This window comes from Ziziphus jujuba, chromosome 10, assembly GCF_031755915.1.
Source record: "Ziziphus jujuba cultivar Dongzao chromosome 10, ASM3175591v1".
Lineage (NCBI taxonomy): Eukaryota > Viridiplantae > Streptophyta > Magnoliopsida > Rosales > Rhamnaceae > Ziziphus > Ziziphus jujuba.
This window is the reverse complement of record NC_083388.1, coordinates 399,259-470,083: the sequence shown is the minus strand read 5'-3', so window position 1 is coordinate 470,083 and position 70,825 is coordinate 399,259. Positions and strand designations below refer to the sequence as shown.

Sequence of the window (70,825 nt, the reverse complement as noted above, 5' to 3'; positions counted from 1 at the left end):
CAATGTATAATTTTTAAGATTATATCTTAAGTAGCTGGATTCAATAAGTGCATAATATATACTTAATTTTATTGAAAGCCTTCAAGGTAGAAAACAATAATAATAAAATAAAAATGAAGATAATTATACACAAAAAATTTGTTTAAAATGGGAGTCTATCTCCCACTATAACATAGGCATTTCAAATTTAATATGTAATATGTTGTGAGAAATAATATTATGTAATATGTTACGTAACATATTATTTATTGTAAAACATCCACATTAAGGGGTGTATTTAATTTAAAATTTGATAGATTTAAAATGAATTATAGATTTTAAAGGATTTGAGAGATTGTTATAGAATTGTACAGACTCCATAAAGATTTTATAAGAATCCAACGAAATCTTTAGGTTTAACGCTGGATTTTATATTGATAATTTTCTTTACAAATTCACTGCTAAAATATTTTCAAATCCATTAAAATCCAAATCCTTTCAAATCCATTAAAATTCATCATTTTTTAAAATCTTTTAAAATTAATAATTTTTTGAATACCACCAGATTTTAAAAGATTTCTATAAAATTCTAATTGAATATATCTAGATTTTAATGGACTTTTATAAAATCTATCAAAATCTGAATTGAATATCATTAGACTTGTATGAATTCTTTTAAAATCTAAATTGAATACCTCTAAATTTTTAAAAAATTTTAAAATATTTCAAATTCTAAATTGAATATACCTCCTAAGATGGAGGACAGATGTCAATTGTAGCAAATTTTGTATATCTATACTTATATATATGTGTAAGAAAATAACTACTTTCGTCCAAAGAAAAAAAAAAAAAAGGAAAAAAGTAAGAAAACAATTGCTTGCTTTAGGTATATGGCCAAAATCCAGTAACTTTTTGATTAATTATAAGCATCACCACTAAGGCGTGTTTGCGGCAAAAATTTGAGTGGTGAAATGATAAAAATGAATAATAATCCAAAAAAAAAAAAAAAACACTTCAATAGAATTATCAGTTTCATTTAAACCATATATTACCATGTGCTAGCTATAATAAGAAAATCTATCATCTGGAAAAAAAACATGTAATTTGACATACGTGTTGTTCGTTTTCTACACTACTAGAATGAATTGATATATATATATATATATATATATTTCGTTGCCAAAAAAAAAAAAAAAAAAAAAAAAAAAAAAAAAAAAAAAACAGAAAAGGAGTAGGCAATGGAAAGAAATATATATTCTATGTTTAAGTACAATCAGGATTCAAAATTTCTCTACTAAGATCGAAGACAAAAGTTGCTCAACTGTTTTTCTTAGGTAGTAGTATTAATTTAGCTGATGTAGGGCATCAAAATTCTGTTATGTGCACCATATATATGAATAGAAATTAACATATGATCTTAAAGAGTATTACATATTAATCAACCAGAAAATATTAGAGTTGGTTCCTAATGAAATTAATTAGATTAGATGAGCATGTGGCCGGCGCTTCAAACCAAGTAGATTTTTCCGTCTAAAATAAATACATAAAACTAATTAAAGTATCCCACGTGATATGGGCAGTCACGTCAACTATAGTTTTGTAGCCGCCACCCATATATACACAGCATGTAGGTATGTAGCTCTACGCTGTTGGATAACAAATTGCTATACATAAAACACGTAAATATTTATTAAATTTATTTATTAAATAATGTAATGATAATTAATTAATTTTTTTTAAAAAAATTATTTATTTATATTTAAATTATATAAACATATAAAATAATCATATTTATATATATTATTTGATAAATAAGTTTAATAAATGTTTTATTATCTTAATATTATTTTTATTGTGTATTAGATTGAGCAATAATTGAGCTAATGGATAGAATATAGGGGTATTATTAGGATTTGAACTTTTTATTGATTTGTATTTTTTGTTTTTAGCCGTATCCTATGCTTTGATTGATGGTGCATATAATTAACAAATTAGATTAGATTCCGTGAGTGAATAAAAATTGTGTATTGAAAATTTCCTCCATATCTACTCCATTATTGGATCTAGCTACTTTGAAAGCTCAAATTATACTTAATACATGGCATGAATTCACTATCTTTCTCGTGGTGGGTGGCAATTACTTGAATCATACGCGGAAGTATTCATGATTTTGGACCAGTTAATTAATTATAGAAAAATGCATATAGGACAGCTACGTCTAATTAATATTGTCATAAGAAGTGGAATATGGTGAAGGAAGATGTTGCCTTGCATAGTTGCATATATGATATATATGGATATGCAATAGTGCTTATGCAAGGATGTTTTTAACTTTTCAAGTTGATAATAAATTAATTTGATTATTTTAAAAAGTTCAAAATATTGTTATATGAGCTAGATTCTATAAAATATTCACATTTTTGCTAAACTTTGTGTACGGAAAGTTAAATTTGTGCCAATGATCTATACATCATCTATCATACATCATGACCATAAGATAAATATATATTACGACACAATCAATGTTTTCTAAAATTATGAAAAGCATGATGTATATGTATTTAGGACATCAAAAATATTTTTTTCGATGAATATATTACGCGTTTTAGAATAAAAGTTTGAAGTAATTTCAGACTTATGTGGTAGCAAAAAGAAATATATTTTAAGCTTAATAAACTGTTTATTGACGAAGTCAATAATAATTGCAATTTTAATACAAGTCAAAGCGGCCCATATGAAATTTTTTGTTCTTATTTAGTTTTTATTGGGTAAGCTGATGTTCCATAAGCTATATATAAATATATATATATATATATATATATGTGTGTGTGTGTGTGTGTGTGTGTCTGTGTGTCTGTGTATTTTAGCACACAGCCTTCATGTATTGAACCGAAGACATACATCCACCATGCGAAGTTTCTCTGCATTTGTGTCGGCTGCTGCAACAAGGTATATGTATATATGTGCAGAATTTGCAGTCATAATTAATTTTTTTCTGCTCATAGGAAAAACGCAAACCCAATTTTGCCAAAAACATTAATTCATGGATATGCTGAAGCTAGGCTTGAAGGAAAGGTGGCAGTGATCACCTGTGGGGCAAGCGGCATTGGAGAGTCCACCTCAAGACTTTTCTCCAACCATGGAGCCAAAGTCGTAATCGCAGCCATTCAAGATGAGCTTGGCCATTCTGTTTGTAAACAACTCAACAATGCTATGTCATCCAATACGACTTCCTACGTCCACTGTGATGTTACAAACGAACAACACGTAGAAAATGCGGTCAACACTGCCATTTCCAAGTATGGAAAGCTCGATATTATGTTCAACAATGCAGGTATACATACATATATGTATATAATTGGTCCTGGTTACAAAATCAGTCTACTGTTTTTTTATAATATATATATATATATATATATATGACAAGTTCAAACATGTGCAGTGTTTAACTATATATAGCCCAATACTTGTTAGAAATATTGTTGTTTTTTCTAAAGTTGCACATATAGTTTCCCAAACCTCTATAGATATTGGTTCTTTCATACTACATTATTGTAGCTAATTATTTCTCTCTTCTTTTTTTAAATTTTACAACTTAATTTTGTCCAAAAACTTAAAAAAAATAAAAAAATGTGTAGGTATATTGGACGCACTCAAACCCAACATTGTTGACAACGACAAGGCGGAATTCGAGAAGGTGATTGGTGTCAATCTGGTGGGTGCATTTCTGGGGACAAAACATGCAGCTCGCGTTATGATCCCAGCTGGACAAGGCAGCATAATATCAACAGCCAGCGTTTGTACGGTGGTGGGCGGGGTTTCAACGCATGGCTACACCAGCTCTAAGCACGCCTTGGTGGGGCTCATGAAGAACACCGCAGTGGAGCTTGGACGACATGGTATTCGTGTAAACTGTGTGTCGCCGTACGGGGTTATGACTCCTTTATCAAAGCCATACTTTCAGGTGGATGAAGATGGAAATTACACTATGTATTCCAATATGAAAGGCCTTCGTTATCTTGAGGGGGTAGATTTGGCCGCCGCTGTCCTTTTCTTGGCCAGTGATGAGTCCAGATATGTCAATGGCCTTAATCTTGTGATCGATGGAGGGTTTAGTATTTTAAACAATGGTTGTTGTATTTTCAATCACTAGTACTTTCGCAAACTACTTTTTTGTCCAAAAATAAACTTGTACTTTGGATATTGGATGTCTTGGTTATGAAAACCATATATCATCTAACGCTTTGGAATTATAATGATGGATTTCTTTTTCTGTTTTATTTTTTCTTTTCTTTCCTCTTTTTTAGTTATTTATTTATTTATTTTTTCAGTGGATGTGGTTTCAATGCAGATCAATTGAAGTAGATAGGAAACAATATAATTTAATTAGGTCACTTCAAAAAAAAAAAAAAAAAAAACAAAGAAAGAAACAAAAAAATAATAGTTCGCAACCTTTTGGAGTCAATAAATTACCCAATTACTAGTATTTTTTTTATTTTCTGTCAACATTTCAATATTTTTTTTTAAATGACCTAAAATGTATGGCTATTAGGCCAACTTCACATGTAATCTAATTACTAATATGAAACGTTCGAAATTAGCTTACAAAAAACTCGATCGCATAATATGTTATTATTTATTTTTATTTAGTTATAATTTTAAATTTATTTACATTTTACAATAAATTGAGCCTTATATATTCAATAAAATGGAGGTTTTCTCTCCCTTTACAATTTAAAATTAGTTGTCTTGAAATAATAATAATAATAATAATAATAATGGTGGTCGCTTTATCTGGTAGCTACAGTTGCAGAGTAATAATTGACTTCCTCGGTTGTGTTCTTTTCTAGACGGAGCCACGAGGGTATTTTTTTATTTTTGGTTTTTTATTTTTTTTTTATTACTTTCATTTTCCATTTTCGGCTTTATGCCCATATCAAATCTATGCACCTTGGCCGGTCCGATCTCTTCAAAGCCAGAGTCCCGCAGCCCACCCGTCACCTATCTACTCTTTCTTTTTTTCTTTTTTTCTTTTTTTGTTACATATTTGTTTTTTAATTCTTTTTGGCACTCATACATAATTTTTTATTTTTCTCTTTGAAATCATAATCATTTAATATAATATAATATTTATCTAAAACATTTTAACACCATAATTTTTTTACTATTTAATCTAAAATATTTTATACTTATTAAATATTTTTAATATAATATCTATATACAAGTATTAATATTTAGAATTTAATTTTTGTTTTAATTATAAAGAAGTTAACCTGCAATATTTTTTGTTTTGTTTTGTTGTATATACTTTTTTTAAGCTTTCAATTGGTTTCGTTGTTTAATACTTTAATTCCTAACAAAACCAAAATTTTACTTTTATTTTGTTTCAAAGAATGTGTTTCTTTTTTCTTTTTGATAGAATTTAGTAAATACTTTAATTCGTTGCACTATACCATAGCAAATAAAAATTAATGTTGCATTTTTTTGTATATGTAATGATGTTTAGGAAAAAAGTTTATTGTTCCACCGTTGATGGTATGCCTCCTTGAAACATTTTTCTGGATCCATCATCGGTTACGACGCATGTTCATGATTCCATTTTTTGTCATTTTACTTACCAGAATATATCTTTTATTTATTTATTTATTTATTTTGTGAAAGAATTATGATAATAAACGTACTTATATAGGTTAGATTTGAAAGTAGTTCTTGAGCGAGGAAAAAAATAAATAAATAAAAAGTAGTCCTTCGTTTGTACTTTTGTACATCTCTATCTTTGTTTCTAAACTGGGTTGGTTTATGAACTTATATTCGAGGTGTGAATAATATTGATACAAAGATTACAGATAATATACTAGGAAAAAAGAATAATAACTCTTTAAAATTTGAGATGAGATTAATAATGTATTTAAAAGTTGAGAAATTAAAATATATTTAAATCAAAAATTTTTTAGATAAATTATATTTTATTGAAAAAAAAGAGTTAAATAATATTAACCCAATTTTACCGTTCATTTCTTACATTTTAATATTCCTGTTTCAATTTAACTGTAATAATATATCAATAAATATTAACAATGCATCTCCTACATTTTTTACTTGTTTTTTTTTATTTTTTGGTAATAGATTTTTTTATTTTATTTTTGGGGGGTGTGTGAACAAAGTAAGAATACTAATTAATAAGAATCTTATTAATAAATGTGCGGCAGGAAAAACATGAAAGATATTATTGCCTGCCAACTAGCACATGGCCCGCATTTATGTCCCTTCTGTCAACGTTTTATTAATTCGGCAATGCAGGGACCAATTCCCGCCTCATATAATTAAATCGCCACAAAAATCGAAGTCCATTCCATTTAAATAAAATTTAGGTGCGGTTAGGAAATATCAAATCAGTGGAAATTTAAAATTTTTTAAGAAAAATAAAATATTTATGTGTTTGAATGATTTTTATAGAAACGAATTGTGGGTTTAAAGTAAGGTAAATTAAAAAAATTAAATACAAAAAAAGTGCTATTTTAAAATTTATAAGAAATTAATTTTATATATTTTATTTAAAAAAAAATTTATTCTTATTTTAAATAATAATTTATTTATTTATTTATTTATAAATATTAAATATCTCAATACTAATTTGAAATTTAATTTATAAGAAATTGATTTTTAAAAAACTAATTTTCCAAAATTAATTTTCCTATCAATTTTGATATTTTTCAAACTGACCTTAAAGAAGATGTTGATTGTAAAAATTATCATGTTACACAAGCAATATGAATATAATGAATATATTTTAAAATATTATTTCAACTGCTAACGTGTCGATTTTCCAACCAAAAAAAAAAAAAAACTGCAAGTGCGTGGAATGAATGTTAAGTTTATGTCACATAAACATTGCTAAAATGAAAGTCTATTTTTAAAAGGTTTATATTGCTGTGAAATCTTTTTAAACAAACTTTTCAATAAGTGTCATTTTTTAAAAATAAATAATAATAATAATAATCAATGAAAAATAATTTTTGAATTAGCTATCAACATGTATATTAAACACTTAGAACATTCCCAATACAAATGTGGATTGTTATTAAAAAAATAAAAAAATAAAAAAAATAAAAAGGGATAATGCACATAAGCAATTGCTCTATAACGATAATGTATATAAAATTTTAAAAAATTGTTCTTTAATGGTAAAATGTATAATGAATGCAGATATTGTTAATATCTATTTCTATAATCTATTTTAGACATTTTAAAGTATCCTAAAAAATAATTTTTTTGTTAAAAAGTCAATTTTTTATAATATATATGTATATATATAATTGAGTATTAGCAATAAATAACTAGTATGCAAATTACACTTGAAAAATAATTTTAAAATTAATTATGTTTTTATATCATACAGATTTAAATAATATTAATTTATATATTAAAAAGAAAAAAATCTACATTAACTATCGAAAATGCTCTTGTATCATCTAAGTATATAATATCAAATGATGCCATATGTATAGTTAATGGTTCACATCTTATGCAAGAGATGCTTTTTGTTTTTAATCCTTAGTTGGTGAACCGATTTATAAAAGGAAACATTATTTTCAAAGAATATTGGCCAAGTCCGTTAGAAAAACGGTGACATTATCGTTTTCCGAAATATGAAAAGAAAATAAAAAAGAAACGATGATGTGTTAATTTTATTAAAGGCAATGGTAGTTCAAAATAACACGTAACTTGAACAATCAAGGAAGTATGTATTAGTAACTACAAGGTACATATTTTTCAACCATTAGCATCCTGTGCTTGTTTTTTTTAACATCTTTGATTGTACTTATTTTTCAATCTCAACTATTTATCTTCAATTTAATGCATAATATTACAATTCACATTTAACATGTGCTAATATTCGTTTCTGGTCTAAAACTATTAAGTGTTGACAAGTACTGAAGCGATGAACTGGAATTTGTAAGTATTCAACATGGGCATATAAAAAAAATTTAAAAAATAAAATAAATTAAAATAAAGGGAAAAAAAGAGGATGTATGGCTAAGGAGAGGAGAAAAAGAATCGGATGCATGGAGATTCTGTCAATCAAAGGTTTGAAAATCTATGAAAAGACTTCTAAAGTTCATGAACCAAGGAACCGCTCCACTTAACCCAAAGAAAAGATGGGTTACATTCCCATAGAGATTAAAAGGGTAACTGTTGAGAAGGTCCATCAGGTCAAAATCACCTAAATCTTGTTTGAGGTAATTGACCTCAAATCCTACACCCACAGGGTACATCTCACGCTTAGGGCTCGTTTGGTACGTAGGATAGGTTCGGATCGGACAGGATAGGTTCGGATCGAACAGGATCGGACAGAATCAAATAGTACAGTACTGTGTTTGGTATAGTTCTGGACTGAATGTTGAACTAGTTGTCCCATGTTTGGTGCAGGATCAGACTGGATTGGATTATTTTATAATTATAGTATTTATTGTGTTATATATGAAAAGATTTAAAATTATATTTATATTTACAAAAAAATTAAATATTATATTTAATTAAAGTTTTATTATTACTTATATTTAATATGTTTTGTATAGATATTTATATGTTCAATTAATTAATAATAATAATAATTTAATGATATTTATAATACATTTGTATTTTTTTTTAACACCCATAAACTACTTAAAATATTGTTTTCAAAACCGATTAAAATAAAATTACTAATCATGAATAACAATTAAATACAAATAAAAAAATTGACATAATATTTAATTAAGAACTTGTTAATAGCATAAATATATCCATCTTCAATTCATACATATAGATATATAGATATATAAATAAATGTCACATGTAGTTACACTTTTAACAAGTATGACATCCGTATATATATATTGGATTTTACAAGGATAATCTAATTATATAAGAAATAAGTAAATAAACCCATTGATAGTAAGCCAAATAAACAACCTAATACAAAACCATTACCCCACTCGTTGTGAAATTGAGCACGTGTATGTACGGTGGTGGTATTTTGTATTGGATTTGCTTCATTGCGATTCCTCATTGTTTGTTCTACAAACTCAACATATGCAATTTCAGCTTCTTCAATTGTATTATAGGCTTGATATAAATTATTTGTAAATTCGTGCACTTGTTGATGACATTCAGACCAAGAATTATATATCCCTGGTTGTCTACCTTTAAACACAACATAAACCCTTCTCTTTGCCATTCAATATTCCTGCATATAATAATAAATGACAATATAATATAGTAAATCATTAAACAAAATAACAACTAACCAAATCAATAAAGTGCATGTTAATATTCTAAAACATAACACATAATAATAAAATTATCCATACATGCATAATTAGAAACCAACATTCAATACGTTACAATATATGTCCATAAGTTTCAATTCCAAATGTTCATAGTTGTCATCCTCTCATACATATCCATAAATATATAATCCACAACAATACTAATTTAGTTATCCAAAAATCCACGAGCAAATTCAATCTTCTGCGCATCGGTTTTAATAATCTTGAAAACCTCAACGTTCGATGGATCCGATCTCATTGCCTTAGAGATTTTGAGATTGTCAATAATAGGAAATCCTAACCTATCAAGCTCCATAGCTAAGTATTGTGGATAGTTGATATCAGACTTCTCCAACTTGTCTAACTGTGTAGCCAATTTATCTATAAACTTATCTGCTACATTGTTTAACCCGCTAACGATGTCAACATCCTTCGATTGAGCTTTCCTCTTACCTCTTAATTGGGATTGTGTGGGCAGTTGACTATGTGTTTGATTCATAGACATTGGAGAACCCACATCATCAAATTGGTCATTGTCAGGCTCCATATTTATATCATTAACTAAATCAATTGGAGTTTGTGCTCCATGTCGTGTTGCCCGATCATTCCCAAAAATATTAGCAAGCCTCTTATATATCGGAAAAGGTTTATCTCTCCAACTTTTTGCACTTGGATTACTCTAAAATAAAAAAGCCATCATTTAGTAAAAACATTATATATTTAAGATAAGAAACACAAAATTCAATAAAGGTATTTTTCCTAACAAAGTCAAAACCTGCACATATGCTTTCCAAGCATCGTCACTGTCAATCTCCACACATTTAAGAGTGTCATTCCATCCAAATCCACTTTTGTTCAGCATGTCGTATATGATGCCATATTGCTTCTTCCACTTTTTTAGCTTCGATTCAATATGTGGAGTTGCTCGCAATCCCGAGTTAGGACACATTTCAGCCAGTTGCCGCTCAATCATATTAAGTGTACCAGGTTTAAATGCTCCCGTGTCACAACGTTGCCCACTAGCTACAGCTTCATCTAAAAGAACCAGCAAAGCTTCTTCCTCACCTCTACTCCATGTACACCTAGATTCACCCCACCTATTATCGTTACTGCTACCTCCAGCTTCCATTGCTATTCAAGTAAACATTTCATGATTCCAACATTATCAAAACAAGATGTAAACAAAATAACAATAAATCTCAAATGTTGCACTTAATATAATATAAGTTTGCCTTCATACATATTATCCAAAAGATTTAACAAACAATATTAAATAAGCAGTGAGAACATAATTTTTTACATAACCATCAACTAGTAATCATGATGACCTCTCCACTCACCAAACATTTGCTTAGCTAACTCATCTCTCCAATTCGTCCATTGATCTGAAGAAACAATTGATCCTATAATGTTCTCCTCTTCATTAATGTCCACATTTTCCATCCTATCATATTCGACTTCTCCAGGATCGAGTGTCATTTCTCTTCTAATCAGATTATGTATCAGACAACATGCAGTAATGGTTTTGATTTGTGTTGCAATTGGGTAGAAAGATGGACTTCTTAAAATTGCCCATCGCATTTTAAGAACCCCAAAGCATCTTTCTATGATATTCCTAGCTGATGCATGCTTCATGTTGAAATACTCTTGATGATTTATGGGTGCACAACCATCTCTCCATTCGGAAAGGTGATATCTTGTTCCCCTATATGGTGCAAGAAATCCTTCACCATTTGTGTAACCAGCATCCACTAAGTAATAACAACCTAACACAGAAAAATTTCTCCTATTAGTTTATGCAATGTTAATCCACTAGATGAAATATTTAAGGATTAGTCTTACCGGTTGGTACTTTTAGTCCATTTGGCCTACTTATTGCATCTCTAAGTACTCTGGAATCTGAAGCGGAGCCTTTCCAACCCGGTAATACAAATATAAATTCCATATTCGGGTTACATACACCTAAGACATTTGTTGCGATCTCACCCTTTCTTGTTCGATATCTTAGCTTACCGATTTCAGGTACTTTCACCTTAATATAAGTTCCATCTAATGCTCCCAAACAATTCTACGACACAAACAATTTTACTAACGTCAAATAATGCTACAAGTCATCTAACTATAAAATTAATAACCAAACTAGTCCACATACATACCTTAAACATTTTCCATCTATCATCCGAGCAATTATCCGACACAGGTTCAGGATGCCTCAACAAAATGGAATGTAAGCGCAACACCCCATTCAATACTGAATTGAAATATCTACTAATTATCTCCCCTGATCTATAGAATCGACTGATAATTGTACGATTTTTTGTATGATGAGCAATTATGTGCAAAAATATGCACACTTGCTCTTCCAATGTAACAGTACCATCTCTTTTCATATATCCATCCTGGCGTAATAACCGACATAAAATAACAAATGTTCTCCTATCCATCCTCAATTGACTAATACAAGTGACATCATTATCCAACAAACTATCTATAAAAGATGTACGCAATTTGGTATTCCTAGTTATTCTATTCCTAACACGTCTTTCATTTCTCCTTTGCCACGCTACATACATGTACATAAAAAAGATAAACATAAAGCCCCAACAAAAAGATTGAATCACAACTAATTTTCTTCCATCCATCTCTACAAAAAAGAAAAAAAAAACAACAAATAAAAAAAAATTATCAGAAATACAATAAATTGAGCTGCTATTGCCAATACAATTGAATAAATACAGAAAACAAAAATCTTTCATAAATAATATATTTATATATTAGCATTCACAATAAACATTATATATATTTGGAAGGTCAAAATAAAAGGTGGATTTAAGTATTTTTAATATATATTCAATAATGTTTATTCATACTATTCTATAATAATATATATTATAAGAACAAGTTTGTAGGCGAAAACAAAACATTAATTAAAAGTGTTGTTCAATAAGTAGTTTGGTTTTTAATTTTTATTAGTTTTACCTGATTACATGCTATGTGTTTGCTATAAATATTTATTGGTGTAGTTCTTAATCAAAGTTTGTTAAGCATTTCAAATAATAATAAATTTAAATATAAAGGTTAAAAACACTAAATTAAAAACTATTTTTAATTCAGTTTAATGTTGTGATTTTATTTCTTGTTTTTCTTAATTTTTTTATAAAAATTATAATTAATTTAAATGAATAATAAATTGTAACTACCATTAACTCTAATAAATATATATTTTTAGACAACATCCCTAACAAACATTTTCAATGAAGAAAGGAGACAAAATCAAAACCCGAAAAGCAGCCATTTAAAAAGTGATTAAACTACATTATGGTTTTCAAACAAAGAGAAGGAATCCAATCAATGAAGCCCACAAGATTGGCCTTGACACTTTCGGCTAATTTGGGCTTATCTCAATGATCCAATTCCCATGGCCTATTCACTAACCTGGATGAAAGAACAGAGATATATGATTGACTGGAATTGGAATAATCATATTTAAGTAACCAAACATAAGAAACCAAACCAGTTAGCAATTAAAGTATGACACGAATGCAAGCTACTCCAAATTTCAAGTTATCAAAATTCGTCTGCAAATTCTAATTCCCTTTTTCTCAGAATAGGTAACACCTTCGAAACAAACACCAATAAAAACAAACACCTATAAACAGCACTGCCATTATTTCTACATGGAGAATTAATATTTTATCTATTCTGTCTAGAAATTATTGGTTTAAAAGGTTTTTTTTTTCTTTTTTCATATATGTTAGCCTACAAACATTATTGAATATCTATTTTTTATTAGAGAAGACAAAACCCATGTTTCATATTTAGTCTCCTAATTTGGGTTTCTTTCTTTGCTTTCTAAACCTTGCAACTAGGAATGCCATCTGTTTCAATCTATCTATCTATCTATCTATCTACTTGGCGTAACACACCCAATTATTACAAACCAACAACCTCAAACCGATTCAAAACAACCGCCAATGACAATCCAAAACAAAAACCAATATGGTATTGATCTCTAACATTTCTAAACTTGTGCAGTTGACAAGAGAAGAAACAAATTCCAAGTCACCAGCCTCACCATATCCCAGATTATTTCCTTGACAATATTTAACACTTTGGTTGGAATAAAAGAAACTAAGGAAAAGATACTGATAAAATAGGAGGTACAAAAACTAAATACACGGTAAAAGGAATTGAATAAGGATTAGGAAGTGAAAAACAATTTTAAATAGCAATATATATATATATATATATATATATACACATTAACAGATTATACCCTGAGCTCAAAACATAAGCTCAAACCAAGATCTAGTGCACCAAAGATGATGAGTTCAATATACCCCTGAGTAAACTTTTTGGAAGACCATTATAGAAAAATAACTACCTGCACTAGCACTAGATGAGAGTAACAAAACAGATTATATAGCTGGTTCAATTTGACAATGGGGAACAGATTTTACATATTTAACTTTGTTGAAAAGTACTGGATCTGCGAGTGTTATAAGGGTTATCACTTTTGAGAAGTTTACGAAAGTGATTCAGATCTTTGTGGTATAATGATAACACAAAAACATATGATCATTATAAATATAATGGATAAGAAGAAAGGGCCAGTTGAGAAAGCTAAACATCACTTTGCATCAGAAATACAGGTAGAGAGAGCTTGAATCCCCTTTGGTTTTAGTATAGTATGTAACAAGTAAGATGTTGTTTGTTAACATGTTTAGTTTTTGTTCTTTTTTTTTTTTTTCCCCCTTGTGAATTGTATGTAGTTTGTTTAGTTTAATTGTTTGCTAATGTTACTTCATGGTAGTTAGAGCTTATTAGGCATATCAATTAACTGCAAATGTGAAAGAAGGAAAAGAAAAAACCTAGAGGTCCATGCATGCCTGCAATCACATGCTATTTCAAATAATATTATCATCCAATTCAAAAACCATGAGTGCACTTAAACCATAAACAAGTCCTCTTTCTCCCACGCCAAAACCAATTCTTTTGGTCTCCTGGCTAAGGCCTAAAATCCAACTAGATAGAGAGAAGTCACAATCTCAAAAATCTCGAGTCAGAACCCTCTCCATCCAAATCTTGAAGAATAGCATTTCTTTCATAGCAAATCATGAATTAATGACTTCCTAGACCCCCTCTTTTTTTTTTTTTTTGGCTGAACCTAGACCTTATATAGCTAGAAGTTGTTCTAACTGGACTACAGCTTAAAAGTGGTTTGTATTGTGCATATAAATTATAGGCCAAATTAAAAAGTCTAGTGACTCACCTATAATTAAAAAGAGAGATTGTATATGGAAGGGGGTAGAGTACCGCTCAGATTACATGAACCAAGCCCAAGATGTGCTAAACTCTTCAACTGACCAAAGCTATCCGGAATACTACCAAGAAAATAATTATGTCCTGCAGACAATACCTCAGAAGAAAGGTTTCCATAAGAAGATGGTATTTTTCCAATCAAACTGTTTGAGCTTAAATAAAGTACCTCAGGCTTGGATAATAAGGATAAATTTTCTGGAAGTTTACCAGTAAGCTTGTTATGTCCAAGACTTAGATCTTAAAGACAAGCAATGACATCCTATCCGTTTCATTATTTCCTCCAAGTACTAGGAAGAGTGAAGTCATGAAGATAAGGATTTGTACAGAAAATGACCTAAGTTTGCTTATATTTATCATGCTAGGCAGCTTTATAATTCAAAATTTTGTGAAAAATTTTGATTCATTGGCTATGAATCTGTGATGGGTGTGTTAAGCAAAAGAATGAGTGATTTATGACGTTATGTACAGAAAAATACAATGTTATGTATGGAAACGTGAATGGTGAGTGCGTACATTCAGCGGAAGGCTAGCAAGAAACAAGCACAAGACAGAGAGAGTATTGGGAATGAAGAATTACCTGTTAGATACGGTCACTGGCCTTGGGGATCAGCAGGGTGGAAGAGTGGGCAATGAGGGATTGGGGAAAGGCAAGGGAAAAAGAAATGAAATGCTGGAATTTCGGAGTTGGGAGAGAAGGCTGGTTGCTGAAATGCTGAAATACGATTACAAATTTAATAGTTCAAAACTAAATAAAAAAATAAATCACAAATTAAGCAAAGATATCGGCCACTCACAGTGACAAAAAAAACCTAGTTTTCTGGTCGACGTTTGGGTTGAGATTCGAGCGAGGAGTCTTGGTGACGATAGAAAGGGCGTGGAGTCCAGATTGGAGCTCGTCGATCTATCCTGCGTACCAAACGATGCTGTTTCACGAGGTTCAGGCCTTCGAATTTCGGGGAGACAATCTGGTTGAAATGGGTTTTGCCGGCGGCAGAGTTAGGGTTAGCTTTGACAGCTGCGTAGCTGGCGTGCTGGTAGTAATGGCTTCAAACGTCTTCGAGGTCAAGAATTATGGCTTCAAACCGAAAAGAAGTGGCGAACGAGTGTGAGAGGCTGAGAGGTTGAGGGCAGGACAAAAGTGACCCAGGTGTTTTGGTGGGTCAGTTTTGTCCCCCTCGTTTCGGATAATTCGACTAACGGGACACATTTATCCCGTCCTTCATTTTCCTTCCCAAACACCAGATTGGGACTTAAACCCATCCGGTCCTGGCCAGTCCCATGTAACAAACACCACCTTATGGGCCACTATAACTATCCAATAAGATGCTCAAGACTAGAAGGATAAACAAACCGGTAGAATATTGCCGAGCTACAAGTCCCACTATACTATATAGGCGTGTGGGATTCTCTAAAAAGGCAAGCAGAAGATTAGGTCCATTTTTTACACAGTAAAGCTATACATGTATCGCATATAAATATAGACAGGCAGTTAAAGTAATAGTAGCTTTTGAACCCTCAAAACCTGTTAACATCGTGAGTTTCAGAATTCGCTTAATCGTCTTCCAACATGACAAGTTTCTTGGTACTCTCCACTGCTGCAAGAAGGTTATGCGAAAAAATTGCTGTCTATCTATCTATATATATATGTAATTAGGATTTTAGTATATTAATTGACATACCCAGCATTTAATAGGTCTATACATGCCCATTTTATATTCGGAGCATACACCCAATAGAGAGGATATCAAATTCAGACTAGTTTAGCTAGGTGTAATTAATTAGCTATATAAGTTGGTTTGATTATTAAGGCAAGACTTTTCTCCAAGCATGGAACCATTGGTTTGATTATTAAGGCTAGACTTTTCTCCAAGCATGGAACCAAACTCCTAATCGTAGATGTTCAAGATGAGTTGGGCCAATCTGTTTGCAAACAACTCTCTTCTTTTTCTCTTTTTCTTCTACTCCATTCATCCATTGCGATGTAACTAAGGAGCAAGTGACGTTGAAAATGATATTAACAACGCCATTCCCAAGTACGGAAAGCCAGATACTAGGTTCAACAATGCATGTACGTACGTATATTAGTTATATATAATCGACTAATTGAGATTTTATGTCTTAATTATAAATATTATAATAATATTGATCATAATGCAGGAATAGTGTGATACACCCAAACCCAACATTCTTGGGAATGACCAGGCCGGATCCGAGGAGGTGATAAAGGTTAATCTGGTGGGTGCATTTCTTAGGTATGAACTGAAATAGTCGGGTATGATCCTATATATATATATATATATATATATATTTATATCCTGATCCATTTCTATAATAAATAGCAGGATTATGGAGAAGATTTTTATGCAGACATATTGAATGACGATATCATCAAACTCGACGAGTCATCTATATATCTACAACTCCCAACATGTTTCCATTAGTTGCCAACAATTCAGAGGCTGACAAAAATGTGAACTGCCTGCTCAAGCTACTCTATCACAGACTACTGCTTTCCAGGGTACTACAAGACGAATAATCACATTAAGGAATCAAGCAGCAAAACAAATCCTTGATCAAAGGTCATCATTGGAAACCAGCAATGATGATTACTTAATAAGGAAAATCTGTTGTTCATATTCATTAAGACGATTAATTGCTTATATAATATATAAGGATTTTTTTATTTTTTATTTTTTGGGTGAAGATACAAGCATATATAAATTAGATAAATGGAGAGCTTACGTTACATATGTATGAATATAACATATAAAAGGTTGTTCTCTATTTTCATCTGTTTTTTTATTTAAAAGGCTATAATTTTTTAAATATTTAATATCTTTTATTTTTAAATTTATTAATTTTAACATATTTGGTAAAAAAATGATCATGTGCAACCTACGTTTCAAATTGTTTTGAATAAAAAATTATTTCTATTTTCAACGATCATGTATTTGTTATGCTAATTTGCATCTTCCTTCAAGTGACCTCCAAATCGAGCTGTCTTATCCACATCATGTATATGTACATATTTGTATATAGATCATGCTACACTGTTGTAGTTTGTACATATGCTCTTAAGCCTTATCTATATGCATGCCAAATAATTCGGGGTTTTACCTTTTTTAATTAATTATTTATCTTTTATTTTATATACATATATATTTTAATTAATTATTTATCTTTTATTTTATATATATATATATATATGCATGCTCTCTCGAGTCTCCACCATTACCAATATCGTTCTACATGTGAAATTTGCGTTCTCTGTATAATTGTTTAAGATTTTATGTAAAGATGCTGGATTTAATTTACATAATTATGTATGAAAGCTCTCAGGGTATAAAGAAATTAAAAAATAAAGGTAATTTTTTTTGTTTTGGTGAATAAAAAATAAAGGTAATTGTGTTCGTATACATTATATAAATATTTGGCTTTTTGCACCTATGCCACGTAACCCTTAGAGATAGGTGATTTACCACCAAAAAAAAACCCTTAAGAGATAGGTGACAAGTTGGCCCCCAAATCTTTTTTCTTGGTCGACACCTAAAAAGAATATTAATTAATATTTAAAGAAAAGAAAAAGTAAGAATATTATTAATAAATACGTGGAATAAAAAACGCAAAAGGTATTTGATCAAAAACAAAAAAAAACGTGAAAGATATTGTCGGCTGCTAAGTGCTAAGTTGCATATGGCCCAACCCACATTTTTTTGTCCCTGATTCATATAATTAAATCGCCACAAAAATCGAAGAGCAGGTCATTTAAATAGAAAATAAAGGAGATGTTGATTATAAAAAATTATCATGTAATATGAATATGATATGTGGATTTTTTTTTTTAAAAAAAAAAAAAACAGAAAAGAAAATGCTAATGCGTGCAATGATATCAAGTTCATTCCATATGAACATTGTCAAAATGAAAATCTTTTATTTTTATTTTTATTTTTTTGGCAAGAAAGAAAGTCTATATTACCTTAAAAAAGAGAATGAAATTCTATATTTAAAGGGCTTAAATATGCTGTGAATATTTTTTTAAAAATAAAATTTGCCCTTAAAGTGTCATTTTTTTAGCAATGATAATAATAATAATAAGGCTTTATTGCATTGTACTTTCAAATTTACAAGCGTCCCCCTGGTAAAAATTTAAACATAATTGCTCATGTGCCTTTCCAATGATGCAGTATCAAGGGCATTTAATGTCATTTCATTAATTTTTTATTTTATTTTTTTGTCTCTCTGTTTTTAACAATGACAGTCTCTACCAAGGCTGGAGAGGAGAAGATAAGAGCTTGTTCAGTAGGTACGAACCGAAATTAGAGTCCCGGTGATTGTCTTTTGACGCCGGAGGTTACTTAAGATCCAAACCCAAAATATTCCCCATTTTTAATTTTGACTGAAAATCTTCTGACTAGCAATGACCCCATTACCACAAACCATTCATTCCAACTGTTTTCTTCCCCTGTTTCTTTGTCCCACTTAGAGCTCTGTTTTTCTGATATGTTTTTGACGTGAAAGGAACTGAAAAATGGATACATTTTTTTGAAATAGTGATTGATTCTTTTTATTTTTTATTTTCCCTTTTTAGCCTGAAGATTTAAAAAGAAAAGCCAAAGTGTTTTTGTGGCGTTGATTTTCTTGATCGGCTCCACTTTATAAGTAGTTGCTTGTAAAGAAATATTCTCCAAATTTAAAAAAAGGATGAACCTGGCATATTCTCACACATCTCTTGCATATGACATTAAAAAACACTTTCACTTCCTTTTTTAATTTTCTTTTTTCTTTTATTTCTTTTTTTCACTTCCCCTGTTTCTTGATCATATTCCAAGAAGAGCAAGAAGCAAGATTGTTGCAGGTTGTAATTGCTGATGGTGAAGCTTTCTTGTCTTCTAGCCCGGCGGTGGTTCGAGGCTTTTTTTGACTCGGTGCCCACCTGAGCGCTTGAAAGGAAGGGGAAGTCCAATTACATGTTTTTAAGAAAATATATATAAGTGGGATGAAAAGAAGGAATAGTCCAATTAATTGTTTCAGATAAAATACATATATATCTATATCTATATATCCACACTATTATATGCTGCAGACCTTAGTATAAAAATGTCGTCGATATTCCTCTTATAGTATTAACGATGATTTTTATAAAAATTATTATTAATATTAAAATTTTAATAATAAAATATATGTAAAAATAAAATCATCGTCGATATTCATATTATAGTATTTACGATAATTTTTATAAAATTTATCATTAATGTTGAAGTTTTAATGATAAAATATATGCACGTCCACGTTACAAACGATCCCTGTATAAATACAAATGGAAGGCAAATGAAATGATGTTTCATGTCCATGTATCATGTTTAGAATGTAAAATACCATTAAAAAAAATTTTAAACTGCAAAGTATCAATTTTAATAGAACTTGAGATGCAATAACATCAAAATTTATATGTAGTAAAATAGATTATAATTCACATCTTATAGAAAAGATGCTTTGTGGTTTTTAATCCTTAATCAGTAAACTAATTTTTAAAAGAAAATATATTTTTATTGTTATAATAATTTTCTTTGATATTTTCAATTTATAATTTTCTAATTATAAATATAAAAAGCTTACCAATTAAGTTAAAAAAAAAATTACTTTCAAAGTCATGCTTTTAAAAACGATAGCATTATAATTTTTAAATATTATATTAAAAAGAAAAAGAGAGGAAAAAACAAAGGTGATGTGTTATTTTATATATATTAAAGGCGAAGGAAGTTGAAAATGATATCATTACCAAAAAAAAGTTGAAACCGACACGCAACTCGGTGAACAGAAGTATGCACAAGCAGTACAAGGTACATATTTTTCAGGCGGTGAACCCGACGCTATATATACTGGAAATTTAAGTTTCAGATTTGGCTGAATCGTCTTCTAATATGACAAGTTTCTCGGTCCTCTCCGCAGCTGCAAGAAGGTATGTTTTTATATAAAAAAATAAAATAAAATTTTGCTATATATATAAATGTATATAAGTATGTATGTATACAGAGAGAATATCAAATTCAGAAACTAGTCTAACTTAATTAGCTAATATATGTGTATGTTGGTTTGATATATTTGGAAGGCTTGAAGGAAAGGTGGCAGTGATCACCGGCGGGGCAAGCGGCATCGGAGAGTCTACAGCAAGACTTTTCTCGAAGCACGGAGCCAAACTCCTAATTGCAGATGTTCAAGATGAGCTGGGTCAGTCTGTTTGCAAACAACTGTCTTCTTCTTCTGTTTCCTTCATCCATTGCGATGTAACCAAGGAGCAAGACGTTGAAAATGCTGTTAACACTGCCATTTCCAAGTACGGAAAGCTAGATATTATGTTCAACAACGCAGGCATAAACCCAACATTCTTGAGAATGACCAGGCGGGATTCGAGGAGGTGATAAGGGTAAATCTGGTGGGTGCATTTCTTGGGACCAAACATGCAGCTCGCGTTATGATTCCCAATCGGCAGGGCAGCATCATATCAACGGCCAGCGTTTGCTCTACGGTCGGTGGGGTTGCATCACATGCCTACACAAGCTCCAAGCATGGCCTGGTTGGCCTCATGAGGAACACCGCCATTGAGCTCGGCCATCATGGTATTCGTGTTAACTGTGTGTCCCCTTATTTGGTGGCCACTCCTTTGGCCAAGGACTTTTTCCGGCTGGACGACGACGGTGTTTACCGCGTTTATTCCAACCTGAAAGGCCGGAATCTTCAGCCCCAAGATGTGGCTGACGCTGCACTTTACTTGGCCAGCGATGACTCCAAGTATGTGAGTGGGCTTAATCTTTTGGTTGATGGTGGGTTTAGCATTCTCAACACTGGATTTTGTATGTTTAATGACTAACTAATTAAATATAAATTGGGAATTTTCATGAATTATAGCAAAATAAATAAATGGCATGTTTTTTTGTCTTGGGTGTTTTTTGGTTGAATCGATGAAGAGCATATATTATTTGGTTTGGAATTATTAAATTTATACATGCAGTGCCAACCTGTTTATCGATTAAACTACAGTTGAACTACTGTATATGGATCCATCCAGCAGTCGAGTTGCTAGTTGTGAGTTGAAGAGGGATGTGTACGTGTAGAGACAATAATATATTGTCGTAAATTCCCCATTTGTTTCTCATTTCGATCTTTTCTTTTTGTATTCCAAAACTTTATTTGGTCTTAAACACGTACATTAATTTTTATGGAAATGGTACTGAACCCATTATTTGAATTATAGAACCAAAAAAGGAAAAAAAATGTAAATTAGTATTCACCTAAAAAAAAAAAAAAAAAAACAGAAGAAGAAGAAGAGAGCGTACATTAGTATTTACCAAAAAAAAAAAAAAAAAAAAGGAAAGGAGAGAGCATACATTCGTGATTTAAAATTAGAGGAAATTACACTATTATGTTACTGTAATTAATTGGACGATATCACTAAAGATGATAACTTAACGAAAAAAAACCTATCAAATTTTATATCTATAAATTTAAAAATTAACATTAAAAATTTTAAAAATTTCATTATTATCTCATATAATTTCATGCCACAATATCACAAAGAATTACCATATGATACTGACAATACTTAAAAGAAGACATCTTTTTATTAAAAAAATAAAAAATAATAATTGGATGGAAAATTTTTATACCAATTAATTAATTAAATTGGTGTCTAGCCATGGCAATAGTTTTGGTCCACTGCTCTCAATCCAGCATGTGATATGTAAGGATGGGCCATTTATTTTGTCTTTTGCCAAACCTTGTTCTATATATTATCATAAACTTTTTAGTGCCGTCCAAACAGTAGGACCATTATAGTACACGTACTATTTTTTTTTTATGATGGCATTGATGGGTAGACCTTTGTTTTTTAGGGTAAATCATTGATGGGTAGACCTGATACCGCCTTGCATTGCATTTTGTATTTTTTGTATTGTGTTGTATGTGTCATGTTGATGTCCGTCCAAACAGGTGCTACCATATTGAGATAAATAAATTCAAAGAGTGAACTACATTACGGTATAGGTAAAGTAAATATATAAATTTGAAAATTCACTTTAAATCTTGCAAAATGAACCAATTTGTTTGATATTTGTAAAATGATTAAATTTACCAAAAATCAATAGAACTTTTGTAGTGTTAATACCAAAAATCAATGGTGTCTCTGAGTTTAGACATCTCCATCTGATTAGTCTGTGCAACACCATTTATAAAATCATATCGAAAATTCTGGCTGACAGAATTAGGCCCATTCTAAAAAAAATCATCTCCCCGAATCAAGCTGTCTTCGTTCCTAGTCGGTGGATAGGTGAGAATGCCATATTGGCCAACGAGATTGTCCATTCTATGAGCTGAAAAAAAGGTGCGAGCGGTATGGTGGGAATAAAAGTTGACATGCAAAAAGCCTTCGAATAGACTGGATTGGACAGTCCTTACCAGAATCCTTATCCTATTTGGTTTTTCGGATTTGTATGTCAAGCTGATTTTAAATTGTATCTCCTTTGTGAACATTGAACTTCTACTAAACGGCAGCATTTTTGGTAAAATTTCGATGGAAAGGGGTCTTCGGCAGGGAGATCCTCTGTCGCCTTCCCTATTCATCATTATGATGGAACTCCTATCAAGGATGCTTGCTAAATCAGAAAGTGAAAACAAATTTAATGGAGTCAAGATTGGCGGCTTGTCCCCCTCAATTTCGCATTTGTTTTTTGCGGACGATGTACTTATCTTCTGTCATGCAAACGAGGAGGAGATTAAAAACGTTCGAAGGTGTCTACAACTCTTCTGTAAATGGATAGGCCAAGCTTTTAATTGCGACAAATCAAGAGATCTCTTCTCTCGTAATATGACCCCGAAACTGAAGATCGGTATAAAAAGACGCTTGGGGATGAAGGAAATGGAGATGAACGCAAAACACTTGAGGCTCCCCCTTGCTATAGGGAGAAACAAAACTTCTACCTTTGAGGAGTTAAGAGAAAGAATAGAATCGAGATTTCAAGGTTGGAAAGCGAATTTTTTATCCCAAGCAGGGAGGGTAACACTAATCAAGCATGTGGCCACTTCCATCCCCGTATACTCAATGTCTACCTTTCTTCTTCCGAAAGGGTGGTGCAAGAAGCTAGAGCAATCTGCGAGAGCTTTTCTTTGGAAAACGAGGCCAAGGCAACAAGAGGTCCAAACCCAGTTTCTTGGAAAATTGTTTGCAAACCGAAATATAAAGGAGGCCTCGGAATCAAGCACATGTGGAATTTCAATAAAGCTTTAGTAGCAAAACTTGGTTGGAACCTCTCTACTGAAGATAACAAGATGTTGGTTCCGGCCCTTAAGGCCAAGTATTTTCCCCATTTATCCTTTTTGAAGTGTACAAAGAAGTCTGGTAGCTCTCGGTTGTGGTCTGGAGTCTTAAGAACGAGGTCTTTACTTTCAAAAGGTATTTGCTACAAAGTAGGCAGGGGAGATTCAATTAATGTATGGGAGGACCATTGGATCCCTAATTTATCGAATTTCCGTCCAAGGCCAAGCTCCCACGCAATTGATTCCGAATTCATGGTTAGCTCTTTAAAGCTGGAAAACAGAATGTGGGATGAAGCAAAGTTGTCTCGGAATTTTGACATCGAGTCTGTGGAAAGAATAAAAGAGATCTTATACGCTAGAAATGATCAAGAAGACAAACTTATTGGTCGAAAACAAAATCTGGGCATTTTAGTGTTAAATTAGCTTATGATTTGGAAGAAAACGAAGAGCAAACAGACCAACTTTGGTGGAGCTCTCTGTGGGGCAGCAAACTACACGAGAGAACCAAGTTTTTTATGTGGAAACTAGCAAATTCAGGACTCCCTGTTCTTTCGAACCTTAGGAACAAAGGTATGGACTTAGATACTACTTACTGTGTTCACGGGTGCAGTTGTTTGGAAAATAAAATCCATGTGTTTTTCTTCTGCAATGTGGCTCGGAGAATTTGGTTTGCTAGTCCATGGGGAATCAATTGGGAGTTAGTGGGTTGTGATAACCTTTGGTCTTTTCTAGAGTGCTTATCGAATCCTGTTGAAACTTTTCCAGTTCATAAGGAGGACAACGAAAATATTTTTATCTTCACCGCCATTACTTTGGAGCATCTGTGGTGGCTGAGGAATAACTCTCTGCATCAAGGTAGGTGCATCAATATGGAGCTGTCTCCTTCCCTGATAAGAGCCAGATTTAATGAGCTTTTACAAGCTCATCGCCGAGAGGAAGGTTTAAGAAGAGCTCCAGCAAACTCTAGCAAAAGAGTCAACCGAAAATGGGAGCATCCTCCAACAGGGGTAATCAAGCTGAACTCGGATGCAGTGATTAAAAATGGTAGCAGCTGTCTAGCTGTGGTCTAGCTGTGGTGGCGCAAGACTGCAGAGGCTTAGTGAAGTCTATCCATTCTTTCAAATCAAAGGCTACAATTCCTAAAGTAGCGGAACTGGAAGCAGTTGGCCGGGCAATGCAAATAACTAGCGGGTTGGAATGGACGAGAGTGGTCTTCGAATCAGATGCTCTCTCAGTTGTTGAAGCTTTAGTTAGGAATAATAAAGACTCTCTCTCCATTGGGCTTCTGGGCATGTTTTTGATGATATAGACCTGCTTAGATCAAACTTTAGCAATATTGTTTTCTCTTGAGCCCCAGAACTGCTAATAGGTTAGCTCATAGTATTTGCTAGTGGGCAGCTTCTCATCATGTCTTCGGACCTGTGGACACAAGCTGGCTGCCCTCTTCGTGTATCTCTTGTATGATTCAGGATTGTGGACCTGAAGAAGCATCCTGAATCTAGGCTATTTTGTTTAAGCATTGTTCTCTTTTGGTTTCAATGAATTTCCAATTTTAGCAAAAAATAATTAAATTTATAAAAATAAATAAATAAATAAATAAAAACAAATCAATACATTAAATATTATAAAATATCATACCTACATGATGACAAGAAAAATAAATAAATAAATAGAATCTTAGTAAATTACGTCAATAAGTAGACCGTGAATCCAAAGCCTAAATGTCTTGTTATCAGCCTATTGATGGGCATGGCATTGGCAAGCCTGTAAAATAAGAGGGAGCGAAGCACAGCGTTTTTGCAGTTTGAATTAAAGAAACACGGAAAGCTACAATGTGCTGTCTTGTATAGAAGTAATAACTCCCACAGACCACAACTCGTCAAACGGCGGACCAACAACGTCGTCACAATTCTGTGTGTGTCAGTGTCTCCCTTCTTCCACATCCAACTCCCCAACCCCCTTTGGGATTGAACCCAACATGTGCCAAGCGTTTTCTTTCCGACATCGATCTGTAAGTTCCTACCTTTTTATTCTTATAAGTCAATTGGGTAGCTCTGTGTTTTTTGGGTTAGTTTTCATTACTTATATGTTTCTGGGTCCTGCTTATATGTTGCTGGAAAGGAAACTTTCGTTTGAAATCTAGTTTCAGTGTTTTTATATCAGATTGGTTCTTGGAATTAATTGGAGCTGATTTAGACATTTGGGTTTTTCTTTTCTTTCCTTTTTTTTTTTTTTTTTTTTTTGTTTTTCGGAAAATTACAAAAATCACTCATCATAATTCAATTTTTCTTATTTATTCTAGATCTACAACATATGTTTGATCGGTCTAATAACTAGAATCTTCTGAATTTGAACGTAGATGCAAAATCCATTAATTGTTTCCCCTCTAGTAACTGTTCTGTACTCATTGTTTCATTAAAGCTAAATTTGCTTGGGAGGATATGGAATCTAAACAAACCCAGATGTTTGATATTATTAATGCAGGCTTAAATGGTACCTAGGTGGAAAGGAAAGGACTCAGAAGCCAAAGCTGTTTGCTGATTCTATGTCAAAAATAGTGTTGGAGCTTCATTCTTGTCTAATCGAATCAAAGGCACAAGGATTGCTGCGCTGAAGCAGTGTGCTTCTTGCAGCAGGAGCAGAACAAGCTCATCTCCTAAATCGTGCGTGCTTTGACGAATCATTAGTGCAGTTGAGAAAGATAAGCAGTGGTTTCAGCTAGGCCTGGAGGAAGCGTTTTACCTATGCTATTCTCTAAAATGCCTGAGCATAGTTGGTGAAGAATTTGCCTGATGAATGTTGAAAAGCTTCGGCTGTGCATAAAATCTAAGAAACCAATGTTCCCTGATCTTTACAAAGGCTATACTTATCTTTAGATGAAAAATTGGGTTGTGAAGTCGGTAAATATATATGGTGTGGACTTTGTAGCCTACAGGCATCATCCAGCTCTGGTTCATTCTGAATTTGCTGTGCTGGTTTTAGCAGATGGTGATGCTAATTGGAGATTAAGGTTGTGGTCTGATATCCATTGCAACATTGCTGGCCCTTGACATCAATAAAAATGGTCAAGCTGCTGTGTCTCCATCCTATATAGAATCACTCACAGTCGATGAGCACGCAATCAGAAGATGAGGTACAGAAAAATGCCGTGAAGATCATATTATAGTAGTTGAAAGTGAAAAAGAAGAATGAGTGAATAAACCACCTTGTGCGTTAAGAAGAAAAAGATAGTGACTGACTGAAGCGTGAATGTAATTCAAGCTTCGTTTGTTTCATGGATTGAAAATATCATCAGTGAGTTCGATAAGTCATAAAAATTTGATAAACCCAATTTTATATGGCTTTATAGCTAATTATATCATTCTGACCACAAACTTTGAGTTCGCTCTTCTTTTCTTCCAATGTCTTTCCAGCATATGATAGTGTTGACGGAAGTTAGTTTGGTAACGGCTACTGTAGAATAGCAATTAGCAAGCCTCAAACAGATATTTTGACAAGAAAACCTCTCCTTGAGAAGCATAGCTCTTAGAGCAGGACCAGATTTCATGCATCCTACATAGAGTCTATACTTCTTCCTATGCCTCCATATGGCTAAAATTTCTCCAAGTATTGCAGCAAAACTATGATAAGAATGCAAGGAAAAAAAAAAAAAAAAATTATGATAAGAATGTTAAGAAAAAAATGAGAAGAATATCAAAATAATATTCGACGCGTCCTCCAGTAATGCCAAGGGCCAGCAACTCAAGCAAGACTCGTATTAAAAAAAAATATGATAAACTACAGAAAGAAAGCCACTTGAGTATTTATACGCCTACGCTACAAAAAGCTCAAAAAATATTAGTTTTGATTAGTTCTATCTATGTGGTAGTAAGAATATATTGAACATAAAGACAAAAATAAAATAAAATAAAAATTATTCTTCACTAGACTGTACCTATCTATTGCCATGTTGTAGATCGTTACACAAATCCTATGGATAAAGATCATGACATTCAGGCAATTTTCAAATGGAAAAATAAACGAATGATCAGGAGATAAAGAATAACTAACTGAAATAGGTTTGACCTGAAATGAAGTACCCACCTATAATGTATTATAAAATGAATTACAATTACCACCTGCTCAAATAATTTTAAAAAAAGGGGGGGAATTCACTGTTGCAGGAGCTTCGTTCTTCCCATTTGACTCGGGAACTTTTACATCTTGTATATAGGCGATCCATATGCATATTCCTGGCCTATCTTTGCAGCAACTAATTCCATTTCAAAATCTGAAATGGTTTTATCCAGTGCCCTGCACATTGTAAGAGTCATGATATATAAGATTGTAATGTACCACAGCATCAAGAAATGTAGCGTTGGGCTTGCTAATGTGCATGGTCATACAGGGAGGGTTTACTTGTTCATGAACACCCAAAGAGGCCTCCTTGCTTGTCACTATTAATTATATATTTATAAAAGTTTTTCAAATGGCAGTTCATGGTACTACTCTACTACTGGTGTCAATAAATGAACCCAATATCTGCAGCTATCTAATGTGATAATGTAATTCTATGTAAATTTTCTTATTTTGATTACTCTACTACATGTGTTAAACATAATGACTTTGAAGCTTTTGACCATATCTTTCTCCAGTATTATTTACCATAGTGTTTTTAAACTAAAGGCGTTAATGCGCGATTCACTAAAGAACTTAGTACGCGGAAAACAAAACCCAAACAAATAAAAACAAATTCAAAAAGCAAACTTGGAAAACAAAACCCAAACAAATAAAAACAAATTCAAAAAGCAAACTTGGAAAACAATAACTGAAAATAAAGAACCTTTTCATATGCCTAGCTTTGTTATTTATTTATTTTTTGGTGAAATTTCAGTATGCCAGGCTTAATATTTACAGTTTAATTTATATATATTTTATTTTTTTAACGTGTTAGAGCGACTCCAAAGTCCTGGCCGAGTTCTTTATTTATTTTTTTCCATCCGGTTGTCAAAGCATTGACTTTCTACAAACTCCGCCAATCGTAGCGACTCCTCTGATCTGAAAGCATTTTTCTTCCACACTAGAGCACCGTAACGAATCCTACTCCTCTGATTTGACATTCTCTCTCTCTCTCTCTCTTCTCCGTACCCAACGCCCAAATTCAGAGCTTGGAGCTTCCAAGAACCAACTCTACAAATATCTTCCATCGTTTTCCTCTCTATTAACTCTGTCAAATCCTTAATAATAATAGCTTTCGCCTCTTAGTTCCGAGAGGTGCACCAATCATGAACGTAGCCTTCTCTTCCCGACATAGATCGGTAAGTTCCTACCTTTGTATTCTTAAGGTCATATGCTGTCTTTATGACCTTGTTCATTATTTTTTAGTTTTCATTGCTTGTGCGTTTCCGAGTCTGCTTGGTTGCCGAGAATATGCTAGAAAGGAACAGACTTGGCGTTTGAAATCTTAGCTTGGCCTAGTTTGAGTTTTGATCAGATTTGTTCTTGGAGCATAGTGAATTCTTACGGACTAATTGATCCTCATTTAACAATTTAGATTTGACAAACTATATGGAATTATTTAATTGGGGCTCTTTTTTTTTTTTTTTTTTTTTTTGTTTCTCAATAGAAAGATATAAAAATCAGTTCTTTAGGCCTATGCATCAATTTGGTTATATATATATATATATATATTAAAACCTACTGTGCTTCAATCTGTTCTTTATTAGCGGTTGTCTCAATTTTGTCAATCTCAAGAAGAAACCCAAACAGAGAGACATATTTGATACTATTTCTGTGTAATTTTCCTATTTTCATGGTGTAGTTGCTTATTTTCAGCTTTATTACATTTCTTATGTAGTCGCTAATTGATTAATATAAAATTCCTGTAGAAGCTAGAAGGTGCCTCATATTATTATTTTTACTTGAAATATTAAACTACAAATTCATACGATATAAGGAAACATACAACATAATGGATAAAGCATAAGAATTGAAATTCCAGTTGTTTTTTCCTTTAATCATGCAAACCATACAGTGAAAAAATTATTGATATTTGATACTTATTGTGCTGATCTAATCTTGCAGATTTTGTGAGAACTCCGTGTAAAATGTCAAGACCTATTTTGCTTGCTTTTCTGTTGATGATACTCATAATTACTTCTCAATTTGAGTGGAACCAACAACTTGCTATTGACCTTGACACAACTCCAAGTATCTCCCAAAAACAGCAACAGATTTCAAACAGAGAAGAATCTGTCAAGGAAAAGGTATAAAGTCTATCCCAGTATTCTGTATTTCATCTTGTTTTTATTAACTTGCCATCTCCTTGGATGATGGAAAAAAAAGTTGTTAGCTATTTCTTTTGTATGTTTGAATTGTGGTTTTTAGATGGTGAGAAAAAGGAACAAGGAAAAGGTTGTAAGGTGTTTCCTTTTAGTACACTGCGCAAGAGAAGTTCGACAGGTTTTATATTTTAAGTTGGGATCGGGCTTTTGTTTTGTTTTTTAATTTGATAGAACAAGTATGGATGTTCTATGCAGTTGCACACTGGTGATAATTATTAATATAAAATATACAGTTGGTAGACTATGTTAAGATTGGGAAGTCAATGCTAGATGAAGATGGCTAACGTATTGTATACATCTTTTGGAAGGGTAGGCCATATGAGTCTATTTGAACGCTCAAATAAAAAAATTGTAGGAAAGTTTTACACAACTTATGCTAGGAATAGAGGTTGCTTGTTTATTTTGATTTTTGGAGTATTTACCGGTACAAGGTGCTGCCAAACATTTCCTCCACATTTTTTTTTTGGATTTCATGAATTTTGGTAGTCTATGTGAAGTTATATATGCATATACAGGCTAATTCTCTAGTTAGGAATTTCCCGACATTGATAAGCAAGGGATGATTATGTAGCAAGTGTTAAGGCTTGCCACATCCCATTTACGGTTTTATTGGATTCAGATATTAATTATCACTTTATCTAATGGTTAAGCCTTTGTGACGTCACCAGTCTGAATTTAACTAAATTAGGGATTCTCTAATAACAGATCCACTCTACATATATATGTATAATTATTCTTTTATCCCGGATTCCCCGATAAAAAAACCACTATAATATAAACATGTAGTAATGTTGATACGATGAAAGATTAGAATCATTCTTACTATGCATGCACCATTTAATTTGTTTTAAACTAGGATTTTAGACTTCATGATTGCATTAATATTTAATCATGATCCCACGGTTAAAGACAGTATCATGTTTGTGGTTCACAGTTCATTACAGAGATTTATTTTATCATACAAGTGCATCAGAGTTGTTGAAATGCATAGAGAATGATAAAGATGTGTGCCAAGGGCCATTTAATATTGTGTCATGTTAATGCTTAGGGTGACTTGGAAGAATTTATTATGATTATTTACAGGATAGTCTGCCTCAGCCTCAGGGTCAGGGATAAGGTGTTTTGTATATAATTGAAATTTAGCTGTTGTGATGAATTTGTTTCGAGCAATAGATTTTAAATCTCGGTTGAAAGACACCATTCTGGATAATATTAGCAGCACAACTATTCTTGTTGTGTTCGAGTCTATGATATATGTTGTCAAGTTCTTTTAAGGATTGAGAAGTCTTTTAATCTCATGTTAACAAAATAAACTTTTTTTTAAAATGGCATGTCTTATTTTTTGTAGATCATTTTATCACAAGAAAAGAACATTCACCGACTTCATGAGCTTGTTCATAGTCTTCAAGAGCAATTGCAACAGTGCAGGAACAGTGAGAAAGCAAATGGCACTGTAAGACCTCTAACTGAACATGTTATTGAACTTGAACGGCAGCAGATTCTTGAGGACTAGGCTTGAGACTTTGGAAGTCTGTTCAGTGTTTATAATATGTTTGACTTCTTAGAACCTTCACTTACCACCCAAGTTTGACTTTCAAGTTATATTTTGGTATATATCTAAGATCTACTCACAATTTTAATGGCTTACCGTACATGGCCAAAAGTTTATACCTAGGGCAATTTAATATGTTTTTCCTTCCCTCCAATGAAGCCTCAATTATGGCTATTTAGTGTGAAATGAAATGTAATCCAAGTCAGATGGGCAGTTTTTGAGAACGTAAGAGGGAGATATTTTTGACTCTTAATGTCATGATTGTTTAGGTTCATATAAGCCAGCTGGAAGCTAACGTTTGTGGTAAAATGTTCCATTATTTTGTTGTATTATAAAGGCCTAGATGATCTACCTTGTCCAAGCCAAACTGTACAATTACTTTATGTATGGTAAGTAGAATTTAAGGCAGGGCTAAATTGTTCAGAAGCTAAGTGATTGCATGGTAAGTGTGCCAATTACTATACATCTTGCTAGTTATTTGGCTAGCTCTCTTCCGTTTAGTTGTTAAAACTTGTCTGACTGAAAATTTGAAAACAGAGAAATTTCTGACTACCCTGCCCCATGTAGATGGTTTGGCTGCCCTTTGCCATTGGTTTCTAATTAATTGCTTTATTGTCCTTGTTCGAAGTGACGAAATCCATAAACAAAAGTGTTTTCGTTTCAAAATTTGAAACAGATATAAGGGTGTTTTATTTTTTTGGTCTTGGGTCAATCTCAATCAGATACAAACAGTTTGATAAGCATTTTCACGAGCAAAATATGGCTTGTTTGGTTATGAGAAATGATGAAAGAAGTGCCCTTGGTTCCAAATACCATGGGCATCCAAGAGCTCTAAGCATGGGCTGGTAGAATTGTTGGGGAGCAAGGCCGGTTTCTACACCTTTATGAAAGAATTTTTCGAAGCATTGTTTTGGAGATCTGTTCGAACCCTGAAAGGCTGGAATCATAAGCTGGAGGCGCAGGATGCGGCTGCGATGATTCATTCACTAGGGTGGTGATGAATTATGAATCAAAGTATATGTAAGGGGGGCAGGTTTTTCAGGTAAATGTATGCCTATGATTGAAGCTCTTAGCTCTCTTATAAGTCTTTGGACTGTTTGTTTTTCTTGTGAGAGTGGCATATGAAGTATTGTTGGAAGAAACACAAGTGACAACTCGAGTGAGTTTTCTTTCCTATAGCTAGAGACAGGAAATTTACTTACTCCATATCACATGCCTATACTGTATGTGGTACCTTTATTTGCTAACCAAAAGTTTATGATTAATTCGATCTAAAAAAGGGCAATTCTTGATTGTATCAACGAATTAAGGAACCTAAATATGTGCATACAGATCCTGTAGTCTATCCAAATAAAGGAATTACATATACAAGGAAATGTGTTATGTGACTGATTTGTGATTCTCCTTGAAATACATACATAACATAAAAAATATATTATGCAAGGAAATAGAGCTTGTATCACATATTTTTAAATTAAAATAATATGTGATTTCTTAAAATTTTAATTTCTTTTTCTTTTCGCTTAGTAGTTATCGGATCGGCAATTTGAAAAACATAATTAAAATAAAATTTCATTATTTATGGCTCAAATTTTCTCCGTGGAACTATTTTTTCCCCTAATTGTTCAAGTCTTACTCCCAAGTCCATGTTGACGAGAAGTGATTGAGAAATAACAATTATCAATTAGAAATGCATTTGTGTAAAAAGATTAGCAAGAATAATTGCGTGGGAATATGATATGCGTACACAGAAAGGGAGAGAGAGGGAGAATCGAGAATCGACCGACTTGCTGTGGAAAAAGTAGTATTATATCACACGCCACGTACACGTCAAAATAGCTTTGCAGTTGAATCAGTGCGTGGTCACTCCAGAGTCCAAACAAAGCACCTATACTACTTTCTATCACAAAGTTTTTTCCGCCATGGGAGACCATTCTAGACCTGTAACAGGCTACCCAGCTGCTCCTCCTCCTCCTCCAACTTCCCAAAACCCCAATGGCTACCCATATCCATACCCTCCTCCACCGCCCCACCACCAACCTCCTTATCATCCTAACTACCCCTCCTACGATCCCTCCACCGCCGCCGCCGCACGCGCCACCTTCCTCCGCCGCTTCTTCACCGCCATAATCGCCTTCTTCATCATTTGCGGCTCTATCGTCTTCATCATCTGGCTTGTCCTTCGCCCCCGTGTTCCCCAGTTCAGGGTCGATTCCCTCTCTCTCTCCAACTTCAACGCCTCCACCGCTTCCCAGTCCATCTCCGGCAACTGGGTCGTCGGGCTCTCCGTCTACAACCCCAACAAGAAGCTCAGCCTGGCGTACGACGGCGTCGTCTCCTCCATTTTTTACAAGGACGAGTTTTTGGCCCAGACGAGAATCCCTCCTCTGAAACAGGGCAAGAGGAATCGGACGGCTGTGAGCGCCTCGTTCTCGGCGACCAACTCCTTCGTGGGGGATCGGAGCTTGAGCTCCATCAGCCGGGATAATGCGCGGGGGACGGTGAGTTTTGATGTGAGGATTTTGGGGAGGGTTGTGTTTAGGACTGGTGGATGGACGATGAGGAGGAGGATCTTTAGGGTTTTGTGTGAGGATTTGGCGGTGGCTATTTCTAATAGTGGTGGTGGTGGTAGGTCCTCCGGTAAGCTGGTGGGTGGTGGAAGGGATTGCCGGGTTGGTGTTTGATTTGTCATTTGAGGGATTAGGCTTTGTGGGCTGGTGGTTTTGGGTTTTGATTCTTTCCCTGTTTTTCAATGGGATTGTATTTGTTAATGCTAGCTGGTGTATATCTAACTTGATATTTTAGGATTTAGGATGATTATGATTGTTTTGTTTTATTTTTATTTTTATTTTTTTGGTAATTAGGATGAGAATGATTATGGGTGTTGCGTACAATAGCTGTTTGTTTATATATATGTATATATGTATATATATATATATATATATATATATTTCTTTTATGTCGTTTTGGTCTTGGTTCTTTTGTTTTGGCTTCTGGATAGTAAATGATAGTTGGAGCCGTTTTGTCAAATGCTTCAGGGATCCAAGTTAGCTTTTACTTTGTGTAAATTGTGGACGATTGTTGTTATGGTCATTTAATTGCTTCTAATATCGAAGCCTAAAACTTTGGTCGACAAGTGTTGTTTTTGTAAATGTGCATGATGATCTACATTATTTAGTGATGGTTAATAATAAATTTGATTAGTGGAAGGTTTGAACGTATGATTTCCTTCTAGTTGTTTGGTGTAGACGAATTGGATTTAGTTGGTCTATATTGGATTGGATATCGTAATTAAATATATAATAACACACCATTGCTATGTGCTTTTTAATTCTAGCTCATGATGGTTTTTGGTCGGTTTGTGTGAGCATTGGAGGAGGGATTGGAGTGATAACTGTTGGCTTGAGATTTTGAAGTAAGCTGTGGCCTGTGGGAGCTTAATGCCTGTTGTTCATTGAATGCTCATATTTCATGATTAATCGACTCTCTGAGATGGATGTTTTGTTTTGCTTGTTTAATGTGCAGTTATGAGATTGAAAGTCAAGTTTGCATTTAATATGGTGGCATGCAAAAGATATGAGATTCGCTTGTACAGATATATTAGGTTAAGTAATGATTTGTTGTTTCCAATAAAGTCTAAATGTATCAAAGAATTGGATGAGATGCGAGGTGTGTTGATTAGCCAGCTCTATTCTCCGGCTCTTGATCTATTTATCAAACCTACCCTTAAATGTGAGAAGCGTGTGCATGGCACATCAAGATGTATGACACATGAAGATATATGGGCATATCAAGACCATAGCTTGATAAGGATGTTCCTTTCTTTGTGAATGTGGTTATGTAGCACCCTAGTTGTAATGTTCGATTTAAAAATAACTCAAAAAACGATCATGGAAACTTTTAGGGGGTAAAAATAAAAAATAAAATAAAATCATGGAAACTTGTAGGAAAAAAAATAAAATCAAAATTTTGATGGCAACTTATCTAAATCAAAATTTTCCACGTCTTGGTATTCGTTCAAACAAAATTTGCCCTGTTCATATCTATCTAGCTTCTTTGTAGTTGTAATTTTCTTCCTCATGTTTTTACCTCCATGGTCTCAGCAGTCTAAAAACCAACACGCTTAAACTTACACGGTTATATATTGCTTTTGGTCCCACAAGAAAAGATAAAAATTACAAGTGACGAATTTGGAGAAAAATACAGTTCATGATAATGAATGACCTAAAAGTACTTAAAAACTCTGCAAAAAAAAAGCTGAATAATTAACGTCCAACAATATGCAGCATTTGAAATCGAACTATATACCTATGACGACCAAGTTAACGTGATCGAACTACTCGTGACAATTTCATATACAGCCATGTCGTGCAAGGTCATGCCATGTACGATAATATGAGACCATTTGAAATATGAGGTTTCAATGAAAGATGAACAGATTGTTTGAAGTTTGACTCTCAGCAACAAAGCAACCTCAACCAAAAGTATATTGGGATCAAACAGGCCAATCATGTCCTATATTGAACGTGAATTCCTTCGGGCTCCTTTTGAGTTTTGTCCAATTTCACGATGGGCATGTGAAATTGGATTCTAGTTTGGAGGTGGGTCTCATCGGCCTTCTTTTGTCAGAGTCCATTTGGGCCCTATGTTTTGATATGGATCAAGTTATATTTTACCCAAGAGATGACGTACAATTTTTTTTTTTAAATTTTTTGTTTTTATTTTTTTTCTGAATTTTATGTAGTTTTTATTTTTTTAAGAGTTTGTTAATGTTAGTTGATGGTAGTTAAAGATCTCTGTTAATTATAAATGTAAATAAAAAATCATAACAAAAAAATAAAACATAATTTGAAATTGTGTTAGTTCTTAGTTTTTGTTCTTTTCACTTCTTTACATTTATAGTTAGTTGATATATCTAATAAATTTTAGAATAATTAAGATCTAACAAACAATTAATGTAAACAAACTATACATAATTTATATATATATAAAAAAAAAAAATTTGAACATGTTAACAAACAACACCGAAATAAATTTGAAGTAAATTATGGTTCTATTTCTATACGACGTTCATGAATTTTGAACTGCTGGATTTTTTACTTTGTTATTCTCCTTTTTTGTTCTTTTAGCCATTATTTCACTTTCCACTTTAGAATCTCCCACAAGTGAAGCATTTAGCTTTTTTATATTGCTTTATTCCCTCTACTTTTTGATAATTTATCATGCCCTTTTTTTCAAAAAGAGAATCTTGTTTAATCATAGTACTGGTAATATAACTAAAACCAACCATCACAGAAGATTTTGCTACAACTTTATGAGTACAAAATGGTTTTCAAATTCTGATGACATATGAATCATATGATAGTACCAAAATGAAAGTGCCTATTCATAAAAATAAAAATAAAAATAAAAAGAAGAAGAAGAATGGAAGGAAGAGAAAGACAATGAAAGAGAGAGGACTATATTCTTTTCCCTTATAAACATCAAAAGCTAGTTGTTTTGGAGGGATATCCTTAGCTTGTGTGGCTTGAGAAACTACTCTTCCCTTTGTGAAGAATTACGTAGATATTTCTATATGTATGGATATAAAAATGCTTATCTATTAAAAATAATAACGGAAGGTTTTTAAGTAAGAGAAAAAAATAAAAAGAATAAAAAAAGAAAGAGGTCGGCAAGCACATTATTTCTTCTTTTATTGCCAATATTTATAGTTTACGTCGCGGAGGAACTAATTATAACTGTTTACTTCTATTTAGTTGTAATTAAATGGTAAGATAAAGGGTGCAAGAATCAAGCAACTTTTATTGTACACGTAACATGGAAAGGTATCAACCCACCCAAAAAGAAAGTACATATGGCAAAAAAAAAAAAAAGATATCAGAAAATTGCTTCTTTGATCCTATCTATAATATGTGGAGAGATGTCACATGGAAATCAATGTTCTTGATTATGATATGAATAATATAATAAACTTTTAGAGGATAATTAAGAGAATAGTTAATCAAGAGAACATAATTAGGCAATGTTCCGTAACTGATGATGCATGACATATATTGTGGTTAGTTACATTTTCCTTTAATTTTAACTCTAACTAGCTAATGGTTTATTAGCTCATCATCGGAATTAATATTGCAGTACTAAATAGTAGTTCCTTCATGTGAGTATCGTGTTTAATAGGTCAGGTCAGCTTGTTGAAGGGGTCAAGCAAGAAAGCAAAGTTAGGTAAGGACAACGTCAACAACATGTAGAAGGGGTTAGAAAAGGGTGTCGCTTAGCAAAGATACTAAGGACGTAATGTTTCCCTTCAAAGCCACGCCAAAATTTACCCACTCGTGCCTTTTTCAGTCTATAGACTTTTTTGTTATTCCTCCAACATGTATATACTAAATTAAGAGATTGAAATTTTAAGTACAACTTCTGATCGAAAAGACTTAGCATTGTATATATATATATATATATATATAGCTATATGTGAATATGGTCAATTTGACCTAGGTAGTAATTAATAGGTACCGTTATCTCAAATAATGTCTAGTATTTGGAAAAAGAAAAAACTTTCGATTTTCTTTTGCTTTAATGAAATTTTCTAAAAGCTCAACACAAATCTGAACCATGCATAATTTGGTCCAAATTAAGACTTGCAGTTGAGTTGAAGGACTTCAATTTAATTTGAAGCAATATTTCTTAAGCAAAATATTGAGAAATTAAGTAGAATATTTGACGTGATCCCAATATTCCCATTCCATGGGACACTCCCTCCGATGGTGCATGACCGTAAGTGAAGGGTTTGGTTTGTTTGCTATGTGTCCAAGCGACAACTAACAAAAGTCATGTCTAAACACATGTCGTTTCTTGTTGTTTTAATTAATGCGTGTATTGGGGATCAAAGATTTCTGTCAATGTTTATACCACAAACTGCCACTATCTATCATCTTAATTGATGCTGCTTTATTTTATTTGTCAACATCATTATATATATATATATATATATATATATATATATATATATATATATATATATATATATATATATATATATATATATATATGATGTTGACTTCTTGGTGATTTCCATGTAAACATTGGATCCAATACATAGATTCTAACGTTGATATTGGAATCCGTGTTTTGTGTCTCCTAAAAAATTATTTAATTAGGTGATCATTAAGATTATGAACCATACGTGTTATTATATATATATATATATATATATTGATATCCACGTAGTTCTAGCTTCTAATTAATATGGCAGCTTGGGCCATATATAGCGTTATACATATTTATAACCTTTTTCCAGGGACTTTAAAATTATAAGTTAATTAATTTGGTGGTTGTGCTTATCCCCAAAAAACAAAATAAAATAAAATAAAGACGAAGAAGAAGATTGGGTCACTGTGCATGTTCATGTGCATGCTTCTTCTAACATACAACTTCTAAAATACTGTATCTTTATTTATTTATTTATTTTGAAACAGGAGAGAGTGTATCTCAGTGAGAAAATAAATTCTCTCTCTAATAGTTCAATTCCAATCAATTATAGAATTGTTATGCTTATTTTAAAATTCTTTTGGTTTGAAAATATTATATATGTATATATTTAAAGGCCTTCAAAAATAAAAATTGAATTTTGAGGTCTTGGACTTTGAAAGCTTACAATGCGGTTCAATTTGATATTTCGCTAATATTAATAACCATTCCCTCCCGCAAACGGAAAAAAAAAAAAAAAAATCATTATCATGTGGTTTTCTAATGGAATGAATTCATATCAAACCAAATATAGTTTTCAAAGAAATAAAGTAAGCAAAAATATATATATAATATTCCAGATTGCAAAATTAACTCATCCATATGCTTACTATATTGATAACGAACAAGTCAAGAATTGACTTGTAGTTGTATATATACATATTTTTATGGTCGTCATCCGAGTGTTGATCGCAAGAATATTGCAACTTAACATGGAAATAAAATAAAAATTAAAAAAATAAAAAGAACAAAAAAAAGAGGACCCAAAAATTGAAATTGAGCCAATAGGAAAGTTCAAAGTTTGTGTCAGGAAGGTAAGTGGCAATATCATCAATGATATTACACATATTTTTGTCTGAAAATGGTAAGAAATATCTCCGCGGACCTAGTTTTTGGAGTCATTTAGATGGATCTATATCCTCTATACGATAATAACAAGACTCGTCTGCCCCTCATTTTCCACCACCCACTTTTCATATGATTTACCAATCCCTCTCATGACTCTCTCATCGGTCTCTTACCGCCATTTCCTTTTTTTTTGTTCCACTTTTTGGTTCATATATATATATATATATATATATTATTTTTCCTCTTTTCTTAATTTCACTCCTGATTACATCAAATTCCAACTTTCAACCTATATATGCACAGTATCAAAAAACCTACCCCCCCCCCCCCCCCCCCCCACCCCAAAAATAAAACATATAATTAATAGTAATAATGATTACAAAGGGAAAGTTAACCGAAGTACGATTATTAATTATGTACTGGTAGTAGAGACGGTGACCATGTATTCCTTTATTTATTTATTTTTTATATGTATCCATATATATATATATATGGCTATAGGTTCTTGAATAGATTTGAATTACTAAATCGATGGAAAAATGCTCTAATTAATGGATACATTAATATATATATATATATATATTATATATAAAATAGTTAACATTATGTGTAGCGTAGAGTAAATAATTGCTTGGTGTTGTTTGTTTTATTTTAGTAATTGTTATAAAATCCAAACAGTAGTAGTATTCCATGGGTAAAAGTCAGTCAGTCAGCCTTTTGTTAAATTTCACTGAATAAGAAGTTGGGTGTCTGTATTTATTCTTTGTTTCACTCCGCATAACTTCACCATCCAACCAACCACCACACCATGAGTATCAAGAACTGTGGCGACCACCACCACTACAAGCGCCGCAAACTCTACCGCCGCCTGCTTATCGGCGCCGCTGTTTTCGTGGGCGTCATCAGCTTTGCGGTGTTCCTTGTTTGGGTGATTTTGCGACCATCAAAGCCCCACTTCGTCCTCCAAGACGTCACCGTTTACAACTTCAGCGTGTCGGCGACGCCGCCGTACACTCTGACGATGACCATGCAGATTACCATCTCAGCCCGCAACCCCAACGACCGCATTGGCATCTACTACCTGAAGCTGGACGCTTTTGGTACGTACCGCAACCAGCCCATCACCCTGCCCACCCTCTTGCCGGCGGCCTACCAGGGCCACCACGATGTCTCCGTCTGGTCGCCCTTCCTGCAGGGCGACTCGGTGCCGGTTTCGCCATTTGTGCAGGAGCTGCTGGGGCAGGATCTGAACGTAGGGGCGGTGCTGGTGAATGTCAAGATCGATGGACGCCTCAAATGGAAAGTAGGCACCTGGGTCTCCACCACCTACCTTTTGAATGTTAATTGCCCGGCTTATATCAAGTTCAGTGACCGCAACGCTGCTTCTGCTGCTGTCGTCTCGGTTCTCAAGTTCCAGTTAGCGCAAGGTTGCTCTGTTGAAACTGGTCTCGCTTAATTCCTCATTATTAATGTATCTTTTTTTTCTTTATTAAAAAAAAAAATTATTATTCGGAGATATGTGACTGTCTCTCTATCTCTTTCCTGTGGATTAATTAAGGAAATTTTATTTACAAAGGAAACGAATTTTCATATGGCCATGTTAATTATGAATTTTACGACAATATTGATTCATATTCTGAACCTAACAGTAATCGCTTCACTTCTTTCACTGTTTCTGAGGATCCATTCATGATCGACATTTTTATTTTATTTTTGCCCAATTTTTCTTCTTCTTTTCACATAATTAATGGAAAAGTAAATGTATAATGGACTTTTCTCCGTCAGATGTAATATATATATGTACATATATTGAAGATAAAATGTACACGAAAAAAAAAAAAAAAGGCATAGTTTGTTAATTTTGGCGTTTGTATGGGTGGATGTTATAATTTTCTTAAATTTTTTTTCACCAAGAAAATATATATTTATATATATACATACATAAGGATTCTGAGATGAATGACTTTGGATTTTATGGGGAATAATAGGTCAATGTCCTTGGACCATATATATTTTTGTTACTTTTATAACTCCACACTTGTGTCCAATGTTGAACTTCTGGCGAGTGCTGAAACCATGTGGAATTGTATATTTATACAATCACGATGCCATGTATGGTTAAATTAGTTTAGTTAAAAAGATGCAATCATTCTCAATTTTTGGTCTTCAAGAATGATCATGCATTCTTCATGTCCGTTTGAGTACGGTTTTAAATTTTTATCGTCATCAAAGTTTTCTATCTCAGTTCCGAGATACATTGTAGGAAGGAAAAAAAAGAAGATATTTTGATTTTTATTTTGCTCAGATGAGGAATTATATATGAGTATTTATACAGTGGACCCACTTCGTTAAGTGAGGATAGCTTTTGAACTAAGCTATGAATTTGTAGATATACCGAAGAATCAAAAGAATGACTAGAAAAGAAGGAAAAAAAAAAAGAAAAATATGGAAGAGTTGGCGTGAGGAAAAGATGAGTGATACTTCAGTTTCCACTTTATAAAAGTTGGGGATATACCAACTCTACTAAAGAAGGTGAAATTAACTTCTCCCACCTACTTTTACTTGGCATTTGGTGCCACTAAGCTCCATCCTTTTATTATGATATTATTATACATTTTTATAAATCTATATGTACCCATGGGATGCTCTGCCTACGCCAAGTCTAATGTCCTTTTCATATTAATTCTAGTCCATCCCTTGCTACTTCATGTAATACATTTTACATAAATATAATATACATGATAAAATACCGGCAATATTTACTGCATTTTATCCTCAGATTTTCTTTTGTAGGTGGTTCAACAATAATTCTCATGAGTAGGGACGGAGATTAACTTAAGTTTGGTGGGTTCCTCAAAATTAAGTGTTTCAAAAGATTAATCGTAGACACTGAGGCATTTAGAATAATTTTCAATAAGTATTAGGGATATTTAGCAAGAGATCCAAAACTCAATAAGTGCATGAAGGCGCGCCGTTTGTAGTTAATTGGTTGGCTTTTGAAGGTTGTCTCTTTTGCTAGCATAAACTATTAGATTTATTAATTAATGTTATAACAGAGGTTGACAAAGAGAATCATACGACAAGGTTCATAGACGTACAAGTTTTCAGAATTTTAATGATCTTTCCAAAAGTCCAGTCACATTTATTTGTTTTAGAAAATCTTTAAAATAATTTAATTTTAACTTTGAAGCACAAAATTTCAATATAGTTTTTTTTTTTTTTTTAAAAAAAAAAAGAGAAAAGTTTATACAAAGATTTAGAAAAATTGTGAACATTTTGGAGAGTTTTGACCTTATATAAAAGTATTGAAAATCTTTTGATACTAGAAAAGTAGTTCATAACAAAAATTTAGGGAAATTATAAACATTTTGGCAAATTTGGACCTTATAAACAAGTTTTGACTATTTTAAATCTTTCTAGAAACATTATTTACAAAATGTAAAAGTCTAATCGCCTTTACTTGTTCAAGAAAACCTTCAGCATATTTTACTTTGAACTTTAAAGCTCTAAATTTGAAAATGATTAGATAAAAATCATAAAATTTCGGAAAATTAGAGACATTTTGGGAAGGAGTGTTTGACATTATAAGCAAGTTTAATTTACCTTTTACTAAACATTGATTTCAAGAGTTTAATCACATTTACTTGTTCAACAAAAAAAAAAAAAAAAACTTAGAATACTTTATTTTGAACTTCAAGAAGCATCAAAATTCAAAATATTTAACCCTATAAAAAAGTTTTGATAGTTTTAAATCTTTTTAAACATTGTTTTCAAGAGTCTAATAAGATCTACTTTCATCGTGTCGAGGAAACATGTACAGCATTAGCACAAACAATAGCAGAGAGACAGAGTTGAGTGGAAATAACCACATGCATATGAGTTTTTCATGCAGTTGTTCTTTACCAAAAAAGTGTAATTAGAACATTTAGTTGCCACATTTAACGTGAAAATAGATTAAATTAAAGTATAGCAACATATGCTAAATTAATCTTACTAATGAGCTTAAAATGCTTAATGCCATCATGGATAGGTGGCATGCATGATCACCAAGAAAAACTATTTAAGATCAGACGTAGTTCCCTGGTGACCTGATGAATCTTCATTCTTTCTCTGGGTGATTCCACTGAACAACCAACTCCTATATTTAGGGCTGAAATTAAATTCTTCTCCACATTTGCAATATCCATCTCACTTATCATGTAGTTGTCATTGCTTGTATGATTGATTTCTGATGTACTTGGGAAAAGGGTTGGATCAACAACCTGTACAAGTCTCTCAGGTAGTGAACTCTTCACAAAGTTATGGAGATTGAAACCATCCCTAAACATTTCATCTGTAGGCCTCCTTGCTGTCAGTACCTCCAACACTAGAATTCCATAGCTGTACAAGCCTCACCTCCCATTCCATACTCTGAGGAACTCAAATATTTTCCAATGCTTAATATGATGATAATGAGTTCTATTATTAATCACATGAGTGTGACCATGTCTATATACATATATATATATATATATATATATATATATATATATATATATATATATATAATTTTTAGAGCAAATTAGTTAAAAAAATTAATGTTACCTACCTGGAGCAGTGTAGCCTATTGATCCCTTAATCCCAATGGTGCTGCTGGTTTGACCGTGCCTAAACGTCCTTTGCTTGTGTTTGAGACGAGCCTTGCTAAACCAAAATCACTTAAATGTGCAACCATATCTTCGTCCAGAAGAACATTGCTTGGCTTTATGTCGCAATGGACGACTGGCGGTTCACATTGTTGATGAAGATAATCCAAAGCCGAGGCAACGTCCAGTAGGATGTTTAGTCTCTGTGGAAGGCTTAATTCATTCCTTACCCCATCCCCTTTTTCCCCATGCAGCCATTCTTCCAAGCTCCCATTTTCCATGAATTCCAACACTAGAGCTTTGAACTCGTTACCTTTGTAATCCAAACTCGAGCAGGCTGTTATGATTTTAACAAGATTTCTGTGTCGGATATTTCTTAATGCTTTGCATTCAGCCATGAAGCCCTTCCTAGCTCCTTTCGTTTCAAGGTTAAGAACCTTCACAGCAACAATCTTCTCTTCCTCATCAATAGTTGCTTTATATACAGAGCCAAAACTACCAGTTCCAATCAAACAGTTTGGAGAGAATCTTCTAGTTGCTTCGAAGAGAGCCCTGTATGAAACCTTTGGAAGGAATTCTAATCTTGACAATGATGTTAAAGATGACCTATTCGCAGATTTTCTCTTCAGATACAGAGCAAAAGAGAGGGATAACAAAAGGACTAAAGCTACAACCACGCAAATAATTATCATTCTTAACTTCAAATCTTGGAACTTGCCTGTTTTTGATCTTTTGTTTGAGCATGCTGGCAGCTTCAATTCAGGGATACCCCCACATAGCTTGCTATTGCCGGTTAAAAATATGGCACTTGCATTTCCAAAGACTCCTCTCGTCGGTACTTCACCCTCCAGATTATTGAAAGAAATATTCAAATATGTTAAGAATAAAAGGTTCTGTATCTCTTTAGGAATCTCCCCTGACAAGTTATTTTGTGAAAGTTAGAGTGACGAGGCCTCTCATAGATGACAAAGACAAAGGTACGTTGCCATGAAAGAAATTATCCTCCAGGAAAAGAATTTCCATAGTTGCACATTGTCCAATGCTCGTAGGAATTTCACCAGATAGTTGGTTTGCAGAGAGGTCAAGTATACCAAGTTGTTTGAGCCTGCCCACTTCCACAGGTAGACTACCTGTTAAGTTGTTATCTGACAAGTCCAGTACAATTGATAGTGAAGGAAGAACAAAAACCTGAAGAGGAATTGTTCCACTGAGGTTGTTACTTGAAATGTCCAACTCCTGCACATTCTGGTAGTTTCCAAAGATTGGAGGAATGGTTCCTTGTAATCCGTTGTAGGATATGGAAAATTTGAACAGCTTAGTCAGATTACCCAAGGAGGATGGGATTTCTCCTGACAATCTGTTCTTGGCTAAATTCAATATTTGCAAATGCCGTAACTTTCCTAAGCTTTGTGGAATGGAACCTGTAAGAAGGTTTTCCATTAGGGACAAGGCATATAAGTTGACAAGATTTTCCATTGATGCTGGTATACTCCCACATATATAATTTCCTTCAATATTAAAATGGCTGAGCTGGGTTGAAAAATTTCCCATAGAGTCAGGTAACACCCCTCCAAAATTGTTTGAGCCAATACCTAATGTATCCAGCTTGCTACAGTTTTCCAATGATGTTAAAAAAGCCAAGTCGTTTGATGAGTTACTTCCCAAACGATTTTGACCAAAATTTAGCCACACCAGATCTTGTAGATTTCCCATGTTCATTGGAACTTGACCCACAAAGTTATTGAAGCCGATATCAATAGCTTGCAGCTGAGAAGCATTACATAATGATGGAGGAATTGGTCCAGAGAAGTAATTATCAGAAATTTCTAGCGTTTGGAGATTTGGGAGACTGAAGCCTATGTTGGCTGGAAGACTTCCATTAATTTTGTTAACAGCAATTGAGATAATACCAATAGATGATAGGTTGTATAAGGAAGGAGGGATCATACCGGAAAGTTTATTGCTCGGTGCTGCAAAAAAGAACAAATTTTCAAACGGCCTATCTCATCTGGGATATTTCCCATCAGATTATTATACGCAGCTGAAAAAGTTTTGAAGGATGTGGACGAAAGATTTCCCAGAGAAGCTGGGATGTCTCCTGTCAAATTGTTTACACTAATCCTAAGAGTTTCAAGCTTGGTCAAAGAGCCAAACTCCAATGGAATAATGCCTATGAGTCTGTTCTTTGCGAGGTCAACGCTTCTGAGTTCAGAGCAATTAACCAAGCTAACTGGAATTTTGCCACTCGACATGTTGTTGGTGAGATTGAGATGTTGTAGTCGTTTCAAATTTCCAACTTCCAGTGGGATTTCTCCAAAGTAGCCGTTGTTTCCGAGGTGAATGAACCTAAGAAAGGTGAGATTGGAAATGAAAGGTGATATAGATCCCCTCAGATCATAGGCTCGTAGATTTAAGGCTGTCACTCTCCCATGTCGGCGGCTGCATGTAATTCCAGGCCAGTCGCAGAAGTGAATGGAGTCGTTCCAGGTGCTCATCAAGATTCCATGTGGGTCGTCCGCTATACATTCTTTCAATTTGAGCAAAGCCAATCGATCAGTAACGTTTCCTAGAGCATTAACAGTTATAGCATGCAAAGAACAGAGAAAAATGATCACGCCAAGGTACATATAAAGCTGCTTCATGGCTCATGAAGAGTCTTGCAGTCGCAGAAAAGCCGGTGGGATATCTATATATATGAATCAAGACAGAGAGATCCAGATGTATACTAAATTGCGGTAATTGAATATTCTGAAAAACTTTCGTATATACAGCTCTAGTTTTAGGCGTGTGGGGTCTTGGGTTGGAAAATGTGTGGCACAAATTTCTTCATCCGTTTCATAATACCCAACGACCAAAAACAGTTTCACTGGATATTTCCTTGGAAAAATCAAAAGGAAAACAATTCTCCCAAAACTGTAGGATGCTTTGACTCTGGAGTCTGAATGGTAAATACGTCAAGTCTAACAAATCCCACTTCATGGACAAAGCTTCATATAAGTCTACGATAAACTTCAAAATTTCTCTGCCACAGAAAGTGATAGCACTTGCTGTTTCCCTAACATACAGGACATGTCCATCTCAAGCATTTTCTACATTTCTTATCGACTTCATCGGTCCGTCATATTCTCAGTTAGTTGAAATGTCATATATCTTCTCTTGAGTGCTGCTATTAAACACAAGTTGTAAAATTTCGATTGAATCATGAAAAACACAAAGGAACTTGAACTGAGATTTCATAAACTATAATATACTAACATAACATCCCCTCGTTTCCAAAGGATACAAATATTAAATCTAATATCTGTAAGGGCAACTCATCAGACTTTGGAAGAGAAAGACTTTTGTTATTCATTCAAAATACAAACACAACAGCAGAATCTACAGCAATATTTTTGGAACAGGGGACAAGTATAGATATTATACTTCGATGTACACCTCAAAATTGGAACAACCAAGCAACCTGAATTCAACCAGCATAGACTGACAGGGGTCACCTCAAAGGTCACGGTGCATAGTTTGGCAGATAATTTTACACCACCACAATAGCCAATCATGATCTGCAGGAAGGTAGTGTAATGCCTCCACAACAAGCAGCAATAATTATGTACAGCAGCAGAACAATCAGGCACGTGAGCAAGGCCCTGTTTCAGTTACACAAAACTTTTTATGCACCGAAATGAAAATACTTTAAACATCTAAAAAATGCAGTAGCTATGATAAACTTATATATATGCTCTGCAAAAGAGGTCTAATGACTTCGTTTATCAATTCTGCATTCCATGAGTTGACACCCACAGAGGAAATAAACTTTAAAAATTTGAGAATTATCATGGAAATTAATATATTTGATTGTCATTGTTTCCCTCTCCCCGCTTGTAATGACTGATCTTTTTCCCACATTCCATATACATCAACTTGTAATAATTTATCAAAATCAAATGTTGTAGTAAAAGTAAAACCAAAACCCAGTAGATCAGAAATTACTAACAAAAGCTTGGCATTTTTCATCCAAAGAGCTCGACGTAGACGTTTGGACTGTTTCCTGAAGTGAAATGCACCGTCTTGCATTGTTGCAGTTTTATCAACAAGAAGCTCAATCCGGTCACCCCTCTCCAATATTTTCTCTATGTTCTCCACCATTATGGTTCGCATCTGTGCAAAAGATTCAAAATGCACATGAACAAAAGCCCAAATGTTATCATTATTACTTTAGATATTAATTTAAACAGGGAAGCACAGTATTGCTGGATAGAAAACTGAGTTGTATCAAGTTTAGGGGCTAAACTCAGAGACAGAAAATTTTTTGACTGGAATGCTCCATAATAAGCAAATACAGATGATAAGCTAAAAAGCTACTAGAGCATAAATGATCAAAAGCAATTTTTGCAAGCCAAAGCATTCAAACCTTCCCTGAGAAAACCAATCACTATCAAAATTGTGCATTCACGAAGCAAAATAGAAAAGGATATTGGTGCAAACATAATGAAATGGAAAAAAATATTAACAAGCCACAGGACACTTGCCTCAGAAACTTCTCCTCTCACACGATTGAGAGTATCTGCGCTTGGGTTGCTAGAAAAAAATTCCATTTGCTGATGCAAGACCCTTGAAAATTCATCATTCATTGCATAAGCAGGTGCATAATGGGCAACTCTCCCATAATTTTTCATGAATCTCATATGAATATCTTCCAAGTAAGAGAATGGTATTCTCCCTGGATCAAATGACAGACTAATATGTTAACATATGATTAAGAAAAGGAGAAAAAGGATATAATCAGGAAGAGAGATTAAAAGCATGCACAAATGTTCAATCTGTGTCAACTAACATAGCTGCTAAAATTTGAGCCAAAAAAAATAAAAGAGAGAGAGAGAGAGAGAGAGAGAGAGAGAGAGAGAGGGAAAAAAAAAAAAAAAAAAAAAAAAAAAAAAAACCCGAAAGATATATGGTGCAGAAGCACAGTTACGAATAGTTCTTTGCAAGATCCAGTGGAAAAGATGTTGAGAATGCTAGATGAATATAAAACAAAAAAGATAAAACTCTGAGAATCATCGAATGTCCAATTCATCACCGATAGTAGAATACCATCAAGTTTCCAGAAATTAAATGATTGCTACCAAGGATTAAGTTGTTGCTATTGAAAAGAAACAAAGATAAAAGCTTATTCCCAGATTTCTTAACAGGTCAGGATGCGTTGAGAAAGGCAATGGATCTCAACCTCTGAAAAGTCAACACTCAAGGACACTTTCTTTTGTCTATCTCAACATATATCCTCAATGCTAACACATAACTGGGAAGTATGGATAAGAAATTCAAAGAAAAATCAGCATACCAATTTCAACTCACATTGGCCTAACTCATCAGCTTATCTAACAAATATCAGACAAGTATTTATAACTAATAATCTACTAGAATTCCAGGAAGCTATAACCTATCGATGTTAGCTCAGTAAATTTGGGTTGCTTATAGAGTTTAATATGGATGGACAAACATGTACATGTCATAACTAGCATCCTATACTAACTCATTAGGACCAGTGTTAAAACAAATAATCTAACACTAGAGCCCTGCTTCCTAATTTTCCATATCTCAACTGTTCTCTAACTAACTGCAACAATGCTTTTCAATTTAAGTACCATTGAGAAGTAGTTCAATGGGCCGTTAATGGAATAATCCTTTCAATATTTATCCAGCCTCACTGCCATGATGCAAAACAACCTCAAATTTTGGTTTGGTATATACCCAAAAAAAAAAAGAGACAAGCAAACAGCATTTGTTTATTTGAAAATCAGGTTTCCAATACCAAAAACCATTGCAGGGTCCACTGTCTTTTCCCAATCTCCTTATCTTCTGTCACCAACCCTTTTTTTTTTCCCTGCCTTTCTCTCTTTTCCTAATTTTGAAAGCTTTTCAAATTCAATACCAGGCAAGTTATCCAACTATATAAATGATTAACAAACAATCTTGTTTTTAAGATCAATGATGCATATAAAACTGTTTTTAAATCATGAACCAAACAGTACTTAATTAGATTTTAAATTTAATGGTTCACAAAAGTAGTTACCAATAATCAATGTGCAACAGGACTGTTAGATGATTTCTCAAAAGTTTTTAAGAGATAAAAGCAAAAAGGAAGTTTGCAAGTTTTTTTGTTCAGAAGCTTCTGACACATATATATAACACGGCTCTTTAACTATAAATTCACATAATATAGCTCCTACTCCACCACTCCAAATTTTTACACGCAAGTTAACTGATATAATGATGCTGGCCACCACATCTAGAACAAGCAACAATTACTACAGTGATAATCTCAGGATTAGGATGTCAGTGATTAACAATTACATAGGACCAAACCTCCATTTTTCTTACTGCTAGATGGTGACAATGGTACTAATAACTGAAATCCTAGTAATAGAAGGGAAACCATCACAATTTACTCATTTCATCGTACAGCTACACCCTGAGCTATACGAGCTTAGCATGTCAATGCCAAATCTGCTACCTACATATAAAAGCCACTAGAAATTAGAAACCCAAAAGCAGAGGTTCAAAGTTATTAGGAACCTCAAGTTGTCCCAGGAAAGCAAGAAAACCAACTGAAATCCTTGAACCTTTTCAGCAGTCGGTACAGAAGCATATGATATCACAAGGAAATGCTACCAAATTTGAAATCCACTTGAAATGAAGGACCCAAAAAGTAGTGGTTCAAAGCTATTTAATTGAATTTCCGCATTTGAAAACCTAGAGAATGATCCCTTTGTTTGCCATTAAAAAAAATAATAATAAAATAAAAAAACCGGACGAAGAAAAAACCTTTGCTTTGCTGTAATCTAGATATTCGAAAGTAAGAAATGAAGTGAACTAAGCAGCATCAATATCAACACATCAAAATTAATTGAACTATATCATCATCATATTCATATTGTTCCAATATCTAAATCACCTAATTGAAATGTCACCATGAACATATCAAACCTAGTGAAAAATACAATTCGAAAATGTAAATAAAAAGAAAAACAGAAAATTGATGCAATATTCGAGAAAGAGAAACAAGAAGAAGGGGGATTACGAACTGCCAAAGGTATCGTTTGCCATGCAGAGGAAGGTGAGGCCGTCGGATCTGAGTATGTGGAAGATGAAGCGATCCTGAGAGAAGCAGAGCCTGGAATCGTCGTGAGCGGGAAGCTTCTCCAGGATCCGGCGAGCCACGGCGCCGGTGTTCCCCGTGACGGCGCTGAACTCCGACAGGACCACCGTCCCCCGAGCCACAACTGCGTAAAGAATCGCCATCTCTTTTTACAGCCTTTTCACCTTTTCTTTTAATCTTTTTCAACCACCCCCACTACACTACCCTACTCTGATGATCGTATTCGAAGCCTCATCGAAGACAAAAAACACCCCACAACAACAACAGCAAACAACAAAAAAAATTCTGAATTGGGCTTTAATGTGTTTTAATTGAACAGTTAAAATTTAAAAAAAGATTGAAATAATTAAAAAACAGAGTTTAGAAATTGGAGAAGACAGGTGGGCAGGAGTGGGTGTGCTGTGCAATGGCTGTTATTATTGTTGTCACCGGCGAGTCCACGGTTTTGTTTTAGGTTTTTGGTTTTTTTGGGGGGGTTGGTTTTGATAACCTGACTGCAACCCATCTGGAAAACCTTGTGCCATCTAGAGACACGTGTAATGTGACGCAGGGATGAATAGCGACAAAAATAGGATTTGGGAGCATGGAAACGTACAACAAATTTCCAAAATTACCCTCCCAATTGTATCGTCGGTGGTCTAATGGACTTGCACTGACAAGGCAAGACCACCAGACTCCCCAGTTGACGCTTTTGAAAGTCCTCCATCCATCCATCCACTCTCCCTCTTCTCCTTTTTCTCTCATTTTTCCGAAAACCGAGTCCAACTTGTCGGATTCGCAGACGGAGGCAAAGCCTAACTCTCTCAGGTAACCAAATTTACTTCTTTTTTATTTCCTTTTGTGCTACGTATTAGAGCTTTTAAATTATGAAATGGGTTTTTAATTTCGTGCTTGTTGGTTGTTGGCTCTTTTTTTCTTTTTTTCTTTTTTTAATTTTTTTCTGTAGGGCCTAGCTTGCACTCATAAGATAAAAGTGATGGACTTTATTTGACGAATAAACAAAAATAAAAAATAAAAAAGAATGAGATTTCAACATGAATATAAGGTAAAGATGATTGGATAGGTCGAGTTTACATTAATCTAGTCTGAATTTTGGTCAATTTGTGTGTACGTACGTGTGTATGTATTGCTGAATTTAACAAAGATGTGGGAAATCGAAATGGCAAAATCTAAAATAGAGAATACAATGGCAATGTTTTACTTTTCCTTTTTTCTTTTCTTGGCTGGCAATTCTTTGTCCACATTTTGTTTTCACAAGTACTTTTTCATGGCTCTAGTCCGTTTTTCTTTAGTTAATTTAGAGTTGTTGCTAATAAATAGTAAGAAAGTTATTTTAATCTTTCACAGCTTTATTTCACATTCTTTACCTCTTTTATGCTTTTGGGTTCTAGTTTCTGTTATTCTTCGTATAATCTTGATTTAAACAGTTGTTTGTTTGATCCCATTTCTCAAATACCAGATATTGGTTTGGCCCTCCTCTTTTTGGGATTCTTCCTGGTTCGATCGTCACTCTGATGTTTTTGTGTGTTATGAATGTTTCTCTGTCTATAGAGTGTTTGGCAAAAATTCATGACCTTCTATTCTGGGGAATATAATTCTATTATGAAATATTTTATGTGTTCCAACAAAATAATCCTTTATTTCATTCTTAAGAAAAAAATTGAATTTTCCATTTTGTGAATGGAAGGGGAAAGGCATCAGACTCAGATTGAGGACACCAAACCTTTTTTTTTCACTTCAATTTTTGGGGTTTGCTGTTTTGTAATGCTAGTATTATTTTGGATTAGACTTAGTAGTTTAAACACTTTTTGTCTCTACTAGCAATTTTTTATAACCTTTTCGCTAATATGCACCATTTATTATCATGTGCTGTAATAATTATTATTTAATTGGTCTTGCGTGTTTACTCATGTCTTGTTTAACATTTTTCAAGGAAATAATGTTTTGTTTTTTCTTTTAATGAAGAATTGATTCTCTGTTTCTACCTACACGATTGACAGGTTGACTCTTTGAGCGAAATTCATTAAATCATTTCTTGCGTCATCTTGTACATCATTATACATGTCATACATACATAATCATTACGTCATTATATCTTAAATGACATATTTTTCTCTCGCAACTTGGGTTGAGTTGGGGGCGGAGAGGGAAAAATGGAACTACATATGTTAAGAACCTTCAACCCTTGTTTCTTTTTTCTTTTTTTTTTTTTCTTTTTTTTTCTTTTTTTTTGGTGGGTGAATAAGAACCTTCAACCCTTTAACAAAGGAAGGTTTATAACTTATTGTATATTCTAATATTATCCTTACTTCTTCCTCTTCTTCTTCTTCTTCTTCTTCTTCTTCTTCTTCTAATAAATTGTATGTGCGTGTATGAAGGTGGATTGTTTTCTTGCTCCTAAGATTTCTTTTTAAAGCAATAAATGAGCTTTCAATGTTCTTTTCAATTACGTGTCACAGTGCTATTTATTATCACTTTTATCATATTATTATTGACATTGGCTGCAGCTGCTACGATTTACTTATTGCAGGACTCCAGGTGTAGATTTTGAATTTTGTACTGATTCTTTCAAAAATAAGTGATGTCATCTTCAAACTGAATAAAGCCAAAAAAGTTCTCAACAAGCCTAGAATTTAGTTTGATACATTTCTATATGCATCTTGATACTCTTATCGGAAACAATCCTATTTTACAAATTAAGAATGGTTTGGATTTGGCTAGCTAGCTCACTATCTAACCAGGAAAAATAAAAAATTTGAAATCTTACTATATCTAAAGTCATGCCTGGCGTTTTCATCAGAGCACAAAAGAGTCCCCACTGTTATTGAAGATTGCTGCAGGTGCAGATAGAGCTTTGTTTAGGGCCAGTTAAGTTGCTCCCATTCCCATAGTGGTTGTTCTAGATCATCATTCATATCCCAATCAGTACTTCCTCCAGCTTCTCTGGGATCAGCTCGGTCTCCTCCTGAGTATGAGGTTTCAGGTGAACTTGTTTTCTGCACCATCGCTGTGTTTTGAGAAGACGTGACAGCGGTACCACCTTGATGTTGTGTCTCCATCGCTGTGTTTTGAGAAGACGTGACAGCCGTATCACCTTGATGTTGTGTCTCACTTGTCACTTCTAATGGGCGGCGATCAAATGCTCGAAAACTCCCCGATACGACATAGACTCGACACAAGCTGAATTCATGCCTCAACTGCACAGGACATTGAGGTACAATGATTAGATAATGAAATGAGAAAATGCTCAATATAATACTTTCCAATCATTCAAACCCAAAAAGCATTACAGGCATATGTTCACCTTGGGGGTGGTAATGCCAGTTGAAGTGCCTTCTTCTTCAATGGCTCTGTATTCATTCATTTTCCATTTAGTTTTTCTTCCTGTAGGAGCTTTACCCTTGTAGAAAACCATGGTTTTCTTTACTCCAATCACACGGTTATCCGACGAGTAGACATAACCAGGTGAGCCTGTTGCCTTCCAATATCCAGAAGCTGTGGTGCGGTTGGGTCTCCCACCTCGGGCTTCTCTTTCTTGTCTCGGTGTGAAGAAAAACCATTGCTCAGTGTCACCGTGGCACAGCTCTCCTGAAAATTCTGCAGATACAATACAGCAAAAAGCAAAGTAAGTTTACTTTCCCTATCATGGAATCTTAAGTTTAGTTTCCCTATCATGGAATCTACAAACTTATTGCCATTTTCAAATATATTCCCATTTTACAAAAGGCAATAAACAAGAAAACACGTTAACAAAATGCAGGCTGAAGAGGTGTGTACGTGGGAGGTTCCACGGCTCTATGTTGTAAATGTCGACAATTTTGATGACACGGTCGATTTCTTGCCGCTTCCCTTCCAGCTTGTTGAGAAGATAGAAGGAAACCAGCTCTTCTTCTGTTGGGTAGAATCGAAAACCCGGCGGAAGTTCCTCCATTTTGTTGTATAGTTTGTAATTCGATATGGTTTTTGCTTAAGCACGCATATTTGGTACGATTCATAATATACACACACGCACACATATATATATATATATATATTCACAGAGAGAGAGAGAGAGAGAGAGAGAGAGAGAGAGAGGTGGAAGAAAATGATATATTTGATAGGGGTAGGGATATTTGCCGAGTAAAATGATAAACGTTGGGAAATCTTAGACTGGGTATTCGTTCACTTTAACGCGCTTATGTTGGAAAACAATGGCGTTGTCCTATTAAGTTATATCTTTTGTTCTTCTTTCTATCATGTCCTCCTCCTAATCCAATCAAAACCCTTTTGAACCAGTCAGCGACCTTTTTTCTCCCCTGTGTTGCCGACCCAGTTTTGTTATCTGTATCCTCACAAGCTGGCCAATTAAAATTGCCCAAATGGTCTTCTGGGTTCCATGAGGTCCCCATGATAAGACCCCGAGGCCTCCTCAAAGCGGTGTTAAGTTTTTTATTTCTAAATAAATGGTCAAAATGAAACTATAGAAATTCATTGAATTCAATAATTTCCCAAAAAAACAAATTTGTATTATTTGAATTAAATAATTATAGTTCAAAGAAATGTTTGTTATAATGTGTTTTAAGGGTCAAAACCCACTTGTGGTGAACCAGTGGACTTGTTGATGCATTATGTCAAACATGTGCTAATGAGAACTGTTCCCCCCTTGAAGGAGAAATACTGGATATAGAGAAAAGGGGAAAATAAAAAATAATAATAATAAATAAATAAATTCAAAATTTAGGACCCTCGTCGTTAATTCATGGAAAAATAAACTTGCAAATGGTTTGAAATTATCAATTCCATAAATATTCTTTATGAAATTCGTCACTTAAGTGAGGCTTTTCTCACTTTTCCTCTTGAGCACGTCATTGGCTAAGTTTGCTTTTTATCTTATTCTGATTTCTTGGTTTGGGTGGACGGAGGGCCACCATGGCTCTCCAAAACTCTTTTAGATGATGTTTTTCCTATTTCTTAATGAATTATCTCCCTTCAAAAAATCAAAGTTTTGCAAAGTGTTTAGAATATATATATATGTATCAAGTTGAATTTAGCTTGATCTTTTTTTAAGGAAAAAAAAAAAAAAGGTTGACTTTAGCATTTTGTAGGTCAACCATCATTAATAATACTAATGCCTTTGCTATTTGACCTAATTCGGTAAATAAATTATGTATCTGAGAAATTCAAAACTTTGCTTTTCCTCTTTATGATCAATTTGGTTTTATTTTTTTTTTAATAATAAAAATTATTTATAATTGAAAATTATTCTCCACAACAAATAAATAAATAAATAAAATTTATAACTGAAAAATGCTTCTACGTTTATTGCATGGTATCCATCTAAGCCCTGCACTGCTTAATGAAAAGTAAAAGGCAATATACAGACAATAAAAATGAAATTCCAAAATATATATATATATATATACCCACACACACCAAAAAAAAAAAAAAAAAAAAAAATTCTGGCCACTATCTTTTCCAATTCTATTATTTATTTTATTATACCAAGATATTTTGTAAGGCGATGAAGTATTATTTTATTGGTTTAAATTTAGTTGTACTTTGTCTACGAGTGTGATTCCAATTAGTATGGGGAAGTGCTCCATTTCCTGGTCAATTTCAGGTTCGATCTTTGTAGATGTGGGAGAATACCCTCGTAACATTATCCGTGCCGTGGAGGGAATAGTCGAGTGTGCCTAAGTTGGTATGGACACGCCCTAACCCTGCTGATACCAAAACATATATATATATATATATATAATTATTTTTATCCTCAATTAAATTTTCAATTAATGAAATAATAATAGTTACTTTACCAAATTATCTAGGTAATTAGTGTTGTCCAATAATGTTAGAAATAAAAAATTAACTCATTTACCTAATTACGTGACAAATTTTATATTAATATTTAATTGACTTGTTATTCATTTATATTTAAATTATATAACTTTTTCGATCACTAATATATAACTTAAAAAATATACATACATATACATATATATATATATATATATATATATATATATATATATATATATATATATATATATATATTAAGTAGTAGATAATTTGATACCTCTAATACTATTAGATATTATATTATGCAACGAATTAAAGGCAGTAATATTTACGTCACTAGCCAAAACAAATTTGAATAGTGAGCATGGTTACCAAAATTGCCTATCATACCATGAATTTAGTTCAAAGCTCAAGTGCCATTTGTGCATTTGTTCATTTGTAAATACTTGTGATAAATTATTTCTAATACAATTTTTTTTTTTTTCCCCACAGAGCATAAATATATTATAAGAAACTTTGTGAGTGAAAATGTGTTGGTTATTTTTATGGATATAATAATGTCACCGTTATTGTAGGCATCCATTAATTTATGTGCTTGAATAAGTCTTGAGAAGGACTTTAATGTACTGAACGTTAAATCAAGAGAAAGAAGAGAAAGGGACAGCCCAAACAAAGTGAAAGAGAGATATGTCTAAAATAAAAAGTGAAATAGATATGAGGATTGAGAAAATACAAGGCAAAGTCTTACAATTTACCAAGAAAATCTTATGGCCCGATACACAAATAGTACTGAAAAAGGATAACAAAAAATTAATTAACAAATTTGCTTTTTAAAAAGGTATATCAATCGTTTTGAAGTTTCATTGTGAAACCCAAATTTTGGTGCTTTTTGGTTGTGTAAACTGTAAAGGGTTCGCACCGCGTCAGTATTACCAAGTCATCAAGCCAACTACGCTATGGTACTGACTCTTTTGTGCGAGGGACAGAGGCCACAAATTTGAAGTTGATTAAATAATTAAAAATATAAAGTTGGAAGATTTTTGAAGGGGCTGACTTCTACCACCGACTTCGAGTCCCTTCGGGTCTTCTGTGATGTGCTGGAAGTGAATTGTAGGCTCAGTATTGTAATTTTTATATTCATTGTTATTTTTAGAAATTTTAACAAGGCACTGAAGCTTATCCCCAAAAAAAAAATAAAAATAAATAAATAAATAAAAAGATTGACAATGTAAAACACAAATCTTGAATTAAGGTTATTATCCTTATCGTTTTTTTCTTTTTAATTATTATTATCTATCTAAAAAATAAAATTTCAGGGAAGAACAAGTCAAGATTTCTAAAATGTGCATTAATGAAACCGTGTGCCGTGTCCTATTGTACCTTTGGTTTTAACCAATCGTTGTGGTTTCCATCCTCCAAATAAATAATGATATCCTCTTAGTTTTGTACCTCACTATTGGATTAGGAATATGATCCTTTTATTATTTAAGTCACATCTAAACTATATGCTGCTAATATATATGCACGCTCACAATTAACTTCAAATCAAGTATTGAAAATCATAATCAAGATTTTTTTTATTTTCAATTTTTAAATTATATTAAAAATTAAAAATTAAAAATTAAAATTATATTTATTAATTACTGAATCAAACAGAAAATTATTTTTTTTTATTTTAGAATCCTAAAAAAACTAAAATGAAAAATATCTTGTCATAACCATGCGAACCTAACTGTAAATATAAACCTAGCAAGAAAGAAATTGGAGTAGGATATTACCGAGGTGAGTTACAAAACAAGTTACTAAATTTATATTTTATTATTTTTTGAATCTTAAATATTAACATTCATATGTATATTAAACACTAATAAAGTAAAAATTTGACATTAAAAACATCATGTTGTATTGATGTGAACCTAACTGTAAATATATATACTAGTATATTAGAAATGACAATTGAATTGTATCGGGTTGGATTTTTGGGAGATCCGACTCGTTCGACTTGGGTATGAATGGTTCTTAAATGGATTTAGGAACAGGTTGGATCTAATAATTTTATACCCAATTCAAGTTTGGATCGGGTTGGATTCAAATATACCTGCCCCATACCCAGATGTATCTGCACAAAAATGCTCTTTTTGAGGGTTTTTTGTTAATGTATTTAAAACTGGATTGAACCAAAACAGGGTGAGTAACCCGATGGATCGAGATGGATAAAACCTAGCAAGAAAGAAATCGGATCAGGATTTTGCCAGAATGAGTTATTAATTGGGTTAGGTTGAGTTTATTCGGGTTCAGATAAACTTGATCGGGTTGTCATTCTCATAATACATATATTAAATCAAACATTTTTACATGGTAATTAATAACATTTGTCACATCTCATTTTCAATTTGTAAATTCAAATTCAAATAACTATCTACCTCAAGCATTTGTCATATAAGCATTACAACTTAATTAGATAAAAAATTTCATAAGATTTCTTAATAGAAGAAAAATCCAAAATGCGTATGTCATAAATACTTGTTTTTTGGTTACACTATCAATTATTATTTGATTTAAATATAAAAACCTAAAATGAAATATTACAACCTTTAACACTTACCATATAAAAATCTCTTTTATCTGATTAAACCAATGATGTTTACATGGTAAAGATTAACTATTAGATAAAATAACGACTAAATTTGAATTTAAATATAATATTTTAAAATATGACAAAACTTAGCACTCGCCACATAACCATGATCTTTTATGGAATCCTAACTAAAGAATTTTCAAAATTCTGTGGCAGAATATTGCAATAGTCATGCAACATGTGATATGCTCGGCCCAACGGAAGTACCCTATTAGTGTTCAACTATTCATGCTTTTGATTTCTATATACTAAGATCACAACAAAAAAGCAACAACTTACTAAAAATTTAAAAAAAAAAAAATACAAAAAATTTTTTTTTTGAAAAAATCATTTTATTTATTATTGTTCAATCAAATCTCTGATAACCATTCTAAAACATGAACTTTCAGGAAAACAAAACAACAACAACAACAATAATAATAATATTATTTTTTTTTTACACAAAATTGTTGTGCTCCTTAAAATTTTCCTTTTTATTCTCCATTCATAAGCGTGGGAAATTTCCCGTATGTCGAAAACTGCAAATGAAGTGGTAAGTGGTAAACAGCCCACCCATTATTTCCCTGCAGCTTCCTTTCAAGACCTATAATGTTGTGGCAGGACCCAAAAACAAACTTCCTCGTTGCTTTATAAAAGTTTTTAGTAAATAGCGGGTAAGACAAAACATAAAACAGCTACAAATTCAGCAGTTAAAACGTGAATCTTGCTTTAGCATATCATAAACTTGAATTGACAGTGATATGCATTACCTAACCAATTATATCGCTTTTCGAAACATTCAATCTACATATTTGGAGGCCACGTTGCATGTAAGTTGATCAACTTCATTCGATCACAACCTATACTTGGATGTATTATAGAGAACCCACCTGACAGCTGCATAGAGCTAAGAAAAGAACTACAATCCCACACACAGAGATAATGCTATACTTCGGGTTGACCAACATGGATCACGCTGCAAAGCTACCTCATCATCATCTCCAAAACAAACCATAACTAACATGAGAAAGTTCTGTCTGTAATGATCCTTTTTTTCAAGCATATTATAAGATTTAAAGCAGTAAAACATAGCCATTATAATTTATAGGCTTTTCCTGCATCAACTTTTAGAATGAGACATGAAAAGTTTGTTAATATGCTGGAATCAACTTGGGAGAGCATGAATAAAACTACGCATCCACCTAAAGCAAAATACAAAATGATGTAGTGCAAACACATTGGTTTACTCGTTTGCTTCATGTGGATACAGAATGAAAGAAGACCTTAAAAAAATGAAAGTTGAAATAATTCTACCCCTCTCAGAACCTCTTTACCCTATAAAAGCTGAACTCAAATCATTGCATTTCCTTAGAAAACCGCATATAACTTTCCATTTGATTCATGGTACACTTGAATAGTATCTAATGTGGTCATTCTAGTCCAGAAAATCAGGATATGAGTTCCAAACCAGAAACAAGCACCAAGTAGTTGAAAAAAAGATACCATCCAGTCACCACTAATTTAATCCAGAAATCCCCCATATTCAACCCCTAGATTTTAGTAAATGCAGATTTGATGCCAGGATCCGGCTCTAGTTGGAGGAAGCCCTTAGTTGTTAAAATCATCCTATGATCTAGAAATTAATCAGCAAGAGATAAAAAAATGAACAGCTCGACATTAAATGGTCAGTCTTTCTTGTAACTTAAATGATAGGATGGTAAATGGTAAATGAATTACTGTTGTCAAAAACCAATATGAACTATCTGTATGGTCATTATTGATGAAGAGAACCATTTAAGTTAAGGCATTCATGCATATTAAAGATTAAAGTGTCACTTGCCTGAATGTCCTCATCACTTCATCGGAAAACAGACAACATTTCCCTACTAAATCTGAAGCTTTTAGATTGAATGCCCACTTCTTATGATTATGGCAATTAAATAAGACGATTATATCATGATAATGGTACTTCAAAAACTGATCTAAGATCAAAGTGTAAGATTCTAAAATGCAGGAATAACAAATACTCCCAAGGAATCAATCCATCACAAACAATGTTGTCAGGTGTTTGGTTTTCAAAGTTACTAGAGGCATCAAATGACTTTCCTTCTTTTTCTTCAAATTAAAAAAAAAAGGAAAAAAAAAAAAAGTACAGCAGTTTCAGTGTTTATTTAAAACTGTATGATTTCAAAAAACAAAAGAAAAAAAAAAAGTCGTATTATTTGCTTGGAAGTATTAAAATTATACAAGAAAATGACAAGAAGGGCTCAATGTTAAGCTCACACAAGTTGAGCAATCCTATACCTTTTTCTCAACCCAAGTTCCCAACTAATGGGAAGCGCTAAATTCGTAATTCGATTCATTTTTACTACAAATCATCTGGCTCATAAACAGACTAGCGTAGCGAGAGAAAATAAAATGAGATTCATCATTGCGAATAATTTTTATACCCTAAAAATAAAGTTAATAATAGAATCGAACACTAAATAGTTTCAGAGATAGATAGAAATATATATTAGAAAGAAAGAAAGAAAGGAAAAGAAAGAACAATTTTTTTTTTTCTTTCCTTTTTTGGGTTTGGGATTCCAAGAAAGAAAGAAAAGGAAGGAAGGAATAAAAGTGAAAGAGATGGCTTGCATCAATGAATCAAACAAACAAACAAACAATCAATCAATCAATCAAGAAAACCTGTTTGGCGCCAGACGGCATTCCGGACCTGGCGGAGATCCCTGCCCTTCAAAGTCCTGCCGACGCCTTCCAGAACTGAACAGGCGAGCATCGGCGACTGCGCTGCGGCCGACCCTCTCGCTACAATCTCGTGAGGCGGCAACATCTCCGCCTCGCCGTCCTCCTCGTCCTTCTCCTCCACAAAGAAGTCGCGGTGTCTTCTTATTGCCTGGGACAGAACCGGGATGTTCAGAGGCGCCGACTGGTGGTACTTCACCGAAGACGAAGGCGCAGGATTTATGCGCTCCTGAGGAGGTTTCGGGATCACCGGAATCATCCGAGACGATGAAGACGACGATGAAGACGACGACGAGACCGAAGCCTTGTGGTAGAAGTGCGAACTGTTCCGGAGATTCGGCGAGGAGGTTTCATTCTCCGGCAAGGCGGCGAGGATTCCGAAGCTCTCCGGCTGAGCGAAGCCCTTATGAAGGTGGTGGTGATTGAGGGTGGTGTGGCTATGACGGTTATGGTGGAGGTGGCGAGGAGTAGAGGAGGGAGACGTGGAAGTGGGGTTGGGATTGTGGTGGTGGTTGGGTTCAACGGCTGAGAAGTCAGCGGACCAAAAGACATCGTCCTCGTTGAGCTCGTCGGCGGGGGCGGAGGAGCTGGTGGTGGAGGCGGTGGCCTTGTCTGGGGAGGCGCAGGGGAAGGAGCCGAGGAAACGCTGGGTTGAAGAGGGTTTCTTGTAGCGAGTCCGGGCCGTGCCGTTTAAGTCCATGACGGGTCGGGTCAGGAGTGGATGGAGTTTGTACAGGAAATGAAAATGGTGGTGTAGCCCATGAGAAAGAGATGGGAATGCAAAGGGAAATGATTAAGGATTAAAGTTTGGGGGGTGCGACGAATACGAACGAATAGGGTTGTAACTTATTTCCACTTACTGTTCCCTATTTACTAACCAGGGACCATACAGCAAAGGTGGATGCTCAGGTGTGACGTGGCCTCAAAATATTTTTGGAATTTTTCTTTTTCTTTTTTTTTTTTTCCCCAAAATTTTTGGGAATTTAGGTCCACATCTGAAATATCCTGTGTTTCTTAAAATTTGAAAATATAAATATAACCATGAGCATTGGGTTATTGCTCTTGCCCAAAATAATAATAAAAAGAGAGAGCTATTGCAAACTTTATAGAAAAATAAATAAATAAAAAGGGCTATTGCCAAAGCAATATTGAAGAGTGCAAAATACACTATCACCCTCTCTATTTTATAATTTTTGTAAACCAACCTTAATATGTTGAGGAAATTATACAGACAGCATTCTTGAGTTCATACATTGTGGTGGCCCCCAGTTTTATCATTTAAAATAAAATATTGAAATAGTTATTTTTTTTTATTTTTTTTTTTGGCGAGGAAAATTAAAGGAAATAGTTAAGTTGGTAGTCTCATGTAACGAAAATTTTTCAGCAATAATGCCGCTCTAAAATAATTATTTTTTTAATAAAAAAAGAATTTTTGAAATAGACAATGTACACAACATTAGCATTAACAATTTATATTTAGACTCTGTTACCAAAATTCAATTTTAGAATTAAATGGGATTAGCTTAATCCATGAAGTTGGATTCCAGACTATCAAGCATAGCTATATATGTATTATAAATACATATCTTAATAACTTAAATTTTCAATATCAATAATAATTTAATATGATATTAAAATTTAAAATTTTAAAAAATAATTAAGTTTAAATCTCACTACTATCATATAACATGTAATATATAAAATAAATTCGTATTTTAATAGTTTAAACTTTAAGAACAATAATAATTTAATATAAAAAGCTTAAAATGTATAATAAATCGACATCTTAATAGCTTAAGTTTTTTTAAATTAATGATACTTTAACACTAACACCATGCCCTTTTCCTCTTCTTTATGTTAGAATATGTTCTTTATGTTAGAATATGTTGTAGTGATTAACAAAAAAATAACAATTCAATTTTAGAACCATTATTCAAACAGATCTATGAAATAACCGTAGGTTATGTGATTCAAATAAGTCCAAAGTTAAAATCTGTTTCAATTAATATGGTAGGAATTATATGAGAATTATATGGCATCAATTAGTGGTAATAACAGCATATTAGTAAAGCCACATAAAAACAAATGAGTCGGCATATTAGTTAAGTCTTGTGAAGACAGATGAGGTGGCAAAAATCCTTCAGTTACAGCAGCCAGCCTTTACATATACTATTTGATGAATAATAGAATACATAGGTTCTGAAATATTGCTTTTCAATCTAGCTAGTTTAATGTAAAACCACTATGGTTTATCTTTCTTTTTAGGATTTTTATGGATGAGAGTTGTGAGGTTAAAAAGATTGTAGAAGGGGATTATTGGGAAGGTTTTTGGGTTTGGATTAATTTTAAAAACCAAAGAAAAAAAGTTATTTGATATATAAAACACATTCAGTTATAGTGCATTAAACTCTTTGTGAAATTTGAGGACATAGATTTAATTTTGAATCAAACCTTGTAAATTTTCTATTTTGATTGTTAGGTTTTTTTTTTTTTTTTTATTACTTTCTTGAACATTAGTGTTGCTGTAATTTTGTAACAATAACTAATCCAATTATTGACTTTTGTATAAATATAACACAACCACCCATATATATCATTACTAGAATAAATACCTAAGGATCCGTTTGGTATAACTAATAAAAGTAGAATTTTAATTTGTATAGCTTTGTATAATAGATTTTTTTGAAAAAAAACTTTTATTAAAAAACTAATAAATGTTTGGTTGTAAATAAAAAAATTGTATTAAATGCTTATTAAATTTCAAAAAGAAAGAGTTTTTTTAGAGAAGTTCAAAATTTGGACTTCTCTAAAACAGTTTAAAAAATTTTATTTTTTGGTCAATAAGTATTTATTGATTTTTGCCAAATATTTTTATTTTTTTGATAAAAGAGCTTTTAATATTCCAGTAAAATTTTTAAACCCAAAAAAATCTCTGTCAAATAGAGCCTAAATGAAACTAAAAAAAGTTGAGTAATTGCTCTGTTACAGGTTGCTTAATATAATCCCAGATTGCGTTGGAGTTAATTGGTTTGGTTTAAAGGTCTATAAGCTTACAAAATTCAACTCTACAAAATATAACCCTAAAGCTGTGGATCACTACTGCAATCACATCGTACCCCCAACGGAGCTTAAAAAGCAATAGGACGAAGTCCAAACAAAAGCAAATGCCAATGGCGCTTGGAGCTTAGAGAAAGACAAAATACACAGAAAATTAAGAACTTTGAGCTCAAATTCAAGTTTCAACTTGACTACGTTGATCCATGTGTCAAATTGACACAAGTTAAGTTCAGGTTTGATTTAAATCTGAATCCTGCCATTACTTCAACTATAATGGCATTGTCGATCTTAGAAGTTAAATTTACAACGACGAAACGTGTCACTAATTAAGAAAATGTATTGCACAAAACAGACCGCAATATATATATGTATATATACTTTAACACTATATATTACCCAAAAAATATATCTACACTATAATTCCTCCCAATAATATTGATGGTGACTAACACTATTAATTTAATTAAAAGGCAATAACCAACAATATTTGATATTTATTGATCTCCTCTTTATGAATTATGATGATGGAGGTCGTAAAATGAAGCACTTATTAGATTCTACAAATAGAAGAAGCTTATTAACTTTAAATTTCGTTAACATTTATCATATACACTGTACATATATATACACACGGAAATGCTATTATTGGCAAATTGCTTCTGGAACATTTTGCACACCAGCATTTTGCCTATAATAGTATTTTTGTATATACACTAATTAGATGGTTTAACATAGCTCTTAATTAGTATACATTACGTATTATATATATATATATATATATATAGTTATTCTATAGTACGGATGTTTTTTTTTTATTTATTGTGAATATTTTCAAAAAGATAATAAATTTTGAATAAACTACTGTTAATACTATTATACAACAATGATAGTCTATTAAGAACATTACATAATAAAAAAATGCGAACATTCGTACCACAAAATTTCCATATATATATATATATATATGTGTATCACTAGCTTTGTAATCTGCATATATATATATATATATATATATATATATATATATATATATGTATATGTATATGTATATATGGCATTGTTCATCTGACTTGCAATTCAATAATTTGACAGCAACTATATTGTTGGAACATATATAAGATATGAGAGCTTCTTATATTGTTCCAAGAGCGGGTGATCATGAATGGTGGTGATGAATTTTGATATATATATATATATATATATATATATATACACACACACACACACACATATAGATGTTTCATTTAATCAATCGAAATGGTAAAAAAAAAAAAAAAAAAAAGACAAATAAAACAATAAAACAAAACAAAAAACAGAAAAACAAAATTAAAATTAGTTATGTTATATGAATGCAGTAGTTTCTGCTGTTTTAAGCCAATCCGATCGAAACTCCCCGCCCAATAATTTCGCCCTGTCAATTACTAATTACGAGTAGTACTCACGAACCAAACGTTACAGATTAATGAAGACTATAAAGCATACACTTTTCTTATTTTTTACCTATAATGTTGAAGCCCCTATGATATAATCGGATGGTGATCAATGCATCGAATTTACTTGAAAAAGAATTAGTCCTTTGCATCGCATACAATATTAATATTGGAGGTCATGACTATTTATAATATGTTAGCTAGCCTTAATTAAAACTACAAAAACCATTTCTACATTGTAGGTAAATGATTATTTTTTTATTTTATTTTTTTTTTAACTTCTCATGACTATAACCTAGTGACCAAATTAAGGAATTAATTAATTGCCGATCCATAATACCATATATATAGTTTTGAGCATGAAAAGAGAAAATACGTACCATGATATAGTAGTAGCTAGCACGTTGTAAGAAAGTGATGATGGTGATGTTGCTGTTATTCATGAGCTAGATGGAACACTTAGAAAAGGGACATCCATTCAATGTTTTTGAAAATGAATCATATATAATATGGATATATTGTTGGTATGATATCATGGATGCATATATGTAAATATATGTGGACAATTTAATACAAAATAAATAAAAATAAATACAAAATCAATACAGCATTTTAGAACCTGTAGGTCTTTGAAATTGATCTACTTTCTACAAAGGTTGACCGAGGCCTGTGTGATACCACAGTGTCCTTAAGACGTTTTACGCCCACCGGTGCAGGAGTTTTGTAGCGAACGTCTCCCAGGATACAACGTCTGCAAAAACTTTCAGATACAGCACCTCTGAAGCTTTTCTCTTCGAACTCTCTGTGTATCTTCACTTTACCACTGTTTCTTTTCTTTTCTTTTTCCTTTCTGTATTTCTCTCCAAAAATAAAATTGAAAAAGAACGTTACCGTACATGCAACCTTCAAACTCTCATAAGGAGTTTTTTTCTCCCGTAAAACTCTCTCCCACTATATCAAAAATATTATTTTATTTAAATAAATAAATAAAAATATTATATCAAAACTCAACAACCAAAAACCCATATCATTCACACTAGTGGGCCTAGGCCCAACTCTAACAATCCCTCACATGAATGATTTGACTTAAAAATACAAACATGACTCTAGTGGTAAAGCTCTACAGTCGGAACCTGCATAGGATAGGTAGATGTTACTCTTTGAACCTTCCCTTGAGAGACTACATTTTCTTTACTGACTTATGGTAGAAGCGATATCTTTGAACCATTTCGTCTTTTGTGTAAATGACAACATAGCCCACACATGATTCCTTCCTGATACACTTCAGTTCTCACTATTGTGTTCATTTTGGCCCTAAACACCTCCCTGGTTCTGCAAGAGTTTCTAAAGAATTGTGCCCTAAACAATTCTCCTTTGAAGCGGCCACTCTTCTCTCTCACATAGGTGATTCCTATTTCTTTTATAATCAGCATACCTATGCATAGATTACTAAACACACGCTCATAGGAATCATTAAAAGCATACTTTTATGCTTAACCTCTTTTTATCACTGTTTCATCATAGGAATGGGCAGAGGATTAACCCCCCACACTGATCCATACTAGTCTTTACAATTGAGTTGTCCCATTGAACCTAGATCTTGGGATCTCCAGTCAACTAGGTTGGGTTTCCATCGTATTGACTTTATTCACGGGCTTCAATCCCATTCCCCTCGATGACTTCTCAACTAGTTCTCTATTTAACCCTTTGGTTAGCGGATCCGCAATGTTATCTTTTGACTTTACATAGTCAATTGAGATAACTCCAGTTGAGATTAATTGTCTAATGGAATTGTGTCTACGACGAATGTGTCTAGACTTTCCATTATACATAATATTCTGTGCCCTGCCAATCGCAGATTGACTATCACAATGTAAACTTATTGCTGGCACAGGTTTAGGCTACCTCGGAATGTCCTCTAAAAATTGGCGTAGCCATTCTGCCTCTTCACCACATTTATCCAGAGCAATAAACTCGGATTCCATAGTGGATCGAGCTATCACAGTTTGTTTCGAGGACTTCCATGTCACAGCTGTAACACCCCGTCCCGAATCGCACCGGAATCCGTGCACGTTGACCGAGGTTGACCGTTGACCGTTGACCGAAGGGGTCAAAGTTGACTTTTTGACTCGGTGGGAATTTCGAGTTGACCAGGGTACCGTGGCGAAGTGCATGACGCCCTGAGTTCGTAGACTAGTAGCACGTCGAAAACGGAGCTACGGTTTGAAAGTTATGGGCAAAACAAGTTGAAGTGTAAACTGTCTAAAAGGTGCCGGGAGTTGACTTTTTCTTGTGATGTAATTGTGAGTTGACTCTTGTATGGTTGTAAAGTACTCGTCGATACGAGTTCATAGACTAGCGGCACGCTTAAATCGGACATCCGGTTAAAAAGTTATGGACGTTTGAAGTTTACCGGATACCGTATTATTTTAATGTTTTTGGGTCGTGAACAGTGAAACGCCACGTGTCAGTTTCTGATTGGTCCACGTGGAATGAACAGTGTCACGTAGGGTTTTAATTTTGAAAAAACTCTCGGGGAAGAGAGAGAAAGAGAGAGAAGAGAGAGAAAGAGAGAGAGGAGAGAGAAAGAGAGAAAGAGGACCCGCCGGCCGCCGGCCATTTTCACGTTTTTCCGGCCTAGTTACTGTACACGCGCCGGCCAGCCAGATTGCCCACCTCATTTCCGGCAAAACCTCCAAATTTCACGGCGAACGGCCGCCGGACGCGCCCGGATCGGACGTCCGAAGTTTGGCGGCGATTTTTCCCCTCCACCGCCGGCCACCGCGAATCGGCACTATTCCGGCCGATAAACAGTACACGCGCCTGACAGCCTTGATCCTCTCCTCAAGTCCGGCCTACCCACCAAAAATCACGACCATCGGACCACCGACGCGCCGGGATCGGAGCGTTTTCCGGCGAGGGGTCAAAAATCTTCAAACGGTGATTTCTCCGCCGTCCGACCTCCGTTTTGCTCACCGTCGGTCCCGTTGGATTGCTCTCCTCACGATCTACAAATCTGCAAAATTTCACAGCAAACGGCCACCGTCGGAAATTACTGTTCCGGCGACGGTTGCCGGTGACGTGGCGGCCCGCCGGAAAGTACTGTTCCGGCGAGTACCCCGAAAATTCCGGCCAGCTCCAGTCCGCAGTGTTCGACCTCCTGAACCCAAATCCGACTTCCGTTTCCACCAATTCGCGACGGTTTGGGAGAATTGCAAAGCCGAAACCCGAAAAACTTCCCGATAAAATTCCGACCCCGTCGGGTACGATCATCGGAAATTAAGACCGGATCTGTGATTAGCATCACTCGAGCTTTGATTCGGTATATAATTCGTAAATTTTAGTTATCGTTTGGTGTTCGCTCCCCGGGTACCCATTTAGGGATTACCCGAATAAAATATTAATATTTGTGGTTTTGGTACTGTGGATGTTTTAGGTGCACGTGCAAGTAGCGGAGTCAATCCTACGGAGGATCTTGATTGAGATACGTGCACAAGGTGAGTGACCCACCTTCAAATTAATTTGGGGAATTTAAT

The 70,825-nt window shown here is 33.5% G+C and overlaps 9 protein-coding genes, 1 long non-coding RNA gene and 3 pseudogenes across 11 annotated transcripts; 7 read left to right on the top strand and 6 right to left on the bottom strand.

Annotated features, from left to right (window-relative positions):
- Positions 1–2,790: 2,790 nt before the first annotated feature.
- LOC107409462 (borneol dehydrogenase, mitochondrial-like) lies at positions 2,791–4,204 on the top strand. The gene is made up of 3 exons (XM_016016902.4): positions 2,791–2,928; positions 3,042–3,313; positions 3,618–4,204. The coding sequence occupies exons 1-3, from the start codon at positions 2,888–2,890 to the stop codon at positions 4,130–4,132; spliced, it is 828 nt and encodes a 275-aa protein (XP_015872388.3). The 5' UTR covers positions 2,791–2,887; the 3' UTR covers positions 4,133–4,204.
- Positions 4,205–7,896: 3,692 nt separating this feature from the next.
- LOC132799594 (uncharacterized) lies at positions 7,897–10,419 on the bottom strand. The gene is made up of 3 exons (XM_060811875.1): positions 10,066–10,419; positions 9,523–9,969; positions 7,897–7,926 (listed from the first exon to the last, which is right to left on the bottom strand). Exons 1-3 carry the CDS (start codon positions 10,417–10,419, stop codon positions 7,897–7,899), a joined length of 831 nt encoding a protein of 276 aa, XP_060667858.1.
- Positions 10,420–20,380: 9,961 nt separating this feature from the next.
- LOC107409472 (borneol dehydrogenase, mitochondrial-like) lies at positions 20,381–21,623 on the top strand (annotated as a pseudogene).
- A 4,788-nt stretch (positions 21,624–26,411) lies between these two features.
- Positions 26,412–27,277, top strand: LOC107409863 (tRNA-splicing endonuclease subunit Sen2-2-like; annotated as a pseudogene).
- Positions 27,278–28,921: 1,644 nt separating this feature from the next.
- Positions 28,922–32,204, top strand: LOC107410200 (uncharacterized). Its single transcript, XM_016017607.4, has 3 exons — positions 28,922–29,218; positions 29,985–30,166; positions 31,593–32,204. Exons 2-3 carry the CDS (start codon positions 30,008–30,010, stop codon positions 31,755–31,757), a joined length of 324 nt encoding a protein of 107 aa, XP_015873093.1. The 5' UTR covers positions 28,922–29,218; positions 29,985–30,007; the 3' UTR covers positions 31,758–32,204.
- Positions 32,205–33,401: 1,197 nt separating this feature from the next.
- Positions 33,402–34,755, top strand: LOC107409653 (uncharacterized protein At1g08160). The gene has a single exon (XM_016017081.4). The coding sequence runs from the start codon at positions 33,719–33,721 to the stop codon at positions 34,478–34,480; it is 762 nt and encodes a 253-aa protein (XP_015872567.1). The 5' UTR covers positions 33,402–33,718; the 3' UTR covers positions 34,481–34,755.
- A 5,804-nt stretch (positions 34,756–40,559) lies between these two features.
- Positions 40,560–41,536, top strand: LOC107410102 (NDR1/HIN1-like protein 1). Its single transcript, XM_016017515.4, has one exon. It carries the CDS (start codon positions 40,699–40,701, stop codon positions 41,344–41,346), a length of 648 nt encoding a protein of 215 aa, XP_015873001.1. The 5' UTR covers positions 40,560–40,698; the 3' UTR covers positions 41,347–41,536.
- Positions 41,537–43,741: 2,205 nt separating this feature from the next.
- Positions 43,742–46,228, bottom strand: LOC107410113 (probable LRR receptor-like serine/threonine-protein kinase At3g47570; annotated as a pseudogene).
- A 230-nt stretch (positions 46,229–46,458) lies between these two features.
- LOC107409998 (LRR receptor-like serine/threonine-protein kinase EFR) lies at positions 46,459–47,587 on the bottom strand. The gene has a single exon (XM_016017417.4). The coding sequence runs from the start codon at positions 47,155–47,157 to the stop codon at positions 46,459–46,461; it is 699 nt and encodes a 232-aa protein (XP_015872903.3). The 5' UTR covers positions 47,158–47,587.
- A 144-nt stretch (positions 47,588–47,731) lies between these two features.
- LOC107410009 (vesicle-associated membrane protein 714) lies at positions 47,732–52,088 on the bottom strand. Its single transcript, XM_016017429.4, has 4 exons — positions 51,592–52,088; positions 49,039–49,229; positions 48,504–48,667; positions 47,732–48,156 (listed from the first exon to the last, which is right to left on the bottom strand). Exons 1-4 carry the CDS (start codon positions 51,806–51,808, stop codon positions 48,066–48,068), a joined length of 663 nt encoding a protein of 220 aa, XP_015872915.1. The 5' UTR covers positions 51,809–52,088; the 3' UTR covers positions 47,732–48,065.
- Positions 52,089–52,311: 223 nt separating this feature from the next.
- Positions 52,312–54,467, top strand: LOC132799634 (uncharacterized). Of its 2 annotated transcripts, XR_009634453.1 has the most exons (3): positions 52,312–52,472; positions 52,612–52,710; positions 53,666–54,467. It is a non-coding gene; the product is annotated as an uncharacterized LOC132799634 (long non-coding RNA). The 2 variants fall into 2 exon arrangements; XR_009634452.1 differs by lacking the exon at positions 52,612–52,710.
- On the bottom strand, positions 54,207–56,023 carry LOC107409987 (NAC domain-containing protein 90). The gene is made up of 3 exons (XM_016017405.4): positions 55,443–56,023; positions 54,970–55,262; positions 54,207–54,862 (listed from the first exon to the last, which is right to left on the bottom strand). The coding sequence occupies exons 1-3, from the start codon at positions 55,594–55,596 to the stop codon at positions 54,524–54,526; spliced, it is 786 nt and encodes a 261-aa protein (XP_015872891.1). The 5' UTR covers positions 55,597–56,023; the 3' UTR covers positions 54,207–54,523.
- Positions 56,024–60,767: 4,744 nt separating this feature from the next.
- On the bottom strand, positions 60,768–63,833 carry LOC107410124 (protein S40-7). Its single transcript, XM_048468576.2, has one exon. The coding sequence runs from the start codon at positions 63,500–63,502 to the stop codon at positions 62,732–62,734; it is 771 nt and encodes a 256-aa protein (XP_048324533.1). The 5' UTR covers positions 63,503–63,833; the 3' UTR covers positions 60,768–62,731.
- Positions 63,834–70,825: the final 6,992 nt, after the last annotated feature.

What these genes read in the sequence shown, in the direction of transcription:
- LOC107409462 (XM_016016902.4), top strand. Translation starts at nt 2,888, where the DNA reads ATGCGAAGTTTCTCTGCATTTGTGTCGGCTGCTGCAACAAG. An exon ending in GTGTCGGCTGCTGCAACAAG is followed by an intron (nt 2,929 to 3,041) that starts GTATATGTATAT and finishes TGCTGAAGCTAG; the next exon opens with GCTTGAAGGAAAGGTGGCAG. An exon ending in TATTATGTTCAACAATGCAG is followed by an intron (nt 3,314 to 3,617) that starts GTATACATACAT and finishes AAAAATGTGTAG; the next exon opens with GTATATTGGACGCACTCAAA.
- LOC132799594 (XM_060811875.1), bottom strand. Translation starts at nt 10,419, where the DNA reads ATGGAAGCTGGAGGTAGCAGTAACGATAATAGGTGGGGTGAATCTAGG. An exon ending in CTTGGAAAGCATATGTGCAG is followed by an intron (nt 9,970 to 10,065) that starts GTTTTGACTTTG and finishes TTTTTATTTTAG; the next exon opens with AGTAATCCAAGTGCAAAAAG. An exon ending in CGGATCCATCGAACGTTGAG is followed by an intron (nt 7,927 to 9,522) that starts GTTTTCAAGATT and finishes TACAAATTCCAG; the next exon opens with TTCATCGCTTCAGTACTTGT.
- LOC107410200 (XM_016017607.4), top strand. Translation starts at nt 30,008, where the DNA reads ATGTCAAGACCTATTTTGCTTGCTTTTCTGTTGATGATACTCATAATT. An exon ending in AAGAATCTGTCAAGGAAAAG is followed by an intron (nt 30,167 to 31,592) that starts GTATAAAGTCTA and finishes TATTTTTTGTAG; the next exon opens with ATCATTTTATCACAAGAAAA.
- LOC107409653 (XM_016017081.4), top strand. Translation starts at nt 33,719, where the DNA reads ATGGGAGACCATTCTAGACCTGTAACAGGCTACCCAGCTGCTCCTCCT.
- LOC107410102 (XM_016017515.4), top strand. Translation starts at nt 40,699, where the DNA reads ATGAGTATCAAGAACTGTGGCGACCACCACCACTACAAGCGCCGCAAA.
- LOC107409998 (XM_016017417.4), bottom strand. Translation starts at nt 47,157, where the DNA reads ATGAAGCAGCTTTATATGTACCTTGGCGTGATCATTTTTCTCTGTTCT.
- LOC107410009 (XM_016017429.4), bottom strand. Translation starts at nt 51,808, where the DNA reads ATGGCGATTCTTTACGCAGTTGTGGCTCGGGGGACGGTGGTCCTGTCG. An exon ending in GGCAAACGATACCTTTGGCA is followed by an intron (nt 49,230 to 51,591) that starts GTTCGTAATCCC and finishes CATTTGATCCAG; the next exon opens with GGAGAATACCATTCTCTTAC. An exon ending in ATGAAAAATGCCAAGCTTTT is followed by an intron (nt 48,157 to 48,503) that starts GTTAGTAATTTC and finishes TAACTGAAACAG; the next exon opens with GGCCTTGCTCACGTGCCTGA.
- LOC107409987 (XM_016017405.4), bottom strand. Translation starts at nt 55,596, where the DNA reads ATGGAGGAACTTCCGCCGGGTTTTCGATTCTACCCAACAGAAGAAGAG. An exon ending in AGAGCCGTGGAACCTCCCAC is followed by an intron (nt 55,263 to 55,442) that starts GTACACACCTCT and finishes TTGTATCTGCAG; the next exon opens with AATTTTCAGGAGAGCTGTGC. An exon ending in CTGGCATTACCACCCCCAAG is followed by an intron (nt 54,863 to 54,969) that starts GTGAACATATGC and finishes TGTCCTGTGCAG; the next exon opens with TTGAGGCATGAATTCAGCTT.
- LOC107410124 (XM_048468576.2), bottom strand. Translation starts at nt 63,502, where the DNA reads ATGGACTTAAACGGCACGGCCCGGACTCGCTACAAGAAACCCTCTTCA.